Here is a 72,089-nt window from a genome sequence, read left to right on the forward strand (position 1 = left end):
GTCCCGCAAAAAAAAAGCCCTCATGTGTCTATATAGCCGGAAAATTAAAAAAGTTACGCTTATTTGAACGCAAGGAGGAAAAAAAAAAAAATTACCTTAAAAGGCAATGTCGTGAAGGGGTTAACATACTGCACTTGAATTGGTCTCTAAGGACGTATGGCTTCAAACTGGCAGTAAATATCTGAATTTGGTCACACACGTGTGTGTGTGTGTGTGTGTGTGTGTGTGTGTGTGTATATATATATATATATATATATATATATATACATACACTCCACAAAGGCCGCACATGGATAAGAAAGAAGGAAATCATGCAGTTGAAGTTCAAATGTTTTCGATGTATTTTACCACATCGACATCAGGATACACAGGTGGAAATCACATACCTTTATCATACCAGCACCAGTGAGAACACCGCCCCCGCATCATCCGTACAGAGTGGATGCGCCCGCTGATGACGTCGGTTACTATGGAAACGCGTGTAACACCAAGCACTAAGCAACTCACGCCACTTGAAAGGTGATGCAACCCTGGTTAGCATCATCATCGTGCGGGGGTTGCCATGGTGCGTAACATCAATTGTCTAATGGGCATTAAGGTGTGTGGTATAATATGTAGTAGGCATCACGATTTGTGGCATAATGTGTATTAGTTGTCAATTCAGAAGTGAGACTATCTGCGCTGGGGGCAGCAATTATATGGGACTCCTTGCCACCAATATGCCCACAATTCCTCCCTGCTCCACACAACTACTAGTGCTTGAGGGGGTGGGGGCCCCCAGAAATATCAGTGTATGGGGCCCCAAGATTTCTGTTGCCGGCCCTGATCTCAACATGTGATCCCTGCTAATAGGGACAGTGAGCGCGCTGAATTTTTGGGGGCGTGGCCTAGCAGAAAGGGGCATGGCCTGTACGCGCGACTCTGCCGTGAGGCCACACCCCCGTTTTTTCTGCTGTGGGGGATGCTGGCTATCAGTGGCGTAGCTATAATAAGCGCCCCCCCCCCACAGGAAATTACAGAAGCCCCCCCCCCGTAAAATAAATACCAAACCCCCCCCCCCCGCCGCCTTACCCCTCCAATGTGATGCCGCCGCCGATACCCGCAAAACTCCCTGACTGTTTTTGAGGATGCTAGAGGAGACCGCCACCGCTAGCATCCTCAAAAAGTGTCTGTTGCAAGGGGGCAGACATTTTGTTATGGTTATTTTCAAGCAGCAGCCAGGAGGAGTGCCGGGACCCGGAGGTTTGTGGGTCCCGGCGGCATCATCACTTTTGAGGGAGGTAAGGCAGGCTGCTGCTCTCGACCAGTGCAGTGTAACAATAGCCCCGCAGACCCCCAGCCCCCACCCTTAACTCAACGCCTCCCCGCGACCGCGGGGTTATTGTTACGCCACTGCTGGCTATGCCCCAAGCCCCTTTGGCTACAGGAATAGACACTGTGTACATGTCTATTGACGGATGAGGGGTGGGACTCCCCCAACTGCCCCCCCACCGCGGGACACTGCCGGCCCCGGGACGAACGTGGTAACGTGCCAAAAAAAAAACAGAGAAGTTCCTGCGATAAGTATGTATATATATATATATATATGAAAATATAAGAAAAACTTGAGGTAAAAGAACAGCTAGAAACAGGGAATGTGACAGAACTGAGGAGAGAGGGCGGGAGATAAAGCACAAAGGAGCAGCACAAAGAGCAGTGACGCCGGGTGAAGACTGAGGCAGTAAGGGAAGGACTAGAACACAGGGACTGTAAGGAAGAGCTGCATCTGGCATATGGGACGTGTTCCTATGAATGCCGGGCGCTTATTATATAAGAGTGGGGATTTGCAGCGTGTTTACCACACAGACATGACGTCTGCTGGGACAGAAGCGGTTAAGAAGAACGAAGGCATAGTGCCAAGTACAGCCTTTTCCTGCAGAGACGCACTCTCATGTCTGCCCCCGCCCTCTTCATTCAAACCCTCCAACAAGGAGGTTTCCGTTGTCATGAGTGAAAGCCACACAGACCAATCCGCAGAGTGTGTGAGAGGCACGCAGACAGCTGCATCCTCAGATGACAGCACAGTGTGAGTGTGTGTGTGTTTTTGTCGCTGTCACCTGCACACGGCGCCCGGGGAGTCGCAGGACAGAAGCCAGCCAGCGTCAGTGTGTGCCATTTTCTCTATCTTCTTCACCCTGAACTGACTTGTGTCTCTCGTCTCCCCGACCTCCTGCTTTCGTCTCTGCTTCACAGCCAGACAGAAAGCTTCTTATCTCCGGTATATTTCTACCAGGGTCATAGCACGCCCCTCTCTTTCTCTGTCCATTTCATTGTATCACTTTTTCCTTTGTTGATTACTATCTTAAACAATAGCCTGTCTGTTAATTGTCTTTATCCCCCCTTCCACTGCATTGTAATGAAGTCAGGATTTTAAGTTTGTATAATTTATAGGCACATGCTATTTCTTTGTGTGAGTTGTTGCCTTCCCTGACAAGTAGGGGGGGTTTGTCATTGTGTTTAGCATGTGCTAGTCACCATGTGGCTTATGCTGCCTGTCAACATATTTATATTGATAAAATAGGATATTGTAGGTGTTTGGTACCACACTGTGATTGGCCAAGGAAAAACTTTTTGATCACTCCAAGGCATTTCTCTTTCATGTTCAACCTACTTAAAGTGACTAAAGTATACCTCACACTGTTACATGATTAACAGCTCCAATATAATTAATATAATTTTTGGGTTTTCGAGAAACATGTCCTTCATATATGCATTGTTACCATCAGTATGTACCTTTCTCTGTTGCTTTGTTATCATGTATACTAAATTATTGATTACTTATTGTACTCAGTAATGTGTACTTTATACAAATCATTCAGTGTTTTCTAATAAAAAACTTTTGGAAAAGTGACTACAGTATTTTACAAATACAGTGTATATTCTAAGAAAATATCCCAGAAATCCTGACAAATGTCAAGGATTTAATGCATGTAATAAATAAATGCATGCCCTTCCTACACTGGCAATTCTAGAAAAAAAAGCATTAATGTTAGTATTTGAAGACCTTTGTTAAGGACTGTAAAAGCAATTTAATGATTTATTACAGTTCTTTGGAGTTCTTCACACGTCTTTGTTTAAAGACCCTTTCCAAATGACAGGTACAATCAGTCTCTAAACAAAGAACCATGAAATTGACATGTGTTCTTTGGTTATCAGGACTTTCCTTGCTACACCATAAAGGTAACATTGGATTGGATGTAACCAGACCTATCCTAGGCATATGCAGAAAAGGAAATTGCCTTAGGCTAGCATTCTGTGCTCATGAAACATGAATGCTAATTTAAAAAATGAATGCCTCATTCTAAAACAAAAAGTACATGTGTAACTGAGCACCAGGGATACCAACCTCAGCTTCATCAATTCTTAATAAGGCATTTTCATTTCTGCTGTTCAAAAGCTGATAAGTTTGTTACCCCATTTGTACTCAGTTACTTATTAATTGTGTGGGCTAGGATTAGCTACACGGTTTGGCATCTGTGTATTGAATGCTAAAACACCAGGAATTATGCCCTGTACACACGGTGCGATTTTGACTAGCTTTCGATTTTGACCATATATTAAAAAAAAACGAAAGAATTCTGCGCTAATATAATATTAGCGCAGAATTTTTTTATAGTTTTCTGGATTTTGGTTCGTTCTTTTACAGATATCGTTCTACACGAGCACAGCATTGATTTCTGCTGCTTTTCTTTATACAACAAATATATGGTATTTGATACCAAGCAGTGATTTATTTATGCATTTACATATACAGTATTTAGCACTTGAGTAGAAAGTTTTTTTTTTTTTTTTTCCCGATTTTGACCATATAGTCAAAATCGAATGGAATAGACATCGAACGGTTTTCAGCCGCATTCAATCCTGATGCGTGGCATCGAAATCGAATAGAAAAATAGACTGTGCAGGAAAGACTATATAGTACAGATATGTACTATATAGTCAAAATGGTTTTGCTTGCCATGCAATTTGATCGCGATTCGATCCCAATGGGATCGAATAGCAAGGCAATTGTACTGTGTGTACACCCCTTTAGATTGGTCTGTCAACTGCACAATCATTTGACTCCTTATGCGTCAAAGTGGCTCTCACAACTGAGTAAAAGTTAAGTTTGAAAGCTTCTTCCGTGGGTGTTTTATGCTAACGCTTGAAATGTATTGCTCCCTCAGAGACCCATGAACATGTCACGACGCAGCAAGCGCCTCAGTACTATTGATCAGGAGGATGACCGTCACAGCACCAGCAGTGTGGAGAGTCATCTGTTGTACAAAGACAGTCCTGTCAGGTCAGTTGGTGCTTTATTATTATTCATTTAAAATAATAATTTAAATACATTTTTATTATTATTATTTTTATTTAAATGGTGCCACCAGGGTTCTACAATACCTAACGAAGTACATAAACAAGAAAAACTGCGACTAAAAAAACAATGTAGTAACAATATATGGTATATGAATGTTTCTGCATTAGGGTGTCAGAAACTGGAGTTTAGGTATCAGGATTGTACACAATCTAATTAAAATTGAGCTGCCTGTACAATATATATATATATATATATATATATATATATATATATATATATATATATATATATATATATATATATATATATATATATAATATTATTATTAATTTTTTATTATTAATTTTTATTTTTTATGATACCAATCCTACAGGGGAGTGCTTCGGCATCGAAAGATGTATACACACGGTGCGATATGTACTATGTTTTCACTGATATGGACTATATTCATAACACACCGTGTGTATGAGTATGGAGAAGATAGTTGAAGGGGGGAATACATTTATCCTCAGTAATTTTAAATTCAATGTATTTGTTTATTTTTAGGGGTAGGGGGCAGGTTCTAGTCTAACGCAGGCAAAATAAAATCCCAGAGTCTGTGGGGGTTATTTTGGTTGCTTAGCAGTCAGAATGCGTTCGCAGGGAGACCGATAGTGGTGCTGTGCATTTCTGCGCATGTGCATACACAGGGTGCGTGTTCGTTGGTTGTACACACCAAGGACAGAGGGCGGTGGGTGGCTCCATTAGCATATGGGAATACCCAGCATTTCATGGGTGTTCTCATGCTAATGAGGCCATGATGTGGGGGTGGGCAGCTGCACTTATAAAAAAGTGACTTTCAAGTCATTTACATATGAGTGCACCTTACACATCTTTTAATGGTCGGTCACCATCGAAAGATGTGGGAGGTTCCCGCTGCCCTGTGAAGGGATGTTTCTGTGTAACATCTATTCGCAAACCCTTCGCACAGCCTTGCGAATCAACCAGAATAACCCCCGGTGTGTGTTTTAATTAGGCTGTTAAAAAGTATTCCTATATGTAAGAGAAGGAAAAGCACATGAGCAGAGAGGGCCCTGCTCGTGCAAGCTTAAGTTCTAAACGATGCTTTGACTTTTTGTATGACTGTAAAGCTCTTTTATAAACACGTTAAACATGTTCTTTCTAAAAGCATTCTGTTTGTGTAAAATAATCTACTTGTGTGCTTATCGCCTTCATAGATCCACAATCCATTCCTGTAAGTACCTAGATCAATATACAGTACACCTACAATATACACCTACTTTTGCAGAGGTATGAGTTCAACTGGCAATGCCTGTGATGGAAAGAGTTAAAAGTGTACTTTTAGGGTTGAAATTATTATTATTATTATTAATATTATATCAACACCCTGAACTTTAAATATGACCTTTTTTTTTTTTATATTTCTCGTAAAATACTGCTTGGTTACGTCAAATATGAAACATGGAGGTAATATACGTTCAGTGTCTGATAAAAGTGCTATATGTACTCCCCTTTGCAGACATATGTAATTTTTTTCCTGTATCTTCAGAACAGTGGTTGTGAAATCCCTACTCTGAGTCGTAATGTAAGGATATTTCACTGCTCTCACTGGATAGGGGTTGGCATGCGTTGCTGTATCTGGAGAGGTCTACACTCTCTTATTAAATTTAGCAACGGGGGCTGGATACAGCACTGTGTTGTAGGGGAGTAGGGACCTACTAGACAGACCATACCGGTCCCTACTCACCTACCATGCATTGCTGGATACACCCCCAGTGATAATATATGCAGAAATAACCAATTCTCAGCATACAAATCTTTAGTGTGAGCGCTGTTAGTTCATGTATAGAATTCCACTGTACAAAAAATAGGGCCTGATTCAGACTTGATCACAAGGGCTGCGAATTCGCAGGCCGCATGGTTATCAATAGATTGCGCATGCTAACATTCCGTAGTACCATGTGCGAGGCTGTCCTTCCATAAAATCCTGCTACTTTGTTTAATCACTGACCTTTCGCAGGGTGATTGACAGGAAGCCAACATTTGGGGGTGGTAACCGGCCATTTTCTGGGAGTGTCAGGGAAAATGCAGGTGTGTCCAGGCGTCTTAGGGGAAGTTGTGTGACGTTAGCTCTGGCCCCGCTCAGCCTGTTTCTATCACAGCTGCCAAGTAAGTTCTGTAAGTGACTGCACACACTGGAACAATCATTCAATGTTGAGTGGCTTGCGAATGGATTTGCAGCTATTCGCAGGCCTGCAATACTTTCCCAAGCCCATGCTAAGCAATTTGTAGGCTTGCATCGGGCAGGAGTTCACTCTAGTGGGGTGGTGTATGGCAAATAAGCAGCTGTGCAATCAGATCTGAATCAGGCCCATAGTCCAAGATACATTTTGATATCAAATAGTGTTTCACTTGTTTTTTTTAAATGAATCATGAGAGTGTCACTTTTTGTGTTTGAGCATTTTTATTACATTGGTTGAAAGGTGCTTTCCCTTTCTACCTTCTATACAAAGGTGTAGACCAGCTTCCGATTATGAGTACTTTCAGATCAGCCATCAAATTACTGTATAACATTTTTCAGGGAGAACAATGAAGCACAGTCCCCTGGAAAACAAGGCGTGTCCCACTAAAAAATACCTGGGTTTTTCTTCAGTGTGAAAGGGTCAGCTCTTGATTAGGGTCAGAGTGCCGGGATTTAAAACCTGTTAACCCTTTCACACCACAGAAAAACCAGGGATTTTCAGCAAGTTCCCAGGTTGAAAAGCTTTAACCTGGTCATTTTCAGGTGGTGTGAATTGGGGTTCAGACTGCACCCGGCAAAAATGACCCAGCACTCAAAAATGCCGGGTAATTGCTGGGTGGCCTGTGTGAAAGGGGTATAAGCCTTTCTTGCTCCTTAGAGCTCATTTAAATAATCCTTTCCTCAAAACAGAAATAATTTTTTGTGCATGTAAGTAGTGTTCATTCTAGCACCTGTCATCTTTGAAAAGCTTTTCCCTGCCTGGGGTGTCGCTGTCTGCTGTGGTTTTTCTAGCACAGGTCTGGTTTGCATATCAGTGCTGATAGACAAACCACACTGTGCTAGAAGCACTAAAGCAGACACTGACACCCCAGACAGGCAAGAGGAACTGCATGGGTTTTCAAAGATGGCGAGTGCTAGAATGAACACTAAGAAGGTGCAATTATTCCACCACTAAGTCAACCCTCTTGTCTGTAATGGTGTGTACACACGTTAGATGTGCCTTAAGATCCTATCCACGATCTGATCAGATAGGATCGTGGATAGGATCTTAAGGCACATCCGATTTGCATCCTATCTTGACTATATAGTGCAGATCTGCACTATATAGACAAGGCAGCCAAGACTTTCTGGCTTCCGATACGTGAACGCGCATTGGGATCGGATCGGGATCGCAAGGGTTAAAACCCTTGCAATCTGCAACCGATGTTGACTATATCGTCAACATCGGAAAGGAAATCGGACCGTGTGTACACAGCATAAATCTATGTAGCTCTTCGTAAAAGCAGCCAGGTTTGAACAAAAATAGGTGTGACGATACCAGATAATTCCGCTGAATTATTTTTAATAACTCTTCTGTTTTTGCATAGACTATTGAACCTGGAAGACTATTTGGAAGCTTTTCAGTTCATTTAACTGTACGCAATATTTTTGTGTAACCTGGACTCCATTTAGATAGCTAACACTTATTGTCGATGAGTCAGTCTGTATAGAAGAGCACAAAGTGTCTCACATTGTCACATCCTGTGGTGTGTGTGGTGCGGAAACAGCAGTGACACAGGAAGCTACATAGTCCCATTGCATACAGCCACTTTCTGTAAAACAGAACATTGTTGATGAACAGAAGGCTGCAAATTTCCCTACAATATGAAGCCACACACACACCACAAAGCCACATACACATTACAAATAGATCAATACAACATTAAAAACAGGAAACGAAAAAGTTACAGTAATATACGAATTCTAACTTTTTTATCAGGTTCCCATTGGCAAATTTATACTGGGAACTTGTATCATCATACCATTCCCCGGGCTATCGAAGAAGACTCAATAGCAACTTTTTATCGGGTGTGTTATAATAGGTCGACAGTGTCTAGGTAGACCCTAAATGGCTGACATAGAAAATTGTTGACGCTTGCAAAAGGTTTTTTTACAATATGGGTCAGGAGTGGCACTGGAGAGCGAGATAGATTATTGATAATCACGTACATAAATTAATTGAGCCAACATAATTACCACTGGAACTCAGTCGATTAGTGGTATCTGGTTGGTGGTGCTCCCAAAAATGTTCAGCGTTATAACTGAAAAAGAAAGGGTCACAGAGTGACAGGGAAAGAAAGAACAACAAAGGCTTTTTGGGGCATACTTTACTGATGAAAATTTTAAAACATAGCTTTTAATGGGTAATTCTTGCTAAAAAAAGTAGGTACGACTTAATAAATTGGACAATGCTCAATGGTCAAGAAAATCTTATAGCAGTCACAGTGTTATTGGAGAAATGATCAACAATAAAAATAATAAAGGCAGAGCTCCACTGTTCAAAATTGAAAATTTGTCAAATATAAATAAATCATAATGGTTCCAATGCCTGTTATAATACTTGCAAAAGGTTGACATGCATTTTTTATGGGAGTTTTGTGTAATGTGTAGGTTTCAGCAGATGAAACTGCAGTTAGTGTGCCTTGTCCCCTCCATGGCGAGCTTTAGTCACCATGCTATGGGCATGGTTGCTGTTCCCAGTCGTAGTCCATGTAAGTGGTAAAGTATGAAAAAGTTGTGCAAGAAATGAAAGAAATGCAAAAAATGAATCAGAAAAAATGTGTCAACCACATGTTGTGTCGACTGTTGTCATTTCGAACATTTGAACCTTTTCACCATGTTGACCATATGGTGCTGAATATGATATATAATGAAAAATAAAGACTGACGTATTGCAACATGGTCAATTAGTGTAAAAAAAACAGCATTTATTTCCCACACTGAAAATATTTTCGGAATTTTTGTAAATAGTGCTGTAGTTTAAATGACAAAGCAATAGGTCTAGTAAGTAGATTCACTACTTCAATATATCTTCTTTATTCTATAATGTTTCTTTATGTTAGGTTTCTACGTTAGCTCAGGTTTGGTAAGTTATGTTTCCATACAGAAATGTGATCTACCACAAAGCCTGCTTTATTTCTCTTTCATCTGTCCTGGTGACGCAGCTTCACCTTGGGATGTAGGAGGGGTCCAACGGAGCCAGGCACCTATGCTAAACTTTCTGAGAGACAGGCGCCTCCCTTCTGCATCCCCGAATCCCCAGTTTCGTTTAGGTGCCCACTGGAGTGGGTGCTATGCTGAAAAGGCTGCGACAAGCAGCCCAAAGAGAGATAGCTAGGTGTTTTTATTTTATTAATTTGTACACTTAGTTAGGCAGGAACAGTGTAAGGATTCTTTAAGAATCCTGACACTGAGAGCGCAGCAGGAGCTGACAGAAGCACGTCCTGCGCGCAGGGAGACACTGTCTGGTCTCCCTGCGCAGCGCTTCTGACTTCCATGGAATGGAAGTTACCTGGGCCCGGGGGATCCCTGAACTGGCTCCCCGCAGCAGGGGATCGTAGGGAACGGGGTTCCCGCGATGGCACCACCATCTTGGACGGGTTTACAGGTTGGACTCCGGCAGGAGGGCTCAGCCTTGTCACAGGAGCTCAGTTAGTGAGGGACAATGTTCTCTTCCTGCACTCTGGATTTTGGCGCCTTTGGAAGCCAAAACTTCTCCTGGGCCACGCGATCCCCCACTGATCAGAGGGTCGTTCCAGCAGACAGGATAAGTACACAGCATACATTTTTCAGTATTGTACGCCTGACATTTTGCACTGTGTTTTGTTAAACATGACAGACAGGCATTCTGCTGGTTTGGGGGAGGGGACACTGGCTTTATCTTGCTGCAAAATTTCTAGGCAGTCTGCGGATTTTCTCCCTAGCCAAAATGTGGATATTGAGGAGGAGGGATAATGTGAACAGGAACACTACTGTGTTCATTCAGATGACATTGATAATTCAGCACCTCGTATTGAAGATTTAATCTTGGCAGTAAAACAGGCATTAAATTTATCTGTAGAGGATAAGTCTCCTGCTCAGGTGGTTTCAAAAGGCAACGCAGAGATGCAATCACTTTTCCCTCTGATGAGGGAATGCAGGATTTGTTATGCGGGGCTTGGGAAGACGTCTGACAAAAAGTTTCTTATGCCTAAAAGGTTTTTGAGCTTAGTGGAGGCTTCAGTAGCTAGACTTTCAAAAGCCACACTTTTACCTGTTCAAGGTGGAGCGGACTTTAAGGATCCAGTTGATAAAAAACTGTAAGGCTGTTTAAAATCCATTTTTGAAGGTGTAGGTTATTCTCTCAGAGCAGTCATTGCTTCCGCATGGGTGTCCAAAGCTATGATTGCGTGAGCAAATGCGCTTTGTTTGTGTCTACACACTGACACAGAGGCTATGGCTTTGGCTGAAAAGCTTAAAGCGGTAGCGGAATATACCTGTGAAGCTGGCGAGGAAGCAGTTAAAATGCTTTCTAATATTTCTGCTGTGTCTGTGTATGCCAGAAGAGTTTTATGGCTTAAAGCATGGGAGGCTGACAGGAAATCCTAGATGCTCTGGTCTTTAAGGGAGCATTATTATTCAGCTCAGAATTGGAAGCCATTATAAAACAGGCCACAGGTGGCAAAAGCACTTTTCTCCCTACATCAGTGACAAAACATACAGCTTCCAGGTTTGCGGCCTTTCGGCCATCGCCTAGAAGTGGTTCAGCCTCCAGAGGTAATTCCACCAGGGATCGTTTTAAAGCAGGAAGAGGAAAATCTACAAAGTCCCGTTTTGGAGCATTTTCAAAGAAACAGGCTTCAAAGGGGGAGGAGAAGTCAACACAATGACGGAGCGGAGACTCTCCACTCTGCAATCCGCGTAGGGGGTCGCCTCTTGCAGTACCGGGACGCTTGGGCCTTGTTCGACCGTTACCCTTGGGTCCTCAATATACAGATGGAGCTCCTCTCGCTATTGCTCCGGGATCGCCAGAATCTGTCCGCTGGCGATCGCCGATGGAGAGGCGCGTGCTTCTCACACGCACGCGCGTCTCAGTTTCCCGTTGGCGGGGGGACGAGAACCCTGTCCGTCTCCGCTTCAGGGAGATGGACAGGGTTATGGGGGGTGCGGCGGGGACCCGGGGCGACCCACGGCGGGGACCCGGGGAAGGGGTGTTGTAAGGGGACGCGCGTGTCCCCTTATGGAGGCTGGCGGGGGATGGTGGCTGTCGAATCTTCCGCCATCCCCTGCAAAGATGGCACAAGCTCCATCTGTAATGTCCCAATTTGAAAGGCCCCCCTCCAAAAAGATTTTTACCTACTCCGTTGCCCAGGGAAGCTCGCCTCAGAACTGCCCTTTTGGGGGCAGCGAACTCTCTCCTGGAGAAGGGCGTGGTGGTTCCGGTACCACAGGAGGAAAGAAAGTTGGGGTTTTACTCCATTATTTTCTTGGTGCCCAAACCAGACAATTCATTCAGACAAATCTGAAGTCTTTAAATCAACACCTGTGGGTGGACCGTTTTAAGATGGAATCCCTGAGATCGGTTCTGTTGAGCCTGGAGCAAGGGGAGTTTTTAGCGTCCATGGACATTCAGGACGTATATTTACACGTCCCCATTTGCAAAGAACATCAATCATTGCTGCGTTTTGCAGTAAGAAATCTACATCTACAATTTCAGGCTCTGCCTTTCGAACTGGCTACAGCCCCAAGGGTGTTCACAAAAATTATGAGTGATGGCTGCTGCCCTGAGATTACAGGGCATAGTGGTCATTCCATATTTGGACGATCTACTGTTCAAGGCAGAGTCGGCAGAGAAAGTTTAGCAAAACTTGATGGTGGTCATCTAGTTCTTTCAGGACCAGGGGTGGATCCTAAATCTGCTGAAGTCTCATTTGTGTCCTACACAGACTCTTCAGTTCCTGGGGGTCAAAATGGATACTCATTTACACCGGGTGTTCCCTTTCAGAAGCGAAAGCTGTGGACATTTATCAGTTGGTAGGGAATATTCTGAGATCTCCGGCACCATCTGTAAGGCAGTGCCTAAAACTTCTGGGCAAGATGGTTGCAACTTTCGAAACCCTACAATTTGCCCGGTTCCATTCTCGGACATTCCAGTGGAATCTTCTGGCTTGTTGGTCAGGGGATCCAAAGACCATGCAGTTGAAAAAGGTAATCTTGTCTCCGGAAACAAGGACATCTCTACTTTGGTGGACAGACATGGACTCTCTTCAGTGGGGTCGCTCTCTCCAATCGTGGGAGTGGCTGGTGGTGACCACAGACGCCAGTCTCCAGGGCTGGGGAGCGGTTCTTCTGGATTTGAGGCTTCAGGGCTTGTGGTCCAGAGCAGAATCTCTGTTACCAATCAATGTATTGGAATTGCGGGTGGTGTGTCAAACACTGTCGCAGGCAGAGGACAGACTGACGCATGCAGTCAGACAATGCTACTGCAGTAGCTTATTTAAATCATCAAGGGGTACGCGCAGCAAAATAGCAATGGCGGAAGTCTCCAAAAGTTTTTACAATGGGCAGAGAAAAATGTTCCAGCCATCTCGGCTGTTTTGCAGTTACAGTTATGTACAGTTCATTTTTACCATTTGCTGAGAACTGTTTCAATTGTTTTTCTTTGTAAGCAAATTTTATATATTTTGCCTTTTAAAGGCAGGATCTGTGACATCGGCACCGGCATAGTTTAGCCTGTTTCTGTGTCATTTCCACTGCATTCCAGCCCTGCCACAAAAGGACCAGTTGACCTCATGTCAGTGTTTCTCTGGTTAACGCAGATGAGAGCGTTGCCGAGTACAAGGCTGCTAATTAAGTTAGACTAGAAGCTTTAAAAGGTCTGTGGTACGTAAAATCATTGTTCTTCCTCTATTAACCATGTAACAGTGTAAACACATGCAATCATCATTGCTTTGCAGAAAAAGGGCTTCACAGGCAAGTATATTGCTGCTAGTAATATTGCACTTCAATTAGCCATTAATCGGATCATCGAGAACTTCAAGGAAAGATGCTCAATAGTTGTGAAAAAGGTTTCAGGGCACCCAAGAATGCCAGGACCGTCTGCTAAAGTTGATTCAGCTGTGGAATCAGGGCACCACCAGTGCAGAGCTTGCTCAATAATAGCAGATAAAGGTAGGTAAGAGTGCATCTGCATGCACAATATGGTAAAGACTTTTGTAAGAGGGCATCAAATAAGCCACTTTTCTTGAGGAAAAACATCAGGGACAGACTGATATTTTGCAAAAGGTAAAGGGATTGGACTGCTGAGGACTGGGATAAAGTCATTCTGATGAATCACCTTTCAAATTGTATGTTATATCTGGAAAATTGCTTGTACGGAGAAAGTTGAGCACTACCATCAGTCTTGTGTCTTGCCTACAGTAGAGCTTCCTGAGACCATATATTTTGTTATAAGAAAAGTGACTTTCGGAAAATGGCTGCCCCCATACGAAAGACAGTTTTTTAAAACAGGTTTTCTTATGGGGCAGCCATTTTCTGAAAGACACTTTTTTTCATGAGTGCTTCCGACCATACTGCACTGCCGGGATCCGCAATTACGGAGGTACCGGCTGCAAAGGGGGGGGTTTCTTAACACATTGCGGGGGGTGGGTGGGGGGAGTCGACCTACGCGCGGGGGGGTGGCTCCAGTGCTATGAATATTTAATGAGCGCTCATTAAATATTCACTGCGCTGAATTTAGGACCCAGCTCATTGGCTGGGTCCTAAATACCGTTTCAGACCCGATTTTGATGCCAAAATACCGGGTCTGAAACGGGTAGGACCCTCCATTTTAACCGTTTTACAGAATCGGCATTTGTAAAACGGTAAAGTGGTCCTGCTCCTTTCAGACTGCACAGATTACCGGTTAAAAATCGGCAAAATACCAGTTTTTAAGTGCGGTCTATTCAGTCAGATTCAGTCACACCAGGATCAGCAAGCATAGAGATGTTAATGAAAATCGGTAAACCGTGCAGTCACATGAAGTGCTTGCACACATCTAGCCTTGCTGAATTAGTATGCTAAATAAGCTATAACAATGTCATCACATGCAAAGGCTTATGAACGTAGCTTTAAACTGAATCTTATGTAAACAGTTTACCTTTCCTGTTAGCTGCAACCAGTGATCTTTGAAAAAAAATCTTCTAGTCATTTGCAGCTTGTTAAACACTCCTACTTTATGGTAAGGTGCAGAATAACAACAAATGATCTTCCTCATTGCTATTTCTATCTCTTTTTTTATTTAGACAATTCCTTGTAAAACTCCACATTTAGGATTTATTATTACATTAGGTGATTCATTGCGCCCTACGGGCGCTCTTTACACCGTCGTGAGGGGCTGCGCCCCCTTAATTTGTGAACTTTTGTATTGCGAGACATATGGTTAGAATTGTATGAAAGATGCCCTGTATTTCAACTTGAGTTATAGGTGAAATGTGTTAAATAGAGAGCATATGATTTGGAAGGGGGTGTGTATTGTTTTGTTTAATTAAAAAGCGGTTACAGAGTAAGATGTACATTGATAGTGTGTTTAGGTGTGTGTGTGCAATAGTATAGTAGAGTCTTTTTGAGTCAGCGGCTCCCCACTGGCGGAGGTCACGACACAGGAAAACAGGAGGCTGGGTAGTGATAGGGGTGTGTGGGCATAAGGGGGACTAAAGAGGAGGGTGGGGGACACTGTGCAGCTTCTGCCAGTGGGTGAGGGTTCAGCGTGGCAGTACAGGACGCTGACCCTGAGTCAGTGTCTCCTCCTAATGGGTGGGAGTTAGGGTGCATGAGAGCAGGAGGCTGGGTGGTAAAGCATGATAGGGGAATGTGGGCAACACAGGGTGAGCGGGTCCCCACTGGCGGAAGTTACGGGGCAGGAGAACAGGAGGCAGGGCAGTGATAGAGGTGTGTGGACATGAAGGGTAGTAAAGGTTTTTGGCTGTTGCAGAGTAGGGATGGGCATTGGTGCAGACGCCATTGATGGTTGGCATTGATGGCGATTTTGCACCATGCCATCGATAGTAGTAACATATTACTTGGATAACCAACGATTGTTGTAGCTATCGATGGTCATCCATTATATCTGACTGAACAGGCCGTGGGTCAATCAGAACTCGGTGGCGGGACTTCCGGGTGTGGGGGGGGGGGGGGGGGGGGGGGGCGGAGCTATGCTCAGTGTCCCGGCACCTTAAAAAAAAATTGAAACTTGATCGGTTCTCCTTTGCCATTGATGTAGGGAAACCATCTGGTCCTCCCACATCGATGGCAAAAGTATTCAACATCGGCCATAAACCATCGATAATTTGAAATCATTGATGGTCGATGGGCATCTCTAGAACTGGAGGAGGGTGGGGGACAGTATGCAGCTCCCGGCAGTGGGTGAGCGTCTCCTCGCACTGGGAGGGAGGGAGGAAGGGGGTGTATGAAAGCAGGAGGCTGTATAATAGTGGTATGTGGGCAAGACATTGATAAAAGTTGTAACGCTGGTGCAGAGGACCGTGGGGACACTTCTGGCAGTGGGGGAACCTGCAGCGCAGCAGCAAGGGCCGGATTTCCCACCTAGGGGCGGCACCTGCTTGTGGCGGTACAGGATCCCCCATTCTCACGGGGGTATGTGAAATGCAGGAGCGGAGTCGCAGGGGTCTGCTGGGGGGGGAATTGCCGGAACGGGGTCAGGAGGGTCAGTGAATTGTGGGAGGGGGGTTGTGGGGGTCCGTGAATCACGGGAGGGGCGCGGGGGGTGCCGTGAATGAAGGGAGGGGGGTGCGGGGGTCTGCGAATCGCGGGAGGGGGGCACGGGGGGGGTCATGAATTGCAAGAGGGGGGTAGTGGGGGGGCATGAATCGCGGGAGGGGGGTCTGCGAATCGCAGGAGGGGGTCTGCAAATCGTGTGAGGGGTGTGTGAATCGTGGGGGGTGGGTCGCGAATCGCGGGAGGTGCCGTGGGGGTCAGTGAATTGCAGGAGTTGGTGCCATGAATCACGGGAGGCAGGGGTCCGCAAATTCTGGGGGGGGCACGAATCGCGGGAGGGGGAGCGCAGGTGGGGGCTAGAATTGCGGGTGTGCCGTGAATCGCGGGAGGGGGCGCAGCGAATCACGGAAGGGGGGCGCGCCGAATCGAGGGAGGGGGCGCGGTGGTGCCGCGAATCGCGGGAGGGGGGGGGGTCGCGGGGGGCCGCATAAAAAAGTTTGATGCATGAACGATATTGCACACAATCCGTCGCACGACTCGCCGAGATTGTGTGTTCAGATCCTACGTTTTTCTGTTATATGGGGGCCTTATCAGCTTAATGGTGTGAATGTAAGATTAGTGGAAATGAAATTACTTTAGAAAGTAGGTTACTTACAATGTCTTTTTGTCTATTACAGGAGTACAAAGAGGAAAGTTACCAGCCTAAGAAGCGTTCCCACCCCCAGGCAGACAACCCAGCACACATACTACAGTGAGACCTCTACCTATGTTAGAGATAGAGGTGCTTTGCCTGCAGCCATACAAGAAAACGACTATGGAGGAACCACATGGGGTAAGAAATATATGCAATACAAAGTGACAACCCTGCAGCTGAAGAGGATTTATTTGCCTTTTAGAAATAAGCTGAGAGTATAGTACTTAAGTATGTAGAATTTGTTACTCCATAATTTGCCTAATCACTGGGCTTTTCAATGGATAAATATTATTGTATTTTCTCATCTATATTGCAGCTAAACCAGCAACGTCAAGTTCATGGGACTGTTTTACAGTATTGCAAATGGGCAATGAGACCTAATCACTGTACTCTAACTAGATTATATCAATACTATTTATAAACTTTATCATTTGTGTACAATTAAAAACCATGTAAGGGCCCAAGGAAAAATACCATTTAGGTGCCTACCTCCTCTGACCCATTCATACACTACTATTTACTTATCTACGGGCCTGGTCCAGAGTTGTACAGAAATCCGATGATTTTCATCTGATGTGAAACTGCGCATACGTATTACCCGTTTATGAGTACAGCTCATGAGTTGTTGCGTAGAGGTCAGTAAGAGGTGGGATCGGAGCAGAAGTCTATACAATTGCCACTTTGCAGGTATGCCAAGGTCAGGGTCTGTGTCTTCCAGTGCAATTTCCTGGTCCAAGCAGAGTGAACAGCTGGGCCATCCTGAGTAACCTTATGGTTATGCAAGTGATCCGATGCTGCATCTTTGGGTGCTGTAGCAGATAACACAAGAAAGCATTAGGCGTCTATTTATACAAGCCACCTCCTGCTGCATTTATATAATTTAACAGTAGAGGGCTATGACAGTCCGAATCACCCCCTAATGAGGGTCATACATCCACTTTTCAGATGCTGATGTGATTTAGCAAACAAATCTGGAAATAATTTGGTAATTGCTGATCCATCGGGGCAGCATGATAAATCTTCAACTCCCCTATTCCAATCATATTTTGGTCAGAATCGGCAAATCAGGGATTTCTAGCATGTTTGAAATCCTTGATTCCCCAACTCAGACTAGTACAGTGGTTCTCAAACTCGGTCCTCAGGACCCCACACAGTTTTCACATTTTCCAGGTCACCCGACTGGGGCACATGTGCACTCATTACTCATTGACACATTTTAAAAGATCCACAGATGGAGCTAATTATTTCACTTGCAATTCTGTAAGGAGACCTGCACTGTGTATGTACGGACCAAGTTTGAGAACCTGTGGAATATGGTATTGGGGCAATTCTTCTTAGAATACATATTGCATTATACACATTGGCATACCACCATACACGCAATACATAAACATCATATTAAATACATTAAATTGAGTGTTTGCATTCAAAGCTCCAATATGCACATATATATTTATAGAGAGGGTGGCACTCGCGGCACATCCACAAATGACCCAGAGACCAGGCATATTGCTCAACGTTTTAGTGTTGTCACCTCTATCAAGAACATGGATGAACAGTGCAAATATGGTGCACTGACAGTGTCAATTACCAAATTGCCATCATATAGGCCTGCCATCCCCATCTCTGCTGTGCTCTGTCTACAGTATCTTAGGAAAGAGGAATATACTGTATGGCAATTCTATGAAAGGGCAAAGTAAACCTAAATCTAAAGCAGAATCCAGTGTGTAATAAATGGCTCAGGCTGAGGTGAAGAAATAGCATATTTCAAATCAATATGTGGAGCAAAATATTATGAACGACACGAGTTCAAACTAATACAGATATATTGCCCCGGGTGCTGGAAGGCTCCCCGACAGTCGGGATTCCGACAGTCATTACTCCGACGTCGGAATCCCGACTGCTCCCTTGTGGGGCTCCACGACCTCCATAGAGGGAGAATAAAATAGGTGGCGAGCTCAGCTCGCCATATTGCCAGCAGCGTGGCGAGCCCGCAAGGGGCTTCATTGCGCTCCCCACGCTGTGCAGTTGGGATTCCGACGTCTGACTGATGACTGTCGGAATCCCGACTGTCGGGTAATTATACCACATCCATTGCCCCAGTATGATAATCATTTAGAGCAGGGGTGGGGAACCTTTTTTCTACCGAGGGCCATTTGGAAAATTTGAAAACCCTTCGGGGGCCATATAAAAATGATCAATTATCGGCATATACGCGTGGGCATTATACACAGGGCAGCGGCATATACATGTCGGCATTATACACACTGGCAGCAGCATATACATGTGGGCATTATACACAAGGGCAGCGGCATATACATGTCGGCATTATACACACTGGCAGCGGCATATACGTGTGGGCATTATACACAAGGGCAGCGGCATATACATGTGGGCATTATACACAGTGCAGCGGCATATACATGTGGGCATTATACACACTGACAGCGGCATATACATGTGGGCTTATACACACTGGCAGCGGCATATACATGTGGGCATTATACACACGGGCAGCGACATATACATGTGGGCATTATACACACGGGCAGCGGCATATACATGTGGGCTTATACACACTGGCAGCGGCATATACATGTGGGCATTATACACAGGGTAGCGGCATATACATGTGGGCATTATACACACGGGCAGCGGCATATACATGTGGGCATTATACACACGGGCAGCGACATATACATGTGGGCAGAGACACCATAAAAAGTGACAGTGTGGAGGAAGGGGGGTGAATCCAGTGGTAAATGACAACCCCTGGATGTGTCAGTCACTGGGGAAGGGAGGGTGAGAGAAGCAGCATTGGCGGGCGCGTCTTCTGCACATCTCCCCCGCCACCCGCCCGGCTATATTACCGATTAATCAGCTGCCCGCCTATATAACTGATGTATCAGCCACCCGCCCGCCTATATTACTGATGTATTATCATCCGCCCGCCCTCCTATATTACATATCAGGCGCCGGGGATGGCTGCTGCTGCCGCCGGGGAGATGTGTAGAAGACGCGCCCGCCAATCACAGTGGCTGTGGAGGGGATGCGCCTGCAGTGATTGGTGGGCGCATCTTATGCACATCTCCCCGGCGGCAGCAGCCATCCCCGGCGGCTGGTATGAAATATAGGCGGCCGGACGGATGATACTTCTGTAATATAGACGGGCGGCTGTAATATAGGCAGGCGGGCGGGCCGGACATACTGGTTGCGGGGGCCGTATCCGGCCCACGGGCCGGAGGTTCCCCACCCCTGATTTAGAACATCGCAAGCCAATACAGATCTGGGGAAACTTTAAAGTCTGATAAAAGCCATATAGTATCTTAGATGATCAGCAATAAATATGTCTGACAAGGGATACAGTACAAACATCTTATCGCCAATCAATATGGGGACCCTGGAACGCTGGAGCTAGGAGATGACACTTGTGAAGTGCTAATTAAAGCAGGGCACAGGCAAACAACTGTCTGCCTTTGTACAGCCAGCCCCTTTGTAATGCGTTAAGTACTATTTAATCTCTTTGCACTGACATCCTGGGGTCCCCTTATTTTTTGTTGACGCCATTGACAAGACAACTACGGTTTTCTCACCACTATGGCAGTTGTTTGGAGATTTGCAATGAGTCCAGCAACTATTCTACCACACTGGTGAGAATACTCTGCTAGGCACATTCATCACCTGTCAGTATGCATTTTCAAGAAACACAGTTGGTTTATTTTGCAAGCAGTTCTAGAAAAGACTCAAAACTTCAGTTATCACATATATGACTTATAAGTAGGACTCATTCACACATTTGTGTTTTTTGTCTGGATTTATTGCAGAAAAACTGATCACCCATCTAACACATTGAGGTTAGTGGGATTCCATTTTAAAATCAAATATCCAGATGCATGCAACTTTTTGATGCAAATACACCGTACATCTTCATTATGACCTACAAAGTGTATATAACTATATCAAACCTTCAGAACGTTTCGATATGAAATTCCGATGGTCAAAATCCAGACAGGGTCAAAATCCCGAATGGGTCATAATACCGACAAGGACAAAATCCCGACATACTGTATAGAATGTACAGGTGAAACAGTCAACGTGACTTTCCGTCGACAGATCGCGAGGTCGACATGGGTTTTTTCACTGTTTTTTTTTTACCGAATGTCGACATGGACACAGTTGGAAGTGAATTGCAGCCTCTCACTTCGCTCGCAATGCTTTGGGCACACTATTTTATTCTCCCACCATGCCCTAGTGGATGGTAGGGCATGAAATACCACCTGTCGGCACATGTCAGTTAAAAAAAACTGTGAAAAAACCCATGTCGACCTTGCGACCTGTCGACGGAAAGTCATGTTGACTGTTTCACCTGTATATGTCGGTATTTTGACCTTGACAGGATTTTAAATGTCGGGATTTTGTCCTTGTCGGGATTTTAAATGTCGGGATTTTGTCCTTGTCGGTATTATGACCCATTTTCGGGATTTTGACCCTGTCGGGATTTTGACCGTCTGAATTTTGACTGCATCCTCTTCAGAATAGTCCTCCGATCTACACTTGAATAAATGAGTTAAACTTTTACCTACATCTCTGTGATGCTCCAATATTTTTCCTCAGGGGATAGCAACTTGGTACGTAAACGAATGGGAATGAATGATTCTTATAATACAGGAGAGAATAAGAATGGCTTCTCAGAAATACAGGCCACATATGACAAATCTACCTCATCTTCTGGATATTCTTCAGAGGAAGACCATATTGGTAAGAAATGTCCTTTTGTTATTTTACCATCTGTACAGTGCAGGAGTTTGCATTGCCAACTGACTTTCACTGAACACGCTAGTGTGAAATATTTACTCCCCTTTTCTGACTTCTATTTTTGTATGTTTCGCACACTTAGGGGGGTATTCAATGTGTCGCCGCTATTTCTGATGGGGGAAATAGCGGCGGCTCCCTATTCAATGCTGTCTTTAGCGACAGCATTGAAGCGGGATCACGGCAGAACGGGCCCGACTTTAGAAGCTGTCGGACCCGTTCTGCCGATAACGGCCGTGGATTGTCGCGATCCCGGCCGCAGATCGACAATCCACGGCCGTTTTCGCGACCACGCCCCCTTTGCGCCGATCGGCAGGCGGGACATTGAATCCCGCCTGCCGTTCAGCTGTCGGGCTGACCGCAAACGGGCCAGGATCACGGCTGTCGGCAGGGATCGACAGCCGTGATCCTAGATTGAATACCCCCCTTAATTGTTTCAAATCTTAAAAAATATTGAATACCAGACAAAGAAAAACTGCAATTTAAGCTGAACGGGAGGAGGCAGAAAAAAACTTAAAGTAAATGCTTCATTGTTTCTGCCTCACTGCAGTACATTTTCTTGAACCATTTTACATAGCTTTTCCATCTATAGTACACCAGATTCCTGTATAAGATACTGCCTTCCTAATTTTTTATCTTCCTTTTAGAAGATGTGTGGGTAGCACTGAATTATCTTTTTATCTTCCAAGGATACAGATACAGTATGTCCCATTTTCAGGAATCCCTGTCCAAAGTGAGTGGCGCTAGATTGGTAGCCTTGAAAAACAGGACGTTTACCAATCCTCCACTTTACCTGTATCACTTCTTGGTGCAAAGCATTACACACCCAATAACTAAACTCCGAATTGATCCAGTCCCTAATATATTTCTGAAATTGATATGGACTCACTTTTCAGGGACTGCTGGTTGTACTCCATATGTTTTCCTGAGTACTTATTGTCATCATTCTAAATATCAAAGTTCCTTCCCTCCACTGCCCCCAAACCCCCCCCCCCCCCTCCTTTTCAAGGCACATCGTTTCGGTCCTTTCGGCCACAGGGAAAGTTCCGAGGACGTTCCAGAGGAGGTGATGCCTCTCACAGAGGCTCTCGGGTCGTGGCTTAGGGGATGCTTCCTCTTCCGCCCAAGAGGCAAAAGCCTCCATTAAGCCCTCAGCATGACGGGCTTCAGGCCCACCTGGGGGACCCCAGGTGGGAGCTCGTCTTCAAGACTACAGGCATGTCTGGCTTCAGTCTTGTCAAGATGCATGGGTTCAAAATCTGATAGCCTTCGGCTACAAGATCCATTTTCAAAAACCACCTCCTCGCTGTTTTTTCAAAACAGGTTTGGCAGTTTCAGAACAAAAGGGCCTTGTCTTATGTGCGGCCATTTCGAAACTGGTAAATGTGGGGGTAATAATCCCGGTCCCGCAAGAACAAAGGACCTTGGGATTTTATTCAAGCCTTTTTCTGGTTCCAAAGCCAGGAGGCTCAGCTCGACCTATCATCAGCTTGAAGGATCTGAATCCTTACCTACAACCGGTCAAGTTCAGGATGGAGTCCCTGCAATCAGTGATCACCAGATTGGAGGAGGGCGAGTTCTTGGTATCACGCGGTATCAAAAATGCCTACCTCCATATACCCATTTGGCCACCCCATCAGCTGACCTGCGACCAACATTGGCAGTTTCAGGCCCTTCCATTCGGCCTCTTCTCTGCTCCCCGCGTCTTCACCAAGGTCATGGCGGTGATGATGGAGATTTTGCGGACCCAAGGGGTGACGGTAATACCGTATCTCGATGACCTTCTGTTGAAGGCTCCGTCCAGGGAGGCTTTGTTAACGAACATCACTCTGACACAGAGTACTCTCATCACGGATGGATCTTCAATTTTCAGAAATCCCAGCTTCAGCCCTCACAACGGCTACAGTTTCTGGGAATGATCTTGGATACGGCACTGGTGCAAGTTTTCTTGGCGGACGACAAGATACAATCTCTCCAGGCCTTAATCCGCCTAGTGCTTCTGACCAGGCAGTTGTCGGTACTCTCATGCACCAGGTTAATGGGGAAGGTGGTTGCCTCCTTCAAGGCAATCCAATACGGTCGGTTCCAGTCGAGACAGTTTCAACGTTGCCTTCTGCGACAGTGGTCAGGCTCTCACCTGCACCTACATCACAAGGTCAGGTTGTCGGTGCAGGCACGACACTCTCTCCTGTGGTGGCTGAATCCCTCCAACCTCAGGGGTGGAAAGAGATTGGGCATTTGGAATTGGATACTACTCACCACGGATGCCAGCCTTCGCGGTTGGGGAGCAGTCACCCTGAATCACCAGTTCCAGGGACGTTGGACTCCGCAAGAGGCTCTCCTCTCCATCAATGTATTGGAGCTCAGAGCAGTATATTATGCTCTCCTGCAGGCTCACCATCTCCTTCAGGGTCAACCCATCAGGGTGCAGTCGGACAATTCCACGGCTGTTGCCTACATCAACAAGCAGGGCGGCTCGCACAGTCGCGCAGCCATGAAGGAAGTGAGTCGAATTTTCCTATGGGCTCAAGATCACGCGTTGGCCATCTCGGCCATCTTCAGACCCGCCGTGGAAAATTGGGAGGCCGACTTCTTAAGTCGGCAAGATATACACCAGGGAGAGTGGTGTCTCCACCCCCAGGTGTTTCAACACCTGGTTCACAGGTGGGGTGTCCTTAGGCGGACCTCATGGCGTCTCGCCACAGTTATCAGCTGCCCCGGTACTTCGCTCGGACGAAGGATCCACAGGCGGTGGATCGGATGCTCTAGTGGCCCCTTGGCTGTTCCACTTTGTATACATCTTCCCTCCGTTTCCACTGTTACTTCGGGTGCTGCAGAGAATTCGGAGAGAGGAGGTCACAGTTCTCCTGATAGCTCCGGATTGGCCGCGCAGGTAATGGTACACCAGCCTCATGTCTCTGCTGATCGAGGAACCATGGCCCCTGCCTCTTCAAGAAGATCTACTCAGTCAGGGACTTTCATCTTTCCAGACTTAAGTCGGCTTCATTTGACGGCGTGGCTGCTGAAAGGTCCATCCTAAGGCAGGCAGGAATTCCACTGGCTGTTATACCTATTATGATGACGGCCAGGAAAGACAGTACCTCCAAGCATTACCACCGCACCTGGCGAGCCTACGTGTCTTGGTGTGAGGAACGTGGAGTTTCCACTACTCAGGAAGGCTAGACTTCTTTTTCTGCAGGCCGGCTTAGCTGCAGGGTTACCTCTATCTACCCTGAAGGTGCAAGTGTCGGCCTTATCAATTTTTTTTCAAAAGAAGTTGGCTCTTTTACCTGAGGTACATACCTTTTTTTCAAGGAGTATTGCTGCTGCAACCTCCCTTTTCGTCCACCTATGGCTCCATGGGACCTGGATCTAGTCCTAGGCTTCTTGCAGTCTGCGGTTTTTGAGCCGCTAGAAGAGGTGGACCTTACATGGAAAACGGTTCTCCTCCTGGCTTTGGCATCGGCCAGAAGGGTCTCGGATCTGGGGGCTCTTTCATGTCACCCTCCATTTTTGGTCTTCCATGCGGACAGGGCAGAACTTCGTACTAGCCGTTCCTTTTTGCCTAAGGTTGTATCGGCTTTCCACATCAATCAGCCGATTGTGGTGCTGGCCTTTCAGGAGGATTCTCCTGAGGACAGTACTCTGGACGTGGTCAGAGCTCTGAGGATTTATGTGTCTAGAACGGCATCTCTAAGGAAGTCTGATGCCTTTTTTGTCACATATGATCCGGTCAGGCGGGGCTGGCCAGCCTCCAAACAGACGACGTCTCGGTGGATCCGTCTTACTATCTGTCAGGCCTATGTCGCAAATACTCAACGTCCTCCTGTTTCCATTACGGCGCATTTGTGGGGTCTCTGTTCAGCAGCTCTGTAGAGCTGCCACTTGGTCTGGTCGTCAGACTTTTGTCCGGTTCTACCGGTTTCACACCTTTTGCGGCTCCAGCTTCGCAGTTTGGATGCTCGGTGTTAAGACTGTCTCAGCGAACATCCCACCCGTTTTGGGAGCTCTGGGATGTCCCCATTGATACTCCAGTGACACCTAGTGTATGAAGGAGAAAACAGGGATTTTTTACTTACCGTAAATCCTTTTCTCCGAGTCCACAGTTGTCACTGGACGCCCTCCTCGGCGCTGTTCCTTACTGTAAGGAATACCCGACTTAAAACTTTTGTAGTTTTTCCTGCCAGGTTAGGTTCCGGTCATGTTTGTTGGAACTGCCTGGTTTGTCTTGTGTGGTGTGTATTGTTAAGTGTTATTCTCACTGTTATGTTTCATTTTCAATCTATACTGGTTGATTTGTTACTGTGTGTTCTATTAACCTCCTCTAGGAAGAGTGTTCTTTCTTCCCCTTCGGGCACATCCTTGTGACTACCTAGGAGGGGAAGTAGAAGGGGAGGAGTTGGCCACACTCATTTAAATTTAAAGTGCCTATGCTCCCTGTGTTCACCCTTCTAACCCCACTGTTACTTCAGTGACACCTGTGGACTCGGAGAAAAGGATTTACGGTAAATACAAAATCCCTGTTTTACAGCATGATCAGGCTCCCTCCTTTATATAACACAGCCACTGGCCAGCAGTTTCAAGATTGGTGCCAGTAGGATCAGGGACCATTTTAGGGGGCTGCTATGAAGTGGTCCCCCCATAGCTACTTAGTGTTCGTAATTTCTTTTTTATTATTTACTAGTTCACCTTGCGTCTAGCAGCATGGTTATTATACAAAACACCCTTGTCTGGTTGGAGCCTCTTTCTTCATCCTGACTATGGAACTGGGGGATTATTTGCCAGCTGTGGACATTCAGGATGACTATCTACATCTCCCTTTAAGAGCCACCCATCAAGACTCAGGTTGCAAATCCACAACCATCAGTACCAGTTTCAGGTGTTACACTTTGGGCTGTCCACTGCGGGATGTGGTCAATTTCCTGGCGGTCAGAATCACGGTGGTCAAAATCCCGAGGCCGAAATCCCGAAACTTTCTCCCTCCGTGGGTGTCCACGACACCCATAGAGGGAGAATAAATAAGCGTGCCAAGCGTAGCGAGGCACCGGACGTGCTGCTCGGCGAGTGCAGCAAGCACGCAAGGGGGGGGCGATCCACGTCCCCCCCTGGTCGGGATTCTGGCATCGGGATTTTGACCGCCGGGATTCTGACCGCCGGGATTCCATACCGAATCTGTCCACTGCTCCTCATGTCTTCTTGAATATCATGGCGGTAATGGCAGCAAATCTTCTTCTCCTAGCCTGTATCACCTGACAGTGGATCATCTCCAGTCTCGCAACTGGATGATCAGTTGGCACAAGTTCTCCTTAACACCTTCTCAGGAAATGTTGTACTTAGGAGTGCTGCTGGATTCTCTCTCAATGGGTATTTCTTCCACAGGACAACAATTTGAGCCCTGCAAATTTGCTCGTTCCTGGCTATTCACAGGGTATCCATCCATTCCTGTATGTGGATCCCATGGTCCGTGGTCTCCACATTTGACGTGGTAAAGTATGCCCAGTTGCACTCACTCCCTCTGCAGCTGGAAGTTATGGCTTGGTGGGACAAGCCTCATCACCTCAAAGCACAGGCAAGAGGTCCATGACTCCCTCCTTTGGTGGTCCTACTGGTACAACCTGGACAAAGGCTGCCCCTTCTGCATCCTGCTCACCACAGATGCAAATCTGCAGGGGTGGAGGGCGTTCTCTTGGCAACAGGCATTCCAGGGTTTATGGTCACCTTGTGGGAACCTGTTCCCGATCAGTGTCCTAGAGCTCATGGCAGTAAACAGGGCCCATTGTTAGGAACAGCCTCTGAAGGGACATCCAGTGAGTACATTCATGCAAAGCAATAGCAGTTGCATCCTGCGCCAGGCAGAGTTTCATCTTCTGGCTCTGTTGGCGGTGTTCATTTTGTGCATCCAAACTGGGAAGACTTCTTCAGCCATTAGGACAGCCATTCCAGTGATATATGGTTGTGTTTCAGTTGCTAGGTAGCCAGTGAGGTTGTCCTGACATCAATAAGATGGCATCTCTCTGCACAAACATTTGCTGTCAAGGTACTGTTCTCAGACCAGGGATTCTAGTACTTTCCTCATGATATGGTGTCATGGCGCTCCCTCTTGTCTATGTCTTTCCTCCCTCTCGATGATACTACGAGTGCTTCACAAGTTTTAACTAGACAAAGGTACAATGATCCTAGTGACTTTGCTTTCACAGGGTGGCTCTTGAGACATCCATCTTGTGGGCAAAAGGCATCTCTAGGAGGGTTATTAGAACCATACTAAATGCCTATAAGCCTTCACACGTATCAGCCCATACTGATCTGTATCAGCCCCGTATTGATCACCAATTTTAGTGGATGTATTTTTCATGATATTCTACCAGTGGTTTTAATCCCTGGACATTGCGAATATTTAGATTCCTCCTTTACCTTTTACAGTCAGGGTTGGACTTGGACTACTGTATACAATACTTGGGTTAGCTGCATTCTTTCTAGTGACAGTGTTTGTAATGATCCCTTGTCAGTAAAGGATATGCGAGAGACAGGTTAAATAAATAACGTACAGTCCACTTTTATTTATTGTACATTATTTATGTATTGTACAAACACTTTTTACCTTGTAAAACATTTATTAATAACATGTCTCTATCCTATACTTTGGCGCAGCGCACTAACCCATGTATTATATTGTATCTGTATTGTATCTGTATATGGGGAGGTCACCCATAAGGGTGGCAGCTAGTCAAAATTAATTTGCCTCAGTGAGCAGATAACACTTCTAACAATATTGAACTAATGTGGGGTACACACCAGGACAATATGGCCCAAAACGAGCCAATGTAGATACAATCTCGACCGATTGTATGTAAATCGGCCATGTTTTGGGCCATTTCGCTGCCCTTTTGATGCGATCCCGATCCGATGCGTGGCCCCGCTGGTCGTTAGATCTTTTCTGAGATAGGTAGGATCTCAGAAATGACCATTGTAGTGGGTGCGGGTCGCGATCACATCAGGGGCTTTTTCTGTGCCAGTCGGCGGCTTTGTCAACTCGTGAGCGGGTCGTACGTTCCTGTGACGACCCGCTCACTCATATCTCCACCTTGTCAGTCCTTTTTTAACACCAGCTTGAATAGTTGCTGGATGTAAAGACATTTATTTTTTTACAGGGCATACTACACATATAGCCACCATTTGCTCCTCCAATGGCTGTATGGGACTTGTCTTTATTTCTCCAGGCTCTGCAGTCTGCTTTATTTGAACCCTTGGAATTTTTTGGATTTTGTTGGCTTACAGGGAAGACTATTTTCCTGCTTGCTGTTGCGTCGGCCCAGCGGGTGTCTGACTGGAGTGCTTTAACTTGGTGCTCTCTTTTCTAATTGTTCATGCTGATTGCGAAGTCCCCTGACTTGTGTGGGTTACTTGCCCAAAGGGTACCCTCTTTCACTGCTCCGGCCACTTCTCCGTAGATGTCACCAAGTGCGGTTGGCCAGCTTCAAAACAGTCTTTGGCCAGATGGCTTTGCCTTACCCCATGCCTAATCTTTGGTGTATCTTCCTCCCCCTGTGGTGGTGACTGTTCATTTCACCAGCTCAGTAGAGTCCTCGGCAGATCAACCGCAAAGCGGTCACGTGGTCATCTACTTACACATTTATCCGTTTTTATGTGTTTGATAAATGTTATGTCTTCTGAAGCAGCCTTCGGGCATACTTTTCTTAGCGCAGCTAAAGAGCACCACTGCCCATGAAGTGGACATGCCAATGTTCCCTATGCCAACTAGTGGGTTGAGGAAGAAAATGTATGGTCTTATATGGTCAAATCCTTTTCTTTACATCCATAGGGACGCACCTGGCTTGCATCGATAGTTCCTGTGTGCCGATATCCATGTCACTTTCTTGTAATTGTATATGCGTGTGTGCCGATCTTTCTTTTCCTCGCACCTGCCATAGGCTTGGTAATGTAACAGCTGGCCCCTGGCCTGGGGTGGGGAATAGTGGAGAGTGAGCCTGAGCATGCTGGAGAAGAAAGTTGTAACTGTTTGGTGGCCAGACTCTCCTCTCCAAGCTATCCCAGTGTTTCCTGTGCCTCCTTATAGATGTGATGAAAATTATTGCAAAAGTTAAGACCATAAAAATCAATGTATTACAAAGAAAATAGGAGGCTGCTACAGAGCAAAGATAAAAGTACATTCAAGGAATATAATAAAATAAATATAAAATATTATCTATACTGTCCTATACAGTGATGCATTTGGCATGTGTCTAGTTTGCATATATGGTACAATTCGGCCTGGAAATTGTTAGATGCTGTTCTGAAAATATGTACATATATTATTCCTATCTTTTTCATCTGGTCTAACATACACAATCCGGTACTTGTGAGTTATCCGGGCGTCCGATTTGTAAATCGGGTCGGATCGGGACATCGCATCGCATCGCATGCGACCATCGGATGCGATGCGATGCCCCGATTTTTCCATAGGAATCAATGTTAAAATGGACTGAGTCCATTTTAACATGGAATTCAATGGGAAAAAGGGTCCTTTTCATACCCCTACTATCCAAGTGGGCATGGAGTTGGATATAAACCTGTGGCGAGCGTAGCGAGCCACCGAGCCCGAAGCGTGGCGAGCGTAGCGAGCCCCGCGAGGGGACACGGAATACCGTCCCCTCGCGGGGCTCGCTTCGCTCGCCACGCTTCGGGCTCGGTGGCTCGCTACGCTCGCCACAGGTTTATATCCAACTCCATGCCCACTTGGATAGTAGGGGTATGAAAAGGACCCCTTTTTCCATAGGAATCATTTTAACATTGATTCCTATGGAAAAATCGGGTCATCGCATCCGATGATCGCATGCGATGCGATGCGATATCGCATCGCATCGCATCTGATTGTATGCCTTAACTTAAGGCATACAATCAAAAAATCGGACGCCCAGATAACTCACAAGTACCCACAATCCTGTTGTGCCCATAGGTCACTCTTCTTCTCAAGATGGTTCTGCACATGTCTCTCGCTGGAGAAGATGGAAGCAGCAGATGAAGAAACTCTCATGGCTCCTGGTTTCCTATCCAGGTCAGCAACATTTAATCACATAGCAAAACTGACCTATTAATAGGAAATTATTAAACAAGGTGTCCATGACAGTTTTGATCCCCCAACTCTCCAAGTAGAGGTTCAGTGGATATACTTCCAGGCAATTGTGCTCAGTCAGATTGTGGTGGTATGCCCGGAAATTTCTTGGGCTGAGCTGTTCTGCAGGAGCAGGCTCTCCCGAGAAATTTCTGGGCATGCCATTGATTGGTAGGGGTGCGCCAGCGGTGCCTCCAGCTGTGCACCATTGGCACGCACACATCCCTCGTATCTCCTGCCTCCCCTCCGTTGCATACCTACCTCCCCGGCGATCGTACGCCAGTTTGCTGGGGCTCCCCTGACACTGCCCCACGCCGACGATAGGCCCCACTGCCCCACTCGGGCTGTCTTGTCATATCTTAAAATTGCACACTCGGGACAGTTTTTAAAAGCAAACTGTGGCTAATAGAGGTGACTGTCCTAGATAGTAGACAGTTGTGAATGGAGTGGACTAGTGAGGCCTACACACATAGAGATTATGGGGCATCGCTTAAAAAATGTCCCTACATTGCTACGTGTGGGGGCCATAGAAATGTGCGGCCCCGCACGTCACTATCACCCGGCGATTAATATCCAACATTTGCCCCATCGGATTACAAAGAACACAGCACTGACATATCGCTGTGTACTGAGTGATCTTGATGAGCGATTTAGCATTGCTCAGAACACTCAGCAAATCTCTACTTGCGTAGGACCCTTAAGCATAAAAGTATGTCAGGACAGATAAAGGGCACAATGCAGAAAAGCAACAAATACTAATCAGGCGCTAATTAACTGAATATAATGCTTAAGAAATTAACCAATTCTATTCTTCAAGTAGCAGAGGGCAAGTACGCTTGTGGATGAGTACCAATAGCTATACCTTTTTTAATGGGTATAGTGAATCAATGAATCTGGGAACTGTGCCCTAACTAAATAAGAGAAGATTGGTGTGGAAGTATACCATAACACTTAAACATATAAAAAATAAAATTACATTTATTACATACTGTAATAACAAACTGATGTTCTTAATTCAAATATCACATTAATAAACATATCAATATATATAGCATAATCTAATATATAACAAATTCTTCGAGTTGGACCATAAAATAATGGCTAATAATGTGCAGGAAGCGTGCGAGTGGCTGAAATCTGCACCCGCGTCACAGGCAAATTTTCATAGAAACGCTCATGAAACGCTGGGCCGGCAAATAAGCAATTTGCCGCACCCGCTTGCACCAAGCTGGTGCACATGCGCATACATGTGTATGCGCATGCGCAGTCCCAAACTATCGCTCCCCTTTGCGAATGCTTAAGGGAGCGTATGGATTAGAATGACCCCCATTGTGTGACTGCTACAATGTGCAATCGCAGCTGCAGCCGTCCGGGGTCCCCATCCTCCTGGGTTGTTCACCAATCCATGGGGGTAATTCCATAAGGATCTCAGAAGCAAAATTATTTTCTAATGGACAAAACCATGTGCACTGCAGGTGGGGCAGATGTAACATGTGCAGAGAGAGTTACATTTGGGTGGGGTGTGTTCAAGCTGAAATCTAAATTGCAGTGTAAAAATAAAGCAGCCAGTATTTACCCTGCACAGAAACAAAACAACTCACCCAAATCTTATGCTGGCCACACATCAGGCCAACTTTCATCCAACTAGTTGGTTGGATGGAATAAAAATCTGGTACTGAATGGGAGCAAATGACAATGAGCAATTTGCTCACAAACCCAGACAAATGGACGAAAACATTCAGTGAAATTATTTAAATCAAACCAATACAACTACATTACTTTATCTGAGCGACAGGTTTTGTCCGTTTTCAGATTTTCGGAGCAAATTACTGAATTACAAATTATATTCGCTCCCATCCAGTATCAGATTTTTATTCCATCCAGCCAACTAGTTGGATGGTTGGATGAAAGTTGGCCTGATGTGTGGCCAGCATTGCTCTCTGCACATGTAACATCTGCCCATGGTTTTGCACTTACTGAGTTGCTCCCTATGTCCCAGTTGAAATTGCCACAATGAAAGCTGGGCACTCACACAACAGATTTATCTGTCCAATCTGTCTGCTGAGAACAAAAGTCTGGTAATATATTTTCAAAACACTGGAAATTGGACAGAAACGATTGTTCGGACAAATTTGTTAAATCAAATGAAGTTAACCAATTACCATTGTTTGGAAGTAAATGGTTCATTTGGCCTTTGCTCCCATACATAAGCCTGCTCAAAGCAAATGCTTCGAAAGCTAGTCTGCTACCTTGTTATTGCCTCAGTGTTTGTTCATGTGAGAGAGATGTAGTTTCACTCGCTGTCAACAGATAACAGTGTTTCGGAGACACACAATCAGACACTAGACATATATATAGATGATTATATAGTATAATTTGCTTTATATACTGATATTGTTTATTTTATGTGATATTCTAACTAAGAAAAAATGGTTGTTAATACAGTACTGTATGTAATACATTTAATTTTATCATTAATATATTTGTGTGTATAGTATACATTTATACCAGTCTTCTCTTGTTTAATTAGTGCATATTTCCCAGATTAATTGATTTACAATGTAGAAGAGTTCAGCTGATTACAAGATCTAATGCTGGGGTAGCCAACCCTAGTCCTCGAGAGCTTACCAACAGTGCATGTTTTGTAGGTCTCCTCACAGAATCACAAGTGAGCTAATTAGCTCCATCTGTGGATCTTTTAAAATGTGCCAGTGATTAATGAGTGCAGCTGTGCAGCAGCTAGGTTGTCTGGAAAATGTGAACTGTTGGTAGCTCTCGAGGGCTAGGGTTGGCTACCACTGATCTAATGTATTGAATCATGTACTATGGAACCAGAAAAGATTTATGGAATATATTGTCTTTCATTCATGAGGTAGATATATGCACCCACAGGTATAACGTATGTTATCATATCTCATCAGCATCTTCTCTTGTTTATTATACAGTACATTGTGGAGTCTGTCCAGGATAATGTGACCTTTGACTTCTTCTTTAATGTTCTTCAATTCTTTAGGTCGTGTGTTTGGACTATTGTATTGGTGGATTGGCACCACATGGTATCGTCTTACAACCTCTGCTTCTCTACTTGATGTCTTTATCTTAACCAGGTTAGTTACGTTACCTCAGTTAGATTCGGTATGAAATCCCGAAAGGGTGAAAATCCCGAATGGCTCATAATACCGACAAGGACAAAATCCTGGCATTTAAAATACCGACAAGGACAAAATCCCGACATTTAAAATACCGACAAGGTCAAAATGCCGACATATAAAATGTACAGGTGAAACCGTCAACATGACTTTCGATCGACAGGTCGACATGGGTTTTTTCACTGGTTTTTTTTACCCAAATGTCGACACAGTCGACATGGACACAGTTGGAAGTGAACTCGCTTCGCTCGCGATGCTTCAGGCACACTATTTTATTCTACCACCACGCCCTAGTGGATGGATGAAACACCGCCTGTCGGCACATGTCGGGTTAAAAAACAGTTTTGTCAGTATTTTAAATGTCGGGATTTTGGCCTTGCCGGTATTATGACCCATTCGGGATTTTGACCCTGTCGGGATTTTGACTGCATCCCCCTCAGTTAGATGCCACCTCCCTAGACATGGATATAAAATGCATATCTTGTTTCCTGTTCAGCTATTGAAAAGGCCATGAGAAATAAATGTATATCTTTATGATCCCCTGGTGTAGTGTACTGTGGAATGGGTAAAACTTCTTCTATTACAGTTACTATAGAGCCCTGGTGTTATGTGATTTGCTATACACTTCTGCCTTTTTTAAGCACATTGATTGGCCAGGGCTGCTTTACCACTGCAGAGCACCTTTACATCCCATGCTACAGAAATGTCTACCCTTTAGTCATGAAGTTTATATTAACAATATTATATTACTGTGTATATTAATTCACTAAGTGATTCATTGTGCCCCCCGGGGGCTCTTCACACAGCCATAAGGGGCCACCCCCCCCCCCCCCCCCCAGGGAAGGGGGCACACGCGCACAAGATGCCCCGTTCAGTCTGAGCCCACCCGGATACGGGCAGGGATTCTGCTCCCTGCCACCAAGTGACTCGGACACGTGTGCATGTCAGACGCTTGCGCATCCCCGTCTGGTGATCCCTGTCTGGTGAACCATGACATAGTGGTTGAAAAATGCTGTAGTAATGTGACCTAAATAAACTGAAAATGTACTCTCTCCAACTGATGCTTTAGAGAGCTTCTTATAACATATTATTCACATGCTTCTAGCTTATGTGCTAGGAACCAATCAGAATTCTGCCATAGAAGACTATGGTACGACTTCTTGGTGGAAAATGGATTGCATGACATAAAGCCCATACAAATTAGGTGAATTTGAGCTCAACGGAGCTGACTTCTGGTGTTTTGAGTTACTTTGAGGTCAAAATTGCCTAATGTGTATGCACCTTAAGGAGTATTTATCTGGCTTTAACTCACTGTTTCTACTGTTATTTTATTTTCTAATTTTATTGGGTGATTTTGGTTATTAGAATGTACTGTATGTGAATAGTTTCTATTTTGCATAGTGTGTTACATTATTCTTTACAGTGGATGGCTTGTATAGCTAATCACTGTATCAGTCCCCACACAAGAGAAACCACATGTCTGTACTTTGCATTGCTGAGAGAGAAGACGTTCTAAGCTTTTAATATTTTGAATATGTTCATTAATATTAAAGTGGGTATGGATTCAATAGCAGAGTCTCTATTTAATTAGCTGTGATGCATTTTCGGACAATAAAAATGGCCTGATGGAGCGATTTTTGACAGGCTCTTTATCATGCTATCCAACTATATTCCGTTTTCATATGAAAAAAGGACCCGCGATCATGCGATACCACATGGTATCCACAATAAAGTTCCTAATGTCCTGTGTTAGCATGGCTATGGTGGCTGTTAATCGCAGATTATGCTTTGGTGTTTCCTGTGGCATACAAATTATAATCCCTGATAAATGCTGTATATCCGGCTAATTGGATAGTCCCGGGCAAATCCATTCGTTGTGGTAAATTGCTTGCTTCATCCTCCATTCTCGGATCCTGTGTTACAGTACTACTTACAAACTAGAGGGGAACTCATGTGGCGGCCAATTATCGCTAAACTGCGTGTGTCCTGCAGTACGCATGCGCGATGCCATCCTGCAAAGAAGTCCTGTTACTTTTTTTAATCGTTGGCCAGATGGAGGGTGATTGACAGGAAGTAGGCGTCTGGGGGTGGTAACTGTCCGTTTCATGGGAATGCCAAGAAAAAACGCTTGGGAGTGACCGGAAAAAAACGCAGGCGTGCCCAAAAATTTTAGGAGAGGATGTGTGACGTTGGCAACTGGCCAGATATGCCTGTTTTCGTTGCATGTAAAAAATGTCACATCAAGTGCCAAGTCTGATGGACCCCTCCCCTTTTTGCATGTAAAAAATGCCACATCAAGTGCCAAGTCTGATGTCCCCGTCCGAGGGACATTGGATGCGATACATCGCAGGTGCTAAAATCACCCGTGATGTGCTGCACGTAAGCTCTCCAGGATCCTATCAGATGTGCCACGGGAATGCGCATCAGATGTCAAACACCTCCGATTTGGCCAGTTTACATTGGATATACTGTATTGGGCCGATCCATCGGAATCTGATGAAAACAGACCAAATTGGACCTGTGTAGGGGCACCTTAAAAATCATTGGTGACTGGCTTACAAATGGTTTTGAACATACTTGCATGGCTGCGAATAGATTTGAAGCCTTACACCACTATTTGCACAGTGAACACATTAATTCACATAGTGGGATTTCATTCTGGTGGGGTGGCGTCTACCTGAACTTAATGGCTGTGCGATTAGGTCTGAATTACCCCCAGGTATCTATATACTTTATTTTGAATGAAGTTCTTGTTAGCACACTTAACGCAAAAAAATGCTACTTGAATATTTAAAAAAAAAAACAATTTGACCTTATGCAAACAAGTTTTAAAACAAATTAATTTCTCTGTTTCATTTTTATATGTTATTTTGCAGGCATTACAATGTCCTCAAAAAGGCACTGCTGGTACTATTGCTCCTTCTATTATTGGCACTGATCGCGGCAGGTAAGGGCTATAGGTCACTGTTCTATGCTGTACATGTAAATATCTTCAGCACCAACTGAAGGGAGCTGTGATAGTATAATATTTTCCCTTTCGGTCTATGATGGATGCTGGGACTATGGGTATGATGGGGTCTGGAGGACTCGGGCACCAAGGAGGATAGGAGGAGAAGGATAACTTCTTTAGAGATGTGCAGCCGTGGCTCCTCCTCCCTCATACCCTCATCTGTCCTTAGGAACCAGTTTTTTTCTTGGTGCCTGAGGTAACAGTGCATTTTTAGGAGTGGTCTTTGCAGTGTCCTTTTTACACTTCATTTTTTTCTTTCTTTCTTACTTTCTTTCTTTCACAACTTGGGCTGTCAGTGCGCAGAATGCTGCGCAGCTACTGGCAGATCCCTCACCTCTGCCAGCAGCCAGTGGACGGACTTGTCAACCACTCTCTCCAACCACCTCTTAACACTTGGAGGAAGAGACAAACCAGCAGCAACAGGGGACCTGGCAGTGGCGCTCAGTCGTTTCTGGGCATTCACCTTTTTACAGGGAGTGTTACACTTACAAGCTCCGGTGCAGCCCTGGGATTTTCCCCGTGTTCTCCGACAGCTTCAAGGTGCCCCGTTTGAGTCATTGAAATCAGATGAAATCTTATTTTCCTACTGGCCATTGCATCCGCCCACAGGGTGTCTGATTTGGGAGCCTTGTCTCATCGTTTCTGGTGTTCTGTGAAGATGAAGCAAGGCTGGCCAATGCAAACGTTGGCTACACCAGTACCTGCTTGCTAGGAAGCTGGTTTCGGTGAGGGCTCACTCTACTAGATCGGTGGGCACGTCCTGGACAACGCGTGCAGGAGTCTCTGCAGAGCATCTTTGCAGGGCAGCTGCATGGTCGTTTATCAGATAATGCTTTCGAGTGAGGTGTCTTAAGTGCAGCTCGGGAGCGTAACCACCCTTAGGAGGACAGCATCCATCATAAACTGAAAGGCAAAAAAAGAGGATTTTTGGTCTTACCTGTAAAATCCTTTTTTGAAGCCATGGTGGATGATGAGCGCCCACCCTAACGCTCCTTCATGGAGCAGGGTGGCCTAGTGACACTGTCAGCAAGTGCATGCTTGTCCTAAATGCATGTTCTTGTTTGCGTGCTTCTCTTTTCTCTTCCTTCTGTTACTCCTGGCTTGTTACAATGACTGGTTTCTGAGGACGAGAGGGTATGAGGGAGGAGGAGCCAAGGGTTGCACTTCTCTATTCTCCTTGCTGCCCAGGTCCTCCAGAACCTATCATGCCCATAGTCCCAGCACCCACCATGGCTTCAGAAAAAAGGATTTTACAGGTAAAATCAGTATATAATAAGTTATATTACGTTTTTATATGTAATTCAGTATACATATCAATTCTTCATTCAGGGTAGTCCAGATGCTAGATCATATACCTATACATATATGATGCCAGTTGGTTACCACACTGAATTAAAACTGGAAGCTCACAATTTGATCCTTGTGTTTCCCTGCAATATTTCTCCTCTTCTTTATCTTGTATCTCACCAGGGAACTTGTTAAGTGTGATATATCATTACTGTTCTCTTCTCAGGACTGTGGCATTTTTATCCGTTTGGACTTGGGAGCTTGTTGTCAGTTCCAATGGCTGCATTTTCTGGAACACAGAAACCTATTAAAGATAATGTGCAAATGAGAGATTCAGGACACCGAACAAATAATCTATTTCAGGTTTGTAACAAATCATTTGTTAATCAACTGTGATAAATGTGTTTTATTTTTCTGCCCCCTTTATAATAAAATAAAATTAGTTTCCAAGATATCACAGGTGAAATGTAATAGGATGAGAGATTCAGAAAGTGAGAGATTTGATAAGAAATCTCCACGTTTTTTTAAAGCGGCAATCACTTACACTTTTTAAAATCAAACTGGTTTTGCAGTGTAAATGATTGCCGCTTTTTAAAAAAATGGAGATTTCAATCTAAATCTCTCGCTATCTGAATCTCTCATCCTATTATATTTTCCCCTACACTTCTGTTGCTCTCAAATAATTGCTGCTTGTATGGGTCTTTTGGTGATAAGTGTTTATTTATTTTTGTATTCATTTTTTTAGTTTAGTTTTATTAGGAATATTTAATTTTCTCATTTTTCTCTCTTCAAAAGACTGAATTAGATTCCCGCATGAAGTCTCTAGAAGTGAGATTCCAGGGCCTAGAAAACGAACAAAAAAAGATGAAACATGCTGAAATAGGATCTAGTGCAGTTACCGGCCTCAGCCGAGATGAGGTGGCTCAAGTCTTCCAGGAACTTTCTGTCGCCAAAGAGTCAGCTTTGAGAGCAGGGATACTGCAGGAAGGTGCAACCATGACTAAGGTAAAGCTTGTTAATAGAAGAGTTATTTTCTTACTGATGCATGTGCAGAACTTACTGACTGTATTATGTCATCTGAATGTGCTTTTGGGTCTTCTGTTTTCTAGAGTGAACTCAGAAAACTGCGAGACGAGCAGCAGGATAATCTACAAGACATTCTGCAGAAAATGCATCAGATGTCCAAGGTGAGAAAGGCCTTTTATTATAAGTGGAGTGTTGCCCTCACACTGCCTGACACAATATACAGATGGAGGCCACAGTGAGTGCTGAGCTGATGCTCCACCATAGTAAAACCGGGTATGGATTAATGGCTTGTCAGTCAATAGGTCAACAACATATGGAAAAGATCAAGCTGGGTCAAAAGGTAGACCAGGGGCGAAATGTAATAGGGTGCGATTTTTTAGACTAAAAAAAAATCGCACCAAATCGCACCTTTAAAAATCGCATTTTTTGCCGCGAATTCGCATATGTAATGAGATGCGAATTTGCGGCAAAAAAATGCGATTTGCCGCGATTTCGGGCGATTTTTAGTCATGAAAATGTGCGCATTTTCATAAATGCGATTTTGTGCTAAAAAAAAAAGTTTAAAAAAAAACGGCGTGGGGTCCCCCCTCCTAAGCATAACCAGCCCCGGGCTCATTGAGCCGGACCTGGTTCCAAAAATACGGGGGAACAAAAAGCATAGGGGTCCCCCGTATTTCTGAAACCAGCCCCGGACTCTTGGACCGGTCCTGGTTCCAAAAATACGGGGGACAAAAAATCTGGGGGTCCCCCGTATTTTGAAACCAGCACCGGGCTCCAGCAGCCCGCGGTGTCATGCCACAGCCGGGGGACACTTTTTATACAAGGTCCCCCGGCCAAAACATGAGCACCGTGGCTGGTCAGCCTTGGACGGGGTACCTGGAGGAGTGGGGACCCCCCCAATAAAGGGGTCCCCCCCCCCCAGGCTTCACCCGTCCAGGGCTGAAGCCCGGGGCTGTCACCGGCGTCCGTGGCCAGTGGACGCCGGCCTGATAGGGTTAAATCCATCATACATATCATTACATTGCTTTTTACCGGCGAACTACAAGTGCCAGCAGACCTCCCCCGCATGCTGGGACTTGGAGAACCACAAGTCCCAGCATGCAGGGCATTAATGGGCCCGCTGGGACTTGTAGTCCACCTGTAAAAAGAATGTTTATAAAAAACACACACACAGAGAAGTACAAGTTTATTACACACACACACCTCAATTTTACACCAGCATACTTACCATTCCTGGATCCAGCGCTGGTCTGGCTGCTTTACAGCCGGCTCCCCCCGCACTGACAGGCAGCGGGGAGAACCGGCTTTCTCCGTTGCCTGTCACCGGCTTTCTCCGTAGCTTCTGTAGCTCTGTCCGAGTGCTACAGAGGCTGAGAGCGTGATTGGCTGAGCTACAGTATGCGTCTCCATGGAGACGCATAGCTCAGTCCTGATTGGCTGAGCTATGCGTCTCCATGGAGACGCATACTGTAGCTCAGCCAATCGCGCTCTCAGCCTCTGTAGCACTCGGACAGAGCTACAGAAGCTACGGAGAAAGCCGGTGACAGGCAACGGAGAAAGCCGGTTCTCCCCGCTGCCTGTCAGTGCGGGGGGGAGCCGGCTGTAAAGCAGCCAGACCAGCGCTGGATCCAGGAATGGTAAGTATGCTGGTGTAAAATTGAGGTGTGTGTGTGTAATAAACTTGTACTTCTCTGTGTGTGTGTTTTTTATAAACATTCTTTTTACAGGTGGACTACAAGTCCCAGCGGGCCCATTAATGCCCTGCATGCTGGGACTTGTGGTTCTCCAAGTCCCAGCATGCGGGGGAGGTCTGCTGGCACTTGTAGTTCGCCGGTAAAAAGCAATGTAATGATATGTATGATGGATTTAACCCTATCAGGCCGGCGTCCACTGGCCACGGACGCCGGTGACAGCCCCGGGCTTCAGCCCTGGACGGGTGAAGCCTGGGGGGGGGGGACCCCTTTATTGGGGGGGTCCCCACTCCTCCAGGTACCCCGTCCAAGGCTGACCAGCCACGGTGCTCATGTTTTGGCCGGGGGACCTTGTATAAAAAGTGTCCCCCGGCTGTGGCATGACACCGCGGGCTGTTGGAGCCCGGTGCTGGTTTCAAAATACGGGGGACCCCCAGATTTTTTGTCCCCCGTATTTTTGGAACCAGGACCGGTCCAAGAGTCCGGGGCTGGTTTCAGAAATACGGGGGACCCCTATGCTTTTTGTTCCCCCATATTTTTGGAACCAGGTCCGGCTCAATGAGCCCGGGGCTGGTTATGCTTAGGAGGGGGGACCCCACACCGTTTTTTTTTTTATAAAAACACTTTTACACATTTTTATTAACAGAACCATGCACAGATCTCAATGATCTGTGCATGGTTCTGTCAAATTCGCCTGTCAGAACCTGGTCTATTTTTTTTGCGATTTTTGGTAACATTGACCAAAAATCGCACCCTATTACATTTGCGAGTTGTATACTTTATAATGGGAAAACATCTGGATGCGAATTGAAATGTGACTAAAAATCGCACTTCTAAAAGTGCGATTTCGCGGTAAAAAGTGCGATTTTTTACCGCGATTTTCAACCTATTAAATGTGCGATTTTCGGAAAATGTGCGATTTCGGCCGTTTTTGACCAAAAATCGCACATGTCTAAAAAATCACACCCTATTACATTTCGCCCCAGGTCATTAGGACGACAGGTAAAAGGTAGACGCTGGTAAAGATTGGCATGTACAAAAGTGAAATGTATGAAAAATGTTTATATGAAAATGGTCGACAACACGGGAACTGTTGACGCCGCATTTTATGCTTATTTTTTAATTTATTTTTTTATTCCATTTCGCCATCAAAGTACATGGAACCCTAATTAGTGTACCACATTGCTTAGGGCCTAGATCCACTATCGATGCACTTGGCACTATTGGTTACTAATCCCAGTCATAATCCACCTGGATGGTAAATTATAAAAAAGTTGGAAAAAAATGCAAACCCCACCTCAAAAAGGTTGTGTCAACCTTTTGAACCTGTCAAACTTTTGTACCCATCAACCATAAACCCTGTGAAAATTTTGACCACATTGACCTAATTCATATCTACCATATGGAGTTGACCTAAAACCAATTCTGAATAATCTACTGATATTGGACATTGTTATAAATTGGTTGATATTCATATAACATTCTGAGATGTGTTTTTAATTATATTATTATACAGTCTGTGGCAGCAAATTGTAACAGGACCTCCACAGCGAGCATGCTGACAGCAGTTCCTCTTTGTGGTTTTAAAGCCTTTATGTTATCAAATCAAATGGATATCCCTACATCTATGCATTAGACCTTTTCCTGCTATGTGCTTTAAGTTTAACATATACAGTACTAAGATGTCTATTACTCATTAAAGTGCACCAGAGGTAAAAGCCTTTTATCTTGCCATTATGGCCCGCTATAACAAAAATGCATGGTAGGATCCAGTTTTATGGGTCAGAACCTAAATGCACCACACTGAGGCTACAGTTTCTCCTGATAGTTCTATTTATTATAATTTATATAATAAAACAATCATACACACTAGCAGGGCTGTAGAAACTTCTTCTGGGCTCTGGTAATGAAAGTGATGTGGCTAATTGCTGAGGTGTGATCAGTGTGATCGCTTTCCCCACAGGCAGGGGAGACTACTGCACTCAATGACAGGAGCCTCCCTGGATGGGTATGGATCATTGGATAGCAACTAGGTGGACAAACGTAAGGTCGACAACAGTAGGTCAACATGGGGTTAGGTCACCATGGTGTTTTTCACCTATTTTTACCAGAATGTCGACACCGTCAATATGGACACTAAAAAAGTGCACCGCCTCCTCTCGCATGACTTGCTACACTTGCCATGCTTTGGGCATGGTGCCTCACTATGATCAGCACACTATTTTATTCTCCCACCACGCCCTAGTGGATGGTAGGGCATGAAATACCGCCTGTCAGCTTAAAAAAAAAAGTCAACCTAATGCTTGTGACCTAATGACCCTGTTGACCTAACCCCATGTCGACATTTAGTCGTGTCGACATTCATGCTTGTCGACCTAGTGACCGTATCCCCCCCTGGACAAAGAGTGTATGCTGGGCTGGGGAAAGAGTCTGCTGCCATATGAGAGGTAAAGAGGGAGGGGGGCCTTTTGAATTCAGTGTCCAAAACTATTGAAGACACAATTTCTTGGAAAAGCACCATACAGTAAATGCACCCCTTCATGTAAACCTGAATGAACAGCTACCGTGGGAGTATATGCTTATGAATGATTTTTATTAACTTATTATCTCGGAGCATCTGTTATTATTGATTGTTTATTTCTACAGGATGTAGAAGATCAGATTCTGCAGCTGAAATCAGACCTTAAAAGGTAAATTTAGTGACATAAGAAATTATCAAATGTGGAAATTGGGGATATATCATAATTGTGGCACCAACCAATTAAATTAGATGTTCCACTTAAGACAAGGGGCCATCTGTAATAAATAGGGTGTGAGAATCAAAAAGTGAGAGATTTTGGGAAAGTTTTTTCTTTTTATCACTTATGTATTACCAATTAATAAGTCATAGGAAACTGCTTAAAAAGATGTGCTGGCATTTCAAAAGGCTAATTTACTTTTTTCAAAAAAGACTTCTTTAACCAATGTTTTTTAATGGAGTCAGTATTTGCTATTTGTTTTCTGTGCAGTCCTCCTCAGGATAATATGAAGGAAAGCTTCATACAGGATGTGAGGAGGCTGGAGGTAAAACTCATGGGCCTTCAGCAGGACATGGATGCTGTTAGACAGGCTCAAGCAGAAGTTTCCACTCAAATGGATGCACTTCCTGCACAAATAAAAGAAGCAAAGAACGAAGTGAGTATATTTGTATTATTTCTGGAAATTTTATGCGCCCTAAACTTTATACTCTTAAATCTTAAGCTGCACAAATTCTGCTGTATGCATTCTGCTCCACACATCCATTACTGTCTTGGGGGGGGGGGGGGGTAAAACTTAAGTAGTAAAACTTAAGGTGGCTATACATCAAAAAGACCTGCTTACAATTATAATTGTGTCCAACTTTCCCTTCAACTCCCCGGCAATCATTGGTGGTTTTTGGACACAGTGTACTCTCCAGCTGCTGTATGATTGAAGCTTCATTTAAAAAGAGGGCTTCTCTACTTTTTCATTTTTTTTTTATTTACAGGTTGCCAGCAACTACCAATCTGCTCACATCTGCTGTGTTATGCCATTATTAAATAACCCTAAAACAGCAGTCCTCTGAAAACTGTTTTCAGAGTAGTGACAGAATTGAGCAAAAGGATGTCAAATGCTCTCTTCAGCCGCCCGCCCACCTGCCGCTTGGAGACTTATGTGGCTCCCAGCATCTTCACTGCCACGGGCCTCCTGGATGTTGCACCTCTCTTCTCTGCTAGTCAGGGAGAGTGTGTCTAATGGCCTCGGTTGTATAAGCCATCTAAAGACAGATTGCATGCAATCTGCTCCCAATCCCAACTGATTTGATGTGCAGCACGTCAGATCAGAGGACCAATCCTCCAACACGATGTGCACACAATATGCATACAATCCCTCGAGATTGTATGATTGGGTACAATGTCTTTCAGGTGTATGGTGGCCTTTAGTTCTGAAGCTGCTACACATCTACTGAACTGTTTGAATACCTACCGGCTAGGGCAGATTTAGGATAGACACGAGGTCCAGTGTCTCCCCAAAGGATTAAAGAGAAAATTGGACTTTTGTATTTGTTTAATCCTTTTTCTCTGTAGGATTGGGGGAGGGGGGTGGAGAGTAAATGTTTTATTTAAAGTGCCAGTGTCCTAATATATCTGCAGTACTAGTGTTTCCCCCAATGGGTTCAGAGACCAAATTCCATGTTATAATCCCTTTTTTAAATCTCCTCTCATAACCACACCATTTTCACTGTTTTCTTCCCTCTTTGAGCCATTGGCCTGTCATTATCTCTTTTCTGCTTTCACATGCCTCTACCAGATGTTGCATATTGACATTAGAGTTTCAGCAGAGTAAAGTACACCTGGTTTATCCCCCTCTTATGGGCTTTCTTACCTGCTTAAGGCCTATTTAGCTACTCATTAATTCATGTTTTTAGCACTTTAGATGACAGTGGAGTAAATGTATGAAGCAATTAGCCAATCACCAACCAATCAGCTGCTCTGTATAAGTTTTGTAGTTTGCAAATTAAAAATGTTATTTCAATGCTGATTGGTTGGCATGGGCAACTTCTATTCTAGCAAAACATATCCACTCGTATCACTGCTTCAGACATTAACCCCTATGTGTTTGTCCTGTCAGGTACAATCGCTTTTTCCAACATGGCTCTTGAGCAACTCAGAAACACAAAAAGATGGCACTGCATCTCTATCTGATATTTTCCTGCGCCGAGATGAGCTACAGCAACACTTGGTGGAGTTGGAGAGGAAGATTCTGACTATGGTAGCTGCAGACAAGAAATTATGGACTTCTCAGGCACACAGAACCATAGACATGGAACTTAAGGCAGGTGGAATATCTGGAGTGTCCCGGGAGGTAAGAATTTTTTTTAAATACTGTATGTTATTATCATAGTATTACTGAAGATTGTATGCCACTTACTGTATACACTGTCTGTTGTACAGTACATATTTCACTCTCTTGTACATACTGTATTTGGCTCACCTTTCCTCACTTATTTATTTTATCATTTGTCTTGTAGTTTGACTACCACTCTTTGAATCTTCTACTTTCCTTCCAGACCTCTGTTTTCTAGGTGTGCTCTACCAGTCTTCTAGTAACTACTGTAGCCTTTAACCCCTTCACGACATTTGACGTATATATACGTCATGGTCGGGAAGTACTTCCCGACCGTTGACGTATATATACGTCATGACTTCTAACTGTCACTGCGTCTAGAGACGCAGTGACAGTTAGGTGATGTCTGCTGTCCCTGACAGCAGACATCCCCCCTCGTCGCCCAGGGGGGGCAGGGGTGCCCCCCCCGGTCGGCGATCGCTGTGATTGGCTGTTCAAATCTGAACAGTCAATCACAGCGTTTCCTGTGTTACCGGCGGCTAAGCCGCTCGGTAACACAGAAAACGGTGGTGATCGGTGCAGCACCGATCACCACCGAGCGGCAGCACCCCCCTCCCACCCGCCGGGCACTCACCCGGCAGCAGCAGCAGCTCCAGCGGCTCAACCGCTACGTCCGGAGCGCACGCTGCGCTCCCCTCCTCCCCCCTCCCCCCCGCAGCAGCAGCAGCAGCAGCAGCAGCATCATGCTGCTGCTGGAAAAGTTAAAAATAAATTAAAATTAAAAAATGTGCAAATGTGTGTGTATATATATATATATATATATATATATATATATATATATACACACACATATATATATATATATATATATATATATATGTGTGTGTATATATATGTATATATATGTATATATATATATATATATACACACATATATATATATATATATATATGTGTGTGTGTGTGTGTGTGTGTGTGTGTGTGTGTGTGTGTGTGTGTGTGTGTGTGTGTGTGCGTATACCGCACCGATCACCAACGATCGCCAGCCCCCCCCCCCCTCCCACCCGGCAGCCCCCCTCCCTCCCACCCACCCGGCTGCCGCAGCGCCAGCACCCCTCCCACCCCCCCGCCAGCCGCAGCGCCAGCCCCCCTCCCAAAGCTGGTGACCAAAATGGGGTCACTTGTGGGGGGGTTCCACTGTATTGGTGCTTCGGGGGTCTTGCTAATGCGACATAGCACCCGCCATTCATTCCACCACCAAAAATCACTCCTTCCCTTCTGAGTCCTGCCATGCACCCAACTGGTATTTTTTGGTCACATGTGAGGCATTGCCGTACCCGGGAGAAATTGGGGCACAGATTTTGGGGTGCTTTGTCTCCTTCATTCCTTGTGAAAATTAAAAATTTTGAGCCAGAACTGCATTTTTGTGTAAAAAATTACATTTTTTTACACAAAAATGCAGATCTGGCTCAAAATTTTTCATTTTCACAAGGAATGAAGGAGACAAAGCACCCCAAAATCTGTGCCCCAATTTCTCCCGGGTACGGCAATGCCTCACATGTGACCAAAAAATACCAGTTGGGTGCATGGCAGGACTCAGAAGGGAAGGAGTGATTTTTGGATTTTGCAGCACAGATTCTGGTTGAATGACCCCCGAAACACCCATACAGTGGAACCCCCCCACAAGTGACCCCATTTTGCAAACTACACCCCTCAGGGAATTCATCTAGGGGTATAGAGTACATTTCAAACCCCCCGGGGTTTCACCAGTTTTGATACAACTGAGCTGTGAAAATGAAAAATTATTTTTTTTCATTTTCACTGCCCAGTTGTACCACAATTGGTGAAACCCCTGGGGGTTTGAAATGTACACTATACCCCTAGATGAATTCCCTGAAGGGTGTAGTTTGCAAAATGGGGTCACTTGTGGGGGGGTACCTAACTTTTAGCATCTTATGGTGCCTAGAAACCTACATGGTGCCTAAAAAATAATCTCATAAAAAGGAGGCTCCAAAATCAAGTAGGTGCTCCTTCTATTATGAAGCCTGTGGTTTGGTCACCGTGCACACTAGGGCCACATATAGGATATTTATGAAAACCAAAGAATTGGGGGAATCAATTTTTAGTCACATTTCTCTAGTAAAATCTACTGTGTTCCTTAGAAAAATGTATTAAAATTGCAAATCTGCAAAAAAAATGAAATTTGGAAATTTCACCTACACTTTCTTTTAATTCCTGTGAAACACCTAAAGGGTTAACAAACTTCCAAAATGCTGTTTTGAATACTGTGAGGGGTGCAGTTTTTGAAATGGCATCATTTATGGGGGTGTCTCACATACAAGTCACTCAAAGTCACATCATAACTGACCTGGTCCCTAAAAAAATCAGAGTTTGAAATTTTCTTGAAAATTTGAGAATTTGCTATTCATATTTGAAGCCTCCTAGTGTCCAAAAAAATGAAAATGAGGTTGAAATAATGATGGCAACATAAAGTAGACATATGGTCTATGTTAGTTATTCACTATTTTGAGTGGTAAGATTATTTGTCTCACAAGCAGAAAATTTAACATTTTGCAAATCGCAAAATTTTCCATTTTTTTACGACATTTTGGTATTTTTCACAAAAAAACACAGACTGTATCGACGAAAATTTACCACTAACTTGAAGTACAATGTGTCACGAGAAAACAATCTCAAAATCACTGGGATAAGTAAAAGCAAAAAAAAGTTATCCCCACTTAAGTGATACATGCCAGATTTGAAAAAAAGGGCTCTGTCAGGAAGGCAAAAACTGGCTCTGTCATGAAGGGGTTAAAAGTAGTACTCAGCTTTCAGGCTGATGTGGGGCTACAAGCTTAGAACCATAGAAATCTTGGGTGTGGTATAAACCACCAACAGTCGGGATTCCGACGGTCTTTTCACTGACATCGGAATGCCTACTGTCAGGAGCCCTAAAGGGGGGTGAGCGCATTCAAGCCTCCTGCAGGTTTGCTGAGCTTGCCACCTATTCAATTCTCCCTCTATGAGAGTTTTGGACCCACATGAGGGGAGAATAGCCCCGGTCAGTCAGGATAGCCCCGGTCAGTCAGGATCTCTATTGTCTGGGTTTTAACAGACTAGATTCCTATGTCAGACAAATGACCTTCGGAATCCCGAATGTCAGTGAGCTGTCCGGCACCCAGAAATCTGGAGGCCACAGAATCAGGCAGCTACTGTAGAGCTCCGGCAACGTAACAGGAAGTGGAGCTACCTCGGAGTGGAAACTGCAGCTTCTCAGCGCCTCTTCAGGCTCCTCCAAGACACTCCAGTCATAGGTTTTCACTGGTACAGTGGTGTTACATAGAAACATAGAATTTGATGGCAGATCAGAACCACTTTGCCCATCTAGTCTGCCCCTTTTTTAAACATGTTGCCTCAAACCATATCCGATGCTTATTTTTTTGTAAGGACATTAATATGCCTATCCCAGGCATGTTGAAATTTCTCTACTGTATTTGCCTCTACCACCTCTGATGGGAGGCTATTCCACTTATCTACTACTCTTTTTGTGAAGTAATATTTCCTAAAATTTCCCCTGAATCTTCCTCCCTCTAGTTTCAGTGCATGTCCTCTTGTTCTGCTGCTCCTCTTCCTGTGAAGAATGTCTCCCTCCTGTCCCTTGTTAAAACTCTTGATATATTTGAAAGTTTCTATCATGTCCTCCCTTTCCCTTCTCTGCTCCAAAGTATACATATTGAGTATACACAATCTTTCCTGGTATGTTTTGTGATGTAGACCATGCACCATTTTAGTTGCCCTTCTTTGTACAGTCTTTAAAGTATTTATATCCTTTTGGAGATATGGCCTCCAGAACTGAACACTAGACCACAGTACTCTAGATGAGGCTACTGTTAACTGGGGGAGAGTCGCTGGAAAGCTCTTTTAGGGCTCTTGTGATATATATATATATATATATATATATATATATATATATATATATATATATATATATATCCTACTTTGCCGGTATGTATATAATGCACTTATTGTATGTTTAAGGCAATTATCCTGATGACGGGAAATGTCCCGAAACATATGCGCCAATAAACTTTATGTTTGTTGAAGTCCCTGGAGTGACACGTCTTCCTATACCTATATATATATATATATATATATATATATATATATATATATATATATATATATATATCTCTATCTATCACCAGATGTCAGCTTCCCGCTCAGTTCCTCTCAAGTGTGCACGCATATCTAAGTGACCTGAGAGTCACTATAGACAGGGCCGGTGCTAGGGTGTTTGGCGCCCTCCTGCGAAATATATATTTGCGCCCTCACATATTTTTGGCGCATGCAACAACAAAAAAGAACTTGATCTTACAAGAAGCATCGCCACACAATAGTACCCATGTATCATATTACACCACAGAGTAGCACAATCTTATTCACAATACACCACATAGTAGTCTACCTTATTCACATTATGACACACAGTAGTACCCCTTTTTCATGTTAAGTTACACAGTATTACCCATATGCACTGTGCCCACAGTAGTAGTACCGCTTACTTTTAGTTGCGTGGGCCTCTCTGGAAGAAGACAGAGAGTGAGCAATGTGGCGGAGGGTCTGGGCACATGTGCACACAGTACCATGCCAAGTCAGAGCCAAGAACCACTATCTCCCACAGGCTGTCGGGGCGATCCCCTCTCCACTCTGTACCTTGCACAACCAGTATCTCTGCCTTCAATGCTGCCCCCCTCCTCACCCGCACCTCACGGACCGATATCTCCTCTCACCTCGGTCCTTGCAACCGGCCATACCAATTCCGCACCACTGGCATCTCCTCCTTCAATGTCCCCCAACTGCAACTTGTGGGGGGAGATGCCAGTTGTGCGGCATTGGTATGGCTGGTTGCAAGGACCGAGGTGAGAGGAGATATCGGTCCTTGAGGTGCGGGTGAGGAGGGGGGCAGCATTGAAAGCAGAGAGTGCTGCGAGGTGTGGAGGGGTTGGCCAGTTGCAAGGACTGAGGTGAGGGGGGAGAGGAGATGCCTATTGTGAGGTGCAATGGAGGGGGCGGCAGCAGTGGATGCGGTGCTACCGATACTCTGACAGCTAGGTGCAGGAGGTCCTTCGGAGAGGGAACAGCAGCAGACTATACAAGCTCCAGCCGGATCAAATGGGTGATCCGGTGCACCCCCTGACCACCCCTTAGATTTGTCTATGATATACAGACACACGTAGCTGCACTCATCTATCCCATGAATAGCATGGGTAGTATGCCCCTGAATAGGACGCACATGCTATATATATATATATATATATATATATATATATATATATATATATATATATATATATATATATATATATATATATATATATATATATATATATATATACAAATTTATATCTGCCCCAGAGCCTTAAACTAAAGGGTGGTTCTTAGTACAGTCTGCCTTACTTGTGTTTTGGTTTTGCTGCTGGTAGATAGGCTGTACACTTTGCATAGGAGACACAGAGTTGTTGAGCAGCACACCTCCAACATCTCCATAAGCTAGAATCCCGCCTCCTTTCCAGAAGTGCAGCCTGCACGCTCAGCCAGTCACACTGAGCTGCAGGATGTTTCATCCGTTACTATTGGACAGCTGAGCCGTCACTCAGCTGTCCCGTTCTGCAAGGCAGCGCTGGCTGTCAGTCATAGGTGCAGCAGGGATCCGGGAGTGCAGAGCCGCAGATCGGATCGGTAATAGGCTAGCGTTCCAATCTGTGGTGGGTGGCGGACAGAGGGGGATCGCTCTTTAAGCTGCCGCCTGCGCTGTCATGCAGGTTGACAGGCGCGGTGGAGCGGCAGCGCACAGCAGCAGGGTCAGCAGGGCGCCTCTCCAGCCCGGCGCCTCCCTGCTTTGCAGGATCTGCTGAGCGGCTAGCGCCGGCTCTGACTATAGATATGCGTGCACTCACCACATCTTTTGATGGTTGGCAAATTAAACATCCTTTCGCAGCCTGTGCCAACGAGCGCGGCAGGGGGGGGGCTCCGGCGGGCAGTGTCTGGGTGCTGAGAATTTGTAGCCTTGCAAGTCAAACAGAATAAGGGCCTGTAGCTGGACAAATGTGCAATATGTAGCTCCTGTTATATACCAAATTTACTTATAGATTGAAATGTTGAAATGTAAGCCAGAAGGCTCCACTTTTGTCTGTCTATTATAATTAAGCAGTCCATACACGCTGCGATGCAGGTTGTGTGTTCTGTGCTTTGAGGTGTGCGCTCCCGTGGCACCTCATCGCACAGTACAAAAAGTATGTTTTTTTGTACTTTGTTTTCATCACATTTTCATCGCATTGCATGCACAGGGCATGCAATGCAATGTGATCCGTGCTTATTAAGCACGGAACGCACGCCCGTATCACGGCGTGTATGGACAGCTTCAAGCCTTTTTATAAGATGGAACAAGAGGGCATTTTATAAATAATATTACACTGCATTTATTTCTCCATGTGCGTCCAATGTAACTTTAATCTTGCTATCTATGTAGGAAGTTCACGAAATTGTGAGCCGAGCCCTGCAGAGATATAGTGAGGACCGGATCGGTCTGGTTGATTATGCTCTGGAGTCATCAGGTCAGTTCAGCTACATCTGCTCAATTAACCCATAATAGTACCACACTATAAATGCTGCCAAATTTTTCTCACAATTTTGTTTTGTTGTAGGTGCCAGTGTCCTAAATACAAGATGTTCTGAGACCTATGAGACAAAGACCGCCCTACTCAGTCTTTTTGGGGTGCCTCTTTGGTATCAGTCCCAGTCACCTCGTGTCATACTTCAGGTAAAGACATAGGGGGTTATTCAGACCTAATCACTTTTCTGCGCGTTTGCATAGCCCTGCGATCAGATAGTGGCCCCGCTAGAGTGAAATCCCACCTTGTGCAAGGCTGCAAATTGAATGCGATAAGATTGCAGATCAGTGATTAGCTGCGAATCCATTCCCAACTCCCTCACCAGCAAATGACTTTCTAGCTGTGTGCAGTCTGTGCATAACCCGGGACCTACTCGGCTAGTACGATAGAAACAGGCTGAGCGGGACTGGAGCTGATGTCACACACCCTCCATGCTCTCTTTCTTATACTCCCAGTAAACGGCCCGTGACATCCACAAAGGGCTTGTAATTTAAAAAGACGTTGGATTTTATCACTGGGTGGCCTCTCACATGCCCGCTATAATCCGTACGCATGTGCAGTTGTTAAATAAGCGGCCAGCCTGCGAATTCGCGGCCCAGCGATCAGGATTGAATAACCCCCAGATTTATCTATGTAGCTCCTAATTAGCAGGGTGCAGTGCAAAATTCTTAGTTTCTCGATTGGAGCAAGATACTGTACATGGGAGCTTACGTTTACCCCGGACACAGAATTGATAGGCAGCGTAAGAACATTATTTGACAGAGAAAAAAGACCTGGAGCGAATAAAAGGCCTGAATTCTGGCCATGTACTTATCTAATCCAAATCCTAAAGTAGCACTAACCGGTCATATTCTAATGAGTTCCATCTATGGAAACAGGTAGGCTGTTACTGACCAGACAAAATAGATTAACTCACCTGTGTATGAAATAAAGAAATCCTGAAAACATGACTTGTTGTTTGTAATTGAGAATAGTGAGAACCCCTATTTTAGATGAAAAGGTCTTCCATACAACAGCAGATATATGATCTGTGGAGGCAAATGGAACATCTGACAGTACCCACACAAGCATGGGGATACCATTCACACAAACTAAACCCAAATAAATCCATGATTGGACATGTAAACATTGTTCCAGCAGAATACATCTACAATCCCGACAGTGGGGATATCAAAGAATCCTGACAAGATCTCTAATAGTGTCCCTCCCCCCCAGACACACACACACACACACAGTCTTAGCCTTCCTCACTAGTGCCCCCCACCACCACCCCACTGCTGCAGCTTAGCCGTAATGGATAAACCTAAACCCCCATCCTCATTATAACCCTGCAGTATTTTAGTAGAAACCAAAAAACTGTAATAAAAAGGGTGGTATAAGGTTAAACTTCCATGTGACAGCACAGTCACCTGTTCCCATTTGATGCACTACTAGTAACAGTTTTAGGTTATATTGCCATCAGTATAGCAGGCGTGCTCCTTATAGTAAGATCATTACGGTAAAGTGATTAATGGTGCACATCCAAAACAGCATTACTATTGCAGTAACCTTTCTAGTTTTATTTAACCCTAAAAAATGTATTGGGTCTACATGTTTTCATGTATATTATTATTTATTTCAGCCAGATTTAAACCCCGGCAACTGCTGGGCTTTTCGGGGAACTCAGGGTTATGCTGTGATTCGCCTGTCTAGTCGTATCCGACCAACAGCCGTCACCCTGGATCACATTCCTCTGTCTTTGTCACCAAAGTCCACGATTTCAAGTGCACCCAAAGATTTCTCTGTCTATGTAAGTCTTTAAATAAATCCTTTACTTTTTGTGAGAGAATTCATATTTAATCTAGTTCAAGATAATTAATTGCTGCAATACTGAAGGTGTATAGACTGTGCTCATGATGTTCTTTCTTGACATGCAATCAGTGGCATCACTGTGGTTGGTGCAAATCCCAGAGATCCTGAGCTGCAACCAGAGACTCTCTCTCACTTGGGGCCCGATTCGGACATGCTCACAGCCTAGCGAGCAGGTTAATGGCACCCTGCCGACTGCGCACACAGTTTGGCTTCATTTTAGCTTTATTTTCCATTCAAGAACAAATGAACCTAAAACAGCTGTTTTTATTCATGAAGAAAACTTACTATTGACATAATGCTGTGTATCTCTTTTTGAAGATATTTTTATATTGCAAAATACAAATTGCATGCATTTTAGCAGTAATAAATACTTTGATTTTACCGTATTAATGACGGAATTTGGGGTCTGATTTAGAGCTGGACGAAAGTGCAAAGCATGCATTTCAGTCCGATCGATGAGGTTTCACGCATATGACCAGCTGTGAGGCCAGGAAGACTGGTTACACATAGACCCCTGGTTCTCCTTTCCTAGAAAACAGGGGATCACAGGCTTCCTCTGACTGCAAGTGCGGGTGAGATCGCAAAGCCTGTTATGTTCTCAGTCCACGGCTCTCCTTGTCAGCGCCTCTGTTAGAATTACTCATATGCCTTTAAAAAACTCCCTCTCTCCCCTGACCGGCTCACTGGGCATGCGCCAGATCTCGCTATTATCGCAAGATCTCAATCACAGCCCGGAGAGTCAGCGTTGTCCCTGCCATGAGAATAGGACAAATCTAGCCCTGGGCTGACAAGGAGGCCGGAGTGGCTTAAACAAGTGATGAATGACAGCCTGTCAGGCATACATCGCCCGTGCCGTGAAAAGCAGGGCAGTTCAAGAGAACAGGTGCAATGAGTGTTGAGGGGTGGACTGTCCCTAGTGCACGTTAAGTGCTCCGTTTGTACATTTGAAAAAAGGTTAACCATGCGCCCCCCCCCCCCCCCAAATGCTGGTTTTTTGTCCTTTATCGGTTTCCCGTTTGCCCCTCCCCCTTCCAGTGTATCTTATAGCCTTTGTCTACCAACTCATGGAGCTGTGTGATGCTCAGCTGGAGCAGTATAGAGGTCTGGACAGTGGAGTACTGCGCACTGTACATGCTAGATCTGACATGTACCTGCCCACACCAGCCAGAATATGTCACTTCCCTCAGCAGTATGTTTTCTTTTGTAGATATTTAATTGTTCTTATTTTGAAATTAAAGTTGTGAGTGCAGCTAAAGTGAATGAAGGATGGTAGAGATCTTATTGTATATGAACTTAACCTCATGAAAAATGATTTGTTACCATAGGCTTTGGAAGAGGAGACACAAAAAGAAGGAATCCTCCTGGGGAACTTTACATACAATCAAAATGGAGAACCTATACAGACCTTTCCTATACAGGTAACAGTAGCACATTGTCAGCTTCCCCAATTAGTTTACTCACTCTGGTTCGGTTTCTGCCTGCCTCTGTTCCCCGAGTGAGACCCAGGTCTGTGTAATGACACTGCTCAGATCTTACAGCTAGATCACGCTGGTTCCTTCTCTTACTACAAGGGTAGCCCTTTTGTTTCTGATCGCTCAGTGACCTGAGGCAGGAAAGCAGATGTGCAATTCCAGGGTCTGTGGGAAATAGACACCTCCTGCATGCATCTGTAAGACTCATGTGCAGCGTCAGATGAAGCGGCATTGGATCACATCCATGATGTCAGCAGACCGCGGTCAGTCTGTGTAAGCTGAACATTACTCAGCCTGACTGCTGCAAATTGTCAATAGTGCTGCGGCTAAGGGGATGCCACAAGCAATATTGCAAGACCCTTCCTGCACAAGCACAAAGCCGAAACAGTCTCAGTGGTACATAAACCAAATCGTTTGTGTACAAATCCAAATCTGGCCCTTTGCCTCATATTGTGCAGTGTTTTAGGTTTCCCATTATTTAACAAAGCAATGAAATATTGGAAAAATATATATCTTGAGAAATAATGTGCCTCATTTTAAGTCAAATAAAAAGCATTATGTTAGTTAGCCCACAGAGTATACAAGTTCATACTTATGTAGCAAAGTCGAGTTTTCCTGTCTGGAGACATAGTAAGTGAGTGTTAAGCCCCATACATACTAAACGACTAGGGGCACCGCCGATATAATTAACTATATCGCTGGTCAAACATAATTAAGTGAACACACTGAACGATGTCGGAATTCGATTATGTCACCAGGACCCGCTGAACATGTGGGTCGTTGGCTATATAGCCAAAGCCGACCTGCATGATCAGCAGATGGGGAGGGTTATTAATGGTGCCTGGGAGTGTGCATTGTTAACAATATTGAGTGTACACACTAGACTTTCTTTTACAGAGATCACTCAAAGGGCCCTTCTGAGCAATATCTTTTTATTTATCATGTCTTGTGTATGGTGCTTTAGTCATTTAATTAGCTTTCAACTAGCTGGTGAGCCTCTAGTTACAGCTGCAACACCACATATATATCTATACTTAAAAAATTAGTTCAGCACATGTTTGCATCAGCAGATAATGGAGATTGGCAGAGTGAGTGTGTTATTAGCTAACTATTGTAGAGCGCAAGATGTCAGTTTGCACAGTGGGGCTGCTGAAAGGGAGTGCAGTGGATTCAATTTTAGCAGCATTCCTTGCTTTGCATTCCACAGAAACACATGATTTAGGCACATTTTGCCCAAATAAAAATAAAATAAAAAAGATAACGATGAAACTTTTTTTATTTTTTTAAAAGGACAACTAAAGTTCAAATACATGTTGCTTTACGTAACCATTCACAAAATCTAGATATGTAAAAGTTTCCATAAGTTTATTACTTTTATCAGGCTTCGTTCTGATGATCTAACCATTCACAGTGTCATTCAGCATCATTCAGTTTTCTTGGGGAAGAGACTAAACTGCAGTATTCAAAGATCAAGCAGATGTTCGAACATCGCTTCAGTCCAATTTTGTACTAAGCTTAGCACTGAAATTAATACATCTGTCAAATGAAGCAGGAGCTCTTTGGTAGAGACCAACTGGATTTTCTCCACATTTGTGAGCTGATTGTAATATGTCAGACTCCGACACCTTAGCATGTGACCGGGTAGATAAGCTGTGACTTAGGAAAACATGCAAAGCTGCTACCGTGTCCATAAAAATGTGCCCCTTTCCCCCTCTTTCGACTGTTCCACAACATGGCACTGGCCTTGCCTGTCCAATACTTTATATATGAACACACTCCCTATGTCCAAATCCTCACATTAACCTGTGTAAGCATCCGCTCTCATCTGCAAACCCATTCATTTTAGCTGGAGTCTATTTGAACCCGCATTAGTCAAGGATACCAACTTCCAAGAGGAATTTGTGCGGCACATCTGTAATGTTGCAAATTAGGCCCCTATTGTTTCTACACTACAACTGGTATTGCGCAATCAGTTTTGATCACAAATAGTTCTGTTTCTCTAATCTATGAGATTCACATACTTATGTTTGCTTTGCCTTCAAAGGGTGAAAGTATCCCTGCCTACGATCTAGTGGAGCTGAGAATCCAGAGTAATTGGGGTCATCCAGAATACACCTGTATCTACCGTTTCCGTGTGCATGGAGAAGCAGAATTGTAGCATTGATATAGAGAAGCGCGGGTTAACCGCCCCTGGAAGGGCATTACGATAGTAGTATTTGATCACAGTATGTTCTCTCCTGCCAGCTTGAGTGGACTCCTTAATATTTAAAAATTACATTTTGATTCATTACCTTATTTCCCAAACGAGGTAAGGGGTACATTCTTTGTATTGGGGAAGAGTAATATTATGCAGCACCCCAAGTAAGCTGTCGAACAGCTACAACCCAACATTTAGATTAGATGGGTTAACTTCACAGTGTTATGAATAAGAAGTGAATCGGTAATTACATTAGACAAACAAACATAGTAAACACAAGCAAAATATCAAAGCATGATCTATGTGTCCATCTGATAACTATGAATGTGTTATCTAATATGTTTGTCATAACATAACACATACTTGTTCAAGAGGGTGAAAACAGGCTGCGTATATAAGTACATCCGTTGCTATATACAGTACCTATAGTTTGGTCACACTGAAATAAACAGAAATAGAGCTCACTAATATACCTGACAATTGCATCTACAGTATATGAATGTACATCGAGTAGTGTCATGATCATTGAAATGTAATTATAGTGTGACGTCAGCAATGAGTACCTGGACCTTTATTCTCCATACTTAGTGTATGGTGGAGTTTTTCATATTTTCTATAATGATCCGTACAGTGTGTATCATTTTGAGGGGGAAAAAGTCAAAGGTGCTTTATTTACAGATATTTTATAAAGTGTTCCAAGCTTTTCATGCCATACATCCCGTATTGTGTTATGTTTCAGGCAATTGTCTCCAAGGAGAATGGATCGCTTTAGATAATGTTTTGCCACCTTGCACATCATTCTTTTAGCCTAGACTGTAATTATGTCATAATTCTCTTACATTGGAATACAGTCATCTGGAATTAGATCATATCAACAGTATATATTGGACTGTAAATAGATAAATGTTCTTTTTGCACTTAATTGCCTTGAATTATGCACTGTTGATAGACAACATCCAAACTACTCTGAAAGGCAGTATTTTATATGATAAATGTAGTTTGTCTGAACAACTGTGCTGTGTTGGATCAGTTTTAAAGGCTGATGGTACATAATGTCATATTAATTTAAAGTCATTTTTTTTAAAAAATATATATTTTTTATGGTTGCTGGATAGGAAGTTCGGAGTTAAAATGCTGTAAATGAGAGAGAAATATTTGATAATAGCTAGAGGAAGCTATTGTGGATTTAACAGCTATTTCCTGGTTATTTGCATGGAGGTATGGGCAATATTTCCTATGGTTTCTATAGTAAATGCATCCACCTGAACCATTAAACCCATGCGATTTATCACATGCAGAAATGGCAAATCAATTTCAAATCGTAAGTGAGTCCTCCTGGGGCCCTGCTGGGGGAGCTCAAGGGAAATTGGGTTCGACTTGTCCTCAGGACAAGTCGGCCTAATGTATGGGGGCCTATAAAAATAATTTTTAGTTCATTTACCATTATAAGAAAGTTTTGGCTCTGAACATACAGTTTGAAAACTAAACCATAGTGTTAATATTCTTTTGATTTTAGATTTTTCTCTCAATAAAAAGCATATGCGTAAAGTAATCTTGCTATAACAAAGTATCCAGGAATAGGAAATGCAAGTACCGGTACTCACATGGTCAATAATAAGTAAAAATAGGCACCTATCTGATAAAATCAGTCCAGAATAAGGTATCCGTTGTAAAATATCAAGTGTTTCACCATGTGGCTGAATAGCGATAATATTCTTCATCAGGGACTAGAAGCTAAAGCTGGGATTGCATTTCCCCTTCCAGCTTTGTGTTCTGTTTTCATGCACTGGCTATTAAGGCAATAAAGCCTGGTTATTGCACTTGCTTAGCAGCTTTTATGTTGATATCATTTTGAAGAATGTACAGATTCTATATGCATCTGTGAAACTTACAGTATTCATTTATCGTATTTAAAAAAAAAAAATGCTTCATTTATTTATTTCCTTGCAAACTCATTTCTCCATTAAAAGATGTTTTGATTGCAGTGGAACTAAAAAAATAAACAGTAACAAAAAGTATTGCTACACGTTTTAAGCACAATTTTGTTAAACTTTAATATGGTTTGTAATGTTATGCTTTGCAATGAAGTTTCTTTTGTTCTCAGCAAATTATTCTTCACATACAGTATGCCCAAGAAATGGGTGGACATATGGGTTGTTATTATTGCTGGGTAGTGTCACACAGGGCTTTTCACTCTGAAGAATCGTTTATTGGAGTATTTTTAACAATTTGAAATGCCACAGCTCTTAATGTGTTTAAATACCCATATTATTTGGGTTTAAATTTTATTGAGAGCCTTGGACAATTGCGCTGTGGTCAGTGTTTTAGAAATTGCTTGAGCACTTCTATGACTATAGAAATTATTTCAGTTCATCACAATTCAAAACTGTTCTTTAATTGGGAAATTAATGGCACCTATGTGACACAACCCTAGTTTAAAAAATGAATACATTAAAAAGTACGAAGAATGTATCACATGTGCCAGTCAGTTTACATTAGAATCTTCAAATGCTACTTTTTACTGTTTGCTCTTTCAGAGGCATGTGTTCTGTTTATGTAAATTATAAATAAAGTGTTTGGTTAAAATAAAATAAAAAGTTTGCCTTTACTTGGTTTATGTGTATTTTAATCTTACACCTTTTTATAGGTAATTTTTTCCCTAACTGTAATCCCTTAAAGTAGGCACTAATGCCAGGGTGGGCAATAAGCAGCACTCCAGATGTTGTAGAACTACACATCCCATCATGCCCTGCAACCATTATAGCAAGGCTAAATAGTATAACTATGACAGGACATGCTGTAGTTCTACAACATTTGGATGGCCACTTATTGCCCACTCCTGCCTTAACCACTTGAGTGGTGTGACCGGAAATTTTTCGAGCTCTGCTGCGCTGCCACAGCGGGCTGTCCTGGAAAATTTACAGGCATACCACTAAGATAAAGGTGTGCCTGCAGCTGTGTACCACTGGCGCATCACCTGTCCGGGAACCCCCCCAGTGGCCACTCTGCTCTCCCCACCCATCACTTTCCCCCTCACCTCTCCACTGCGGAGATTGTATGCTGGAGCTCCCCTGCCCCAGCTGCAATTAGTTCTAGTAAGCACTGAGCAGTGGAGATGTCCGGCGCTGCTCGGGGGGACTCAGGATTTGAGGTGCCCGAGACTTCTCGAGCCGCCCTAAACACATCACCGAGCCTGCCACTTGGCTGGGGCAGCGGCAGGGCACAGGAGCTCCGGCGTACGATCGCCGGAGCACAGATGAGGGGGAGCGACGGGGTGGGGGGGGGGCCACAGCTCTGTGGTGGGTTTTGCTGGGGGAGGACAAACTTGCCCTGGAGTTTCCAGCTACCATTTAAAATAGAAATTCAACCATCCATAGCTTTGGTGGGGTTGTCTGCACTTCTCCTCTGCGGCTGCCAGAAGACAGGCAGTGACGTTGAGTGGATGAGCAAAGGGGTGAGGGGAGGCCTGTGTTCCCAGAAACGAGGACATTGCATATTCTGAACAAGGGCTATAATAATAAGGTAAAAACGTAATTTTTTTTTCTCCTCTAGAGAGAGCTACAATTATACTTTGGGGTGGAAACCTGACATTTTCTTAGATTAGCGATCCATGCTGAATTGGGCTTCAGGTGAGGCATTTCACCTCCAGAGAGTGGTGGAATTTCTGTGATCAGCGAGCTACTTTCCCCATCCCTCACCTATGTACTAAATTACAGTTTACTTTGGAATGAGGGTGAATTCATTAAAATATTCAGCACTGAGCTAGTTAAAAAGCAAAAAGGTGGGGACTGAGGATACAAAGGTATAATTACACTTCTCCCTCAATGGTAGTGTTAATTTCTTCAGGATTCAGCCATGAGTTGGAAGTGAACCTATATGCTCAATTGTGAAGTCCCCCACATCGGAATCACGTAAGTTCTTTGGGGTGAATTCAATGCGGCCGCGAGGGGGGTTTTATGGCGAGAATTACTTGTTTTCAGGAGGATCCCCGAAAACAAGCCATCCTCGATGTTTAACCCCCCTGTGCTGGCCGAACACCCTATTTGACAGCAAGGATTCCCCTGAAACATTAGAGGATGGCAAGTATTCCCCAAACGGTGTGGTTCGCGGCTAATGCAGGGAGCCCGTTGCATTTAGCCGCGAGCCTCACTGTTTTGGCGGCCGCACATGCCGTTTCCACCTCGCTGTAAAAACCCAGTGAGGTGGAAACGGCGAGTGTACGGGGGTCAGTGGAATACTGACCCACGAGCCGTAATGGCAAGCAATCGTCACTGCTCACCGTCACAGCTCGCTAAAGAGCATTGTGTAAGTGTTAAGTTCTGAAATATTCCATGTTTATTTTTCTGAGATTTATATGTACTGTATTTCCTATCATTTTGCTATCCTGATAAAATCATACCTTGGAATATTTTAAGATAATTATTTCTAGTGTATTCTCTGACTCTTGGTGAATTTGCGAGCTTGTCAGGCAACGCTACATACCTAAGTAAGTGAATTTGCAATTAATAAGTTTGGATGCAGATAGCTGCAAAGTCTGTCTGTTGTCCATACTTTGATGTTTTGGGTTTGGCAGTTACCGAGTTTTCATTAACCACACAAGCTGTGGTATCCATAAGTCTCCTGTAGGGATTCTCAGATTAATGTAGCTTGAGAATCGGCCAGCCAATCGTGATTGTCTGAAAATCCTGCTTTCCCTTTCATCCACCAAGATTACACTGATTTTACCATTTTGATATCATTGCGGCCTTGGATGTTGGTTGCAGTGTTTTTCTCTGTTATCTACTAGTTGGAACTGGAGTGCTTTACAGTAGGGAATAGAAGGTGACCACAAGGAAGTTTAACTCGAAGTTCACTTCTCATTCTGAGGGAGCCCTGCTCTGTGACATGTGCAGCAGCCCCTCCTGTGTTAGCCCAAGGGGATGTCCCTGTCTGGGCCTCATAGTTATCTGATATAATGTCTCAGTTAGCCTCTGAGCTAACAGCATCTCAAAAAGACAGAGAGACTACCAGAACACAACAAGCAGACTTGTCTGCAGCAGTTTTGGTTCTCAATAAGGCCCTGGCCCCTAGTGTGTCTTCACAAACCGCACCCCCCACCTCCATTATTGCATAAGAGGCTGTTTCCTCAGGTAGTGCAGTCAGATGACTCTGGGGATGACATGCCTGCTTTAGAGGAAGGGGACTTCCCTGAGGTGGCGGAGGTTAAAGCTGTGGAGGAGCCTGAGCTGGTTTCACAGGGGTTGGAGGACTTAATTGACAAGGTCACATTAACCCTTAAGGTACAGGATGAGGATCAGGTCCCATCCTGACCTACGATGTTTGGTAAGAGACAAAAAATAGGCAGCCTTTCCTGTCTTTGAAGAACTAGACAATCACCTATCGGATGCTTGGAAGCAGAAGGTTAAGTGAGAACTCTCCGGGTGTAGACCCATCAGTTTCCAGACTCTCAAAAAAGCTTCAAAGAAGGAAAGAAAAGATCTCTCTTTTTTGGGGGCACAACTTGATTAGTTAAATGTTATTAAAAATTAGCTTTTATTAAGTTATTTATTAAAATATAGGGAGCCAACCTTATCAACAAAAAAACCTTTTTTACACATGTACAAACAACATGTAATGCCTGTCAGAGAAACAGTGTCTCCTGGACAGGGCAGAAATGAAATTTACAATAGACAGTCACAGTTACTATGGGTGTCTATTAGGTGGTTATTATGCTATGAGAAAAAATAGTAAATTAATTACCCATAAAGACAATACAGTTATACATACATACATAAAACATATATCGTCTGTCGAGAGAAAATGTTTCTCCTACACAGACACTGTAAACAACTTTATTGTAGCTATATATATATTTGCTACGTGTCCTTGATTACATGTCAGCGAAAATATACCTTTTAGGGAAATATTTGGTGTACTTCGTTGTGGTAATAATCCCACTTATGTAATAGAACTAAGGCACTACAAATAGTAACATAAAGTAAAAATTTATGAAACAATGTTGCACTGCTATAATCAGCCCAGTGTCCTACCAATCTGCAGTCTTATTGTTACTGGTATTACACCGAGATGCTGCAGGTAACAGCGATACCAAATTACAACAATTCACAATACTGAGAGAGTGTTATGATGCACTCCTTTGGTCTGGTATTTCACTGATATGCTGCAGAGCAAAATATATCCAAATGTATGGAGGACTGCATTAATATGTGGTCGGACACCACTGGCAAAAAAAGGAAATTTCCAGTTAACAGATTGAGTGCCTCAGAAAAAAACAACAATATGTATCATAAACATCAGTGCAGTGTGTGGCTATTAATCATAAGGCCACTTTTCTTATTGAGGATACCTGGCATTACTACTTAAGATTAGATCGAGGGAAGGGGTGTCCTCCTGTACTACAGTACAAATACCTTAGGTTAATTAATGGGTATTAATTATTATAATTTCCTATAAGAAGATTAGTCAAAAATACAGAGAAAAAAGGGGGAAAAAATTCTCCTTTAAATCCGCTGCTACTGCTGTTACTTGCATGGAGATCTCTCTGTGCCTTTGTTGCAAGTGAGCGAGTGCATATAGATTTATAACACCCACTGAAGGAGTCAGAGGGCTTCTGCTGTTGGGGCTCCGTGTGACAACACCCTGATTAACACTAGGTCATTGCAGGGAAATTGTACACACATGAGTCCCAATGAGAGAGCCCAAGAAACATATAGATGTAGATTAGCACGGGTAATGCCTCTTCCTATTCACGGGTGCTGCTTTTTACCCATATACCTCAGGCATTGATGGGGAAATGAGCGACCACTGTCAGGGGAGGGAGAACCCAGAAAGGTGAAACTATAATTAGCTTCACTTAAGAGTGTAAGATTAGATTGGAGATATAAAGGGCCTTATTCTGCTTGGAGCGTCCGGGCCGTACGCGTACGTCCCGGGGTTTTTTACGATCTGCGCATGTGCAGATACGCTAATGCGCCGGCGCGAGCACTCCACAACGCTTACGGCCGGTGTCTCAACGTGCGAAAAAACCTGTACGCGAGCGTACGGGTAATGGGGCGGCATAGGGGCGTGTTGATGGGAGCGGCCGAAATAATGAGGGAAAATGGGCGTAAATATGGGCGTACACGGGGGTGTGCACCCAAAATGAGCGGTGCTACTACCGCACGATAGACTAAGGCACCGTTCGTTTCGGACACCAAACAGGCGGCCGCCAACCGCCAGCTAAAACCACCCCTACAGATACCGCATGCCAGCGTGCGCCTGAGTTGGCTAATTAACGCTGATTACTACTCAAACACATACACCTGAATGTAATAAGCAATGCTGCAGTCTATTAACACCAAACCATGATTTCACTGCCTGCAAGCCACACATGCAGCACGCAAACACATTGGAAGCTTATGTTTCTATACTTCTCCACATTTAAAGGTTTGTTTAATTTAAGGTAAGAATCTTTTTATACGCTAAGGTAGGTATTTGCTAAACAGACACATTCACTACCTGCTTTCATAGACTTTACGCAGTAGCACACTCAATCTACACAAGTCGACATGTGTCAACGTGTTCACTCTAATACTAACATAGGTTTTGTATTTAGGATACAATAACATAAACCACATCTAACACCTACAAAGGATGTTTCAGCAATGTTTGAAGCCCATGACCACTATTTTCCACACAATCTTTGTATAGTACCCAAAATTATGGCCTGTACCACTATCTCATCTGCTATGATTTGGATTTCACTACACTCTGGATGTAAGATGCCACCAATCACATTATTGCACTCTCATCTCTCTAACAAAGGATTCCTACATCTGCTTATGACACTGTCAAATCATATATATTTTAAAAGTTATGCATGTTTGTTCACAAGCTAATTTATCATGTTTGGCCCATTCACACATCTTTTTTTAGGGAGGACACATATGCATTCCTACACAAATGTACCTTTTCACCCTTGTTTGTCTGCCTCACCCACTCCATGAGGAAAGCATTGTTCTGGACCTGCTTTTACCTACTACTGTAGGAGCTACCTCACCTGCACACAAACTGCTTTCTCACCTATTAAGTTGCTCTGCACATGTGCTGACACAAACTAATTAGCAGGGAAAGGTTGGATAGGAACATGGGAATGGCCATGGAGAGGGTTACACATGGGAAACTTCCACCACACTTTCACAAATGTTCAAAAATACCCTGGTCAGTAAGTACACATAAATCTAGTATTTGTTTCACACAAGAAATTACACATACCACAATTTTGTTTTAATTTGTAAAATAAATTTATTTGCTGTTAAGCATCACAGCTTGACACTTTAATGTGACAAATCAAATAAACAAATAAAATAGACACACAAATAATAAAACAGCCAGAACAAGAGGTTGCATATCTCCAAACATGTGTTACCCTGCAAATGCAATGGTGAAAGAAATGGGGACACCAGAATACGTACTGCAACAACCAGGGTGAATACTAAGCAAGATACACACCACCAAAAAAAAAATCCTGCATTTGTAGAGGTCAAAATACGAACTTTCATGCCCATGGCACGCAAATGGATCGATGGGCAACTCAGGAAGCGGATGTCCAGTGCAATTTAAACCTTTGGCCTCCAATCACAGAGGAAGTGAACCAGGTCTCATTTGGGCCCTTTTTTGCCCCTTTTAGATGGGGCCTTGGGGACAGGGGCCTTTGGCTCAGCTGGCTTTCGGCGTCTTCCCCTAGTCGACACAGGAGGGTCAGCCGAGGTGGAAGGTTGGGGAGCAGCTTGGGGTGGGGCAGCAGATGGGGGATTGTCCCTTAGGGACCTGGCGGTGGACAGCTGCTCCGCAATAAGTTCATTCTGGCGGCTGAGGTGTTGGCCAATGCTTAGCATGCCAGCCGCCAGAGTTTCATTAATGCGGTTCAACGCCTCAACCTGCAGCTGGTTTGTGGCCTTCCACTCCGCCAGAAAATCCGCCACCTGCTGCTGACGGATCGCAGCATCCACCCCTTGCTGCTCGATCCTGTCCAGCGTCACCAACAGGCTCTCACTCAATGTCTCCTGTGGCTGGGGCTGGGGGCGACGTCTTGCTGTAGGCTGGACCACCTGCTCCACCTGTGGCTCTGCAGAGGAAGATGCTGCCGGTACATCCTGACTTTCTGCTTCTGCTAGGATAAGAATTGAAAACAATGTCACCATCACATACGCAATAAAAAATATCTTTCTAAATACAATGCATTACTGTGACTTACCATCAAAAGCAGCAGCAAAGACCTCCGCCGGGAGCTCACTGTCCATATTGGAGATCCCCCTGATCTCCCCCACATCGATGACATCACAGGAGTCCAGCTCCAGGGGGGTAAACTCCAAATGGTCAGGCATAGGACCGCTCCCGGTGGACATGCTGTGGTTGTACCGGTCAGTCATCTTCCTCTTCAGGGCACTTTTGAAGTCAGTACACCTACAAGTTTAAAAATACAAATATCACCATGAGATATGTGCACCACTGTGCTACGTGTAGGGTTACCACCTAGTCCCTTTAATTCCGGACACATGTTACTTACACAGGTTCTGTGGCAGTTTAAAATTAGGTGAAGTGGAGTCTTGAAGTCAGCCAGCCACAGAACCTGTGTAATTAATATGTGTCCGGAATTAAAGGGACTAGGTGGTACCCGTAGCTACGTGACATTTCCTAGTGTGGGTGATCTTATGTTTTTTGGCCATGTGTGGCCAAATATTTCTTTGATGGACAAAACCATGTGCACTGCAGGTGAGGCAGGTGTAAAACCCCACCCAAATCGGATTATCTCTGCACAAGTAACACCTGCCTCACCTGCAGTGCACATGGTTTTGTCCATCTAAGAAATATTTGGCCAGAAAGAGTGAACTAGAATAAGGGCCTCAGTTCCTGCTGGAGACTGCTGAAAAATTGCCCTGACAAACACACTAACCTTTTCTTCACCGCGTCCCAAGTTCTGACCACTGGTGCCACCTGGTTCACTTCCTCTGTGATCTTGTCCCAAAGGTTTCGCCTTGCACTGGCACCCGGCCTCCTGGTTGCCAATTCAATCCATTCGCGTGCCCTGGGCACGAGAATTCGCATTTCGGCCTCTACAAATGCAGGGTTTCTCCTTCTGGTGGTGGTATCCTGCTCAGTCATCACCCTAGATGTTGCAGCACGTTTTCTGGTGGCCCCAGTTCTCTCACCATGCACCTGCTGGGTCACACCTGTTTGGAGAGATGCAACCTCTTGTTCTGGCTGGTTGCTTGGCCCTTGTGGAGCTGGTGGAGGTTCACCAGGGCCTGTTACTGAGGGGCCCGCTTGATCTTGCAGGCGACTCCTCTCTTGGGCCCTCCTTCTCCGCTCCTCTTCCCTCTTCTGTAATGCTTCAAGCATGGATTCTGCTTGTGCTCTCTGCAGAGCGTCCTCTGCTGCTGAATCGTCAGAGTCAGACATGTTTGCAGCAATTGTGGGCTGCATCTGACTGAATATTTATATGTTAATCTCCCGCCACGAACAAGGGGGCGTATATTTTTCCCCGCAAGGTAGATGCAAATTTACGCCGATATTTCCCGCCGATAATTGCCGCTTAAATTACGCAGGTCTCAATGCACCTGATCAATCACCCGTATATGTATATACACAGGTTGTGGAGCATTGTGGGCTACATCGTGAAATGTGTGCACCTGTCATTCCAATGATGAGTGTTGTCAGCTGGTATCTGTTGGAGTTCGTGTATGCTTTGTGAGTCACATTTCAAAACATCACGTTATAATGCTTTCCTTACATATGTAATGTGTATGAAATTGTCATACAGCAACATGTTGCATTGTGGCCCTTTAGGCAGCGTAGTTATAAGTAGAGGGTTGCGTGTATTATTTTCCGCCTACTGTATATACAGTACTCCTCTTCATGCATATCGGTGTATCGTGCCCCCTTTAAGCAGCGTAGTTATAGGTAGAGGGTTGCGTGTATTATTTTCCGCACACTGTAAATACAGTACTTCTCTCTTCATTGAATGCATGCTGTTGGTTGTGGTGTGTGTATATCGGAACGGTCCGCGTAAGTTTCTATTCGCATCCAGTTTGTTAATGTAAGAAGGATTAATAAAGTTAATACCAAACAAACAATTTTTTTGACCAATCAGCAAGCACCAAAAGTGATATATGTACCTGCAATTAATAACTGCGCCATTGCCAATATGACTTGTACAAGAGCTAGGCCCTTTTCGACATCAGAGCTTTTGGCCCTGGTGGAAGTGATGGATCGTCACCTGGGGCCCAGGGGCCCATATGTTTCTAATGCGGACAAGCGGCGGGCGTATAATGCTGCCCGCCGCCTGATATTTTCCACAACCGGCGTCCGCAGAAGCCTGGGGCAGGTTGAGCGGCGCTGGTCCGACCTGCGCCGGCGGCAGCCGGTTTTACTCAGCAGCCTTCGCCGCCATATTGCCCGATGTAAGTTTTGATTACTAGTATGTCAGCGTTTTTTAGCAATGTTTTGTGTACTTTTTATAAATATGTTCCTGAGTATGGGGGTGTATATGGGTGTATAGGGGGTGTATATGGGTGTATAGGGGGTGTATATGGGGGGTATATGGGGGGTATATGGGGGGTATATGGGGTGTATATGGGGTGTATATGGGTGTATATGGGGTGTATATGGGGGGTATATGGGTGTATAGGGGGTGTATAGGGGGGGGTTTAAGTAGTTGATCAGTTTTTGGGTGTAGGATATCAAATAGTTTGCATGATAAATGTCTGAAATTTCACAGCAATGATAATTTTGAAGGTTATGAGCATGACTAATGTGAATTTTTCTTTCCCCCTTTTTTATGAAACCCAATCTTCGATTTCTATGCCATCAACATGAACATTTCAGCACGGGCAAGGGCACGCATTCAAGCCCGGGAGCAGGCAGCCCGGGACCAGGCAGCCGAGGAGGAAGAGGAGGAGGAGGAGGAGGAAGAGGAGGAGGAGGAGGAAGAAGAGGAGGAGGAACAAGAGGAGACCCAGGGTGCAGTTTGGACCCACACCATTTCCCCATCCCCTTCCCCCTCCACAACCCCCACCCCCTCCACACCCCCCCCCCTCCACAACCCCCCCCCCCCCTCCACAACCCCCACCCCCTCCACAACCCCCCCCCCTCCACAACCCCCCCCCCCCCTCCACAACCCCCACCCCCCCCCCACCCCATTTCCAACCCCCCTACACCTCTCCACCACCCACCCCCAAACCTCTCCACTCCCCAGTCACACCCACTACCTCGGTCCAAACACCAGGACCATCCTCCTTGCTCCTGCCCCCCCCCAACCACTCCACAGCCAACCAGCGGCGCCCAGGATGGCTCAAGTAGCCGTAAGTAAATAATGTGTCTAATGTTGACCTACACATTTCTACACATAAACAATCACAACAACCACATATGTGTATCCAACATCAACATTAGTTGCAACATATCACTGCAGGCCGACCATGAGGTGTGTCCTGTCCTTCTCCAGGAACAAGGCTCCCCTTGGTGGTTTTTTTGAGTGTGGCCATGCCTCACCCCTTGAATAATTGACATAACAGTACATCCAATGAGATATCCGACATTAGTGGTGTGGTAGTTATGTGGCTCCAGGTGTTGGGTAACTCCAGTTCCCAGCATGATGTGCAACACAGGGCCAGATTATAATGGAGGCGCAAGGGGTCAGTGCCCCTGGGACCCCCTCTAGCTAGGGGCCCCCTGTGGTTGTCATTTTTTTTTTTTAAAAGAAAATGTTTAAGTTATGTTTTTTTTTTTTAGCTAAATGTTTTGTGCATGGGTGGGGTAGTGCTGCAGCTTCACCTATCTGCCAATGTGACAATGATTTATGGTGCTGAGCATCGGGAGGCAAGGCACACTGATTGCACAAGTGTGCAGTGCATTTCTGGGAGTTGACTAAGTCCCATGACACTTTGCACCAGAGGACAGAGGCTGAGAAGTTTGTGCTGAGCTCTGATTGGTGGAGCTCATTACATACTTCTCAGGTCCATGGAGAACAGCAGCAGCAGCAGCTTAGTCATAGGAGGGTTTTTAATCAGAGGCAGCACTAGGACTGTGAGGTCTCCTCCAGAGTAAGGGGCAGAGGGACAAACACAGGCTTTTCATGTGGTGTGTGTATATATATATATATGGTGTCTATTATTATTCCGAGTGCCGCCAACCCCCTGTCTATATATATATATATATATATATATATATATATATATATATATATATATATATATATATCCCCTGCAGGTAACCATTGACCAAGTTTATTCTGCCTTTACTCTATGTTTTGACAGTATAATATTCGCCCATGCAGTGTGCGGCCAGTAATGACAAGTGCAAGGGGGCCCCCCGCTCTAAAGTACCCCGGGCCCCCCAAAGGCTTAATCTGCCACTGGTGCAACTTAAATGTAGAGATTGTTTTGGTAATAGTGTGTGAGGCCATGCGGATGCATGCTTTACAAACATAGCTGTAGGCCTATAATTTGTACAGCAATGTCCTAAATTTAAAATAGTAAGGAGTGCTTAAGCCACAACAATGTCATAACCCTTAAATAGCACAGGCTAATTGTGAGGTTAGAGGAGAGTCCCCCAAAACCAAAGTACCAATTGGGATACAGCATACATTCATTGATGAAGGAGTAATTGAATTAATGTTATTTACTATGTACAGTATGTGCGTGTTAACATTTTATTTTTTAGTACTGTGTTTACAGCAGACCCATCTTCAATGTAGTTTCTAAATGTATGTGGCCTTCACACATAACTCTGAACTTTTTATTATGTACAAATACAACAAACATTTGTGTATATTAATTTTTTGTTTTATCCCTTCATTACAGACACTGAACAGCAGCAGGAGGAGGTGGCAGCCCTCATGCGGGAAATAATGGTCACCCTGGTCTACCTGCAGCTACTTTTTGGCCTTCTGGAGGCCCGCCTTTAATTTTTTATTTATCCCCCCCCCCCTTTTTATTTTTGTATCCAATAAAAGTTTGATGACAGTTCGAAATTGCCTGTGTTTTTAATAATAAATATGTTAGAGGGCGTGTAAGGGTAGGTACATACAGATGTGTACTGTAAGTTATACTTGTAATTTGAGGTGAGGGGTAATGATTGATGTGTGAATGTGTGTGTTTTGGAGTAAAATAACACATAGTGAAAATGCATGAATGTTTAATG

The 72,089-nt window shown here is 44.4% G+C and overlaps 1 protein-coding gene across 4 annotated transcripts; it reads left to right on the top strand.

Moving 5' to 3' along the window:
• The first annotated feature begins 1,844 nt into the window (after nucleotides 1-1,844).
• Nucleotides 1,845-60,516, top strand: SUN2 (Sad1 and UNC84 domain containing 2). 4 transcript variants are annotated; one of them, XM_083156529.1, is made up of 18 exons: nucleotides 1,845-2,144; nucleotides 4,206-4,321; nucleotides 16,772-16,926; nucleotides 21,403-21,546; nucleotides 30,554-30,652; nucleotides 33,723-33,816; nucleotides 36,735-36,805; nucleotides 38,382-38,518; nucleotides 38,951-39,160; nucleotides 39,265-39,342; nucleotides 43,519-43,562; nucleotides 43,881-44,046; nucleotides 45,502-45,735; nucleotides 52,247-52,331; nucleotides 52,422-52,537; nucleotides 54,010-54,177; nucleotides 55,565-55,657; nucleotides 57,756-60,516. In XM_083156529.1, the coding sequence occupies exons 2-18, from the start codon at nucleotides 4,212-4,214 to the stop codon at nucleotides 57,867-57,869; spliced, it is 2,118 nt and encodes a 705-aa protein (XP_083012655.1). In that variant the 5' UTR covers nucleotides 1,845-2,144; nucleotides 4,206-4,211; the 3' UTR covers nucleotides 57,870-60,516. The 4 variants fall into 4 exon arrangements, with proteins under 4 accessions (XP_083012655.1, XP_083012653.1, XP_083012654.1 ...); XM_083156527.1 differs by having other exon boundaries at nucleotides 1,845-2,065; XM_083156528.1 differs by having other exon boundaries at nucleotides 2,060-2,140.
• The last annotated feature ends 11,573 nt before the right edge of the window (nucleotides 60,517-72,089 follow it).

This window comes from Crinia signifera, chromosome 8 (genome assembly GCF_055691185.1).
Source record: "Crinia signifera chromosome 8, ASM5569118v1, whole genome shotgun sequence".
Taxonomy (NCBI): domain Eukaryota; kingdom Metazoa; phylum Chordata; class Amphibia; order Anura; family Myobatrachidae; genus Crinia; species Crinia signifera.

Coding starts and splice junctions, on each gene's coding strand:
- SUN2 (XM_083156529.1), top strand. CDS start 4,212: ATGAACATGTCACGACGCAGCAAGCGCCTCAGTACTATTGATCAGGAG. Junction 38,519..38,950: donor GAACAAATAATCTATTTCAG/GTTTGTAACAAA, acceptor TCTCTTCAAAAG/ACTGAATTAGATTCCCGCAT. Junction 39,161..39,264: donor AAGGTGCAACCATGACTAAG/GTAAAGCTTGTT, acceptor TCTGTTTTCTAG/AGTGAACTCAGAAAACTGCG.